The 72,089-nt window shown below is 38.5% G+C and overlaps 1 protein-coding gene across 1 annotated transcript; it reads left to right on the top strand.

The window, feature by feature from the left end:
* Nucleotides 1–18,086: 18,086 nt before the first annotated feature.
* Nucleotides 18,087–70,121, top strand: si:dkeyp-114g9.1 (uncharacterized protein LOC555399 homolog). The gene is made up of 8 exons (XM_051924674.1): nt 18,087–18,351; nt 19,786–20,053; nt 22,804–22,932; nt 39,171–39,428; nt 51,058–51,149; nt 56,407–56,588; nt 62,896–63,065; nt 69,467–70,121. The coding sequence occupies exons 1-8, from the start codon at nt 18,112–18,114 to the stop codon at nt 69,706–69,708; spliced, it is 1,581 nt and encodes a 526-aa protein (XP_051780634.1). The 5' UTR covers nt 18,087–18,111; the 3' UTR covers nt 69,709–70,121.
* Nucleotides 70,122–72,089: the final 1,968 nt, after the last annotated feature.

Genomic DNA, 72,089 nt, shown 5'->3' with positions numbered 1-72,089 from the left:
GACTTTATTGAAAAGAAACTAAACTTGCAGCGCCGCTCTTCACTGACGCGCTGCTATTCAATGACACTTGCCTAATGCCTGACTTTATTGAAAAGAAACTAAACTTGCAGCGCCACCGCTATTCTATGACACTTGCCTAACGCCTGACTTTATTGAAAAGAAACTAAATTTGCAGTGCCGCTATTCAATGACAATTGCCTAACGCCTGACTTTATTGAAAAGAAACTAAACTTGCAGCGCCGCTCTTCACTGACGCGCCGCTATTCAATGACACTTGCCTAACGCCTGACTTTATTGAAAAGAAACTAAACTTGCAGCACCGCTGCTATTCTATGACACTTGCCTAACACCTGACTTTATTGAAAAGAAACTAAATTTGCAGTGCCACTATTCAATGACACTTGCCTAACGCCTGACTTTATTGAAAAGAAACCAAACTTGCAGCGCCGCCACTATTCTATGACACTTGCCTAACGCCTGACTTTATTGAAAAGAAACCAAACTTGCAGCGCCGCCGCTATTCTATGACACTTGCCTAACGCCTGATTTTATTGAAAAGAAACTAAACTTGCAGCGCCGCTCTTCAATGACGCGCCGCTATTCAATGACACTTGCCTAACGCCTGACTTTATTGAAAAGAAACTAAACTTGCAGTGCCGCTATTCAGTGACGCGCCGCTATTCAATTACACTTGCCTTACGCCTGATGAACCAAGAATTAGGGCGAAACACGTGTCGCGTACTCTTTGCATTATTTGACAGTAAACTATTTTCAACCATTCTATGATCTGCTTCTCACAACTGAAGGCACCGTGGCTGATGTTAGTTGACTTGCTGGCCAACCATAAGCGTTACCTGGTAGGTAACCACCCATACAATCAGATTGTGATTCAGACTACGAATGCCGTGAATGTAATTACCCCGATCTACATACTAGAGAAAACCTCAATGAAGAAGAAACAGTGTGTAAGCATACATATTAACACATGTGCAATTAAACGTGTGCATTTACGGGGTGATTTCTCAGGCTTAAAAGCTCGCCTTTTATTAAAAAGGTAAATGCAAACTGTTTTCATTCTGAAGGGCACAAACCATGTTGGATTTCAGCCGTTAAACGCGCAAAAATGTCGGTACACCAGATAAATAAGCGCAACATATTATCAGTTGTATTGTATGCTTACAATACATATAGAAATGTGTTAATCGTTAACTAATAGTATGGGATGGTGTTTTTCGACTCGCGCCTTGATTTAAACGATTCCATGTCTTGGTGGGTTTGCGTGGCTTATTGTTAATATCTTTACACCTGTTTTTAAGACTTGTTGACTGAAACGGGCTTTCACGAAAAAAGTTAGGGCTTTGCTACAGGATACACCCTCTACAAGTTAAGGAAGTAAAAATAAAGGTATATATTTCTGTTTTATTTAAACCTTTTAAGTTCGTATGCATAGCCCCATTTGGCTGTTTTAGTTTTTTTTTTTTCTTTCTTCAGTAATATTTAATCTCCTTAAAGAAAAACAACATATGCATTTTACTTTTTTGGTATCTCTTTAGTAATATTTTAATGTAAAAGGATAACCAGAATTTAAACCTTTTATGTTACTTTATAAAGTTATTTTACACAATGTTCAAAAATTAATAAGAAAGCTACATATTTTGGCAGCTGCTGCTTTAATTTTCAATGAAATGAAAAAAGCTCTCCAAGAGAAAACCTCAATGAAGAAGAAACAGTTTGCACTATCTAAAAAGGAGAAACGCTCATTTATAAAGGTATGCTGCAGATGACTTAACTGAAAATAAATGAATAGTTCCTATGTGTATAATACATATTTATTTATTTGACTTATGCCTTTATTCCAGCAACTTGCAACATCTGAGGTACAATTTGTTACATTACTTTTGTTTTTTGCAGCACAGGCAGGTGAAGTGACTTCCTCAGGGTCACACAGTGGTGTCAGTACCAGGATTTGAACTGACAAGCTCCGGGTTTGCTGAAATATTACTGAAGAAAGAAAAAAAACGAAAACGGGCAAATGGGTCTATGCATACAACTGTCCGTCCATCCATTATCCAACCCGCTATATCCTAAATACAGGAGCCAATCCCTGCCAACACAGGGCACAAGGCAGGAAACAAACCCCGGGCAAGGTGCCAGCCCACCGCAGGACGCACACACCCACACACACTCACACACCAGGGACAATTTAGAATCGCCAATGCACCTAACCTGCATGTCTTTGGACTGTGGGAGGAAACCGGAGTACCCGGAGGAAACCCAGACAGACACGGGGAGAACATTCAAACTCCACACAGGGAAGCGAACCCGGGTCTCCTAACTGGCACCTTTCACTGCGCCACCATACCGCCCGCATACAAACTTAAAAGGTTTAAATAAAACAGAAATATATACCTTTATTTTTACTTCCTTAACTTGTGGAGGGTGTATCCTGTAGCAAAGTCCTAACTTTTTTCATGAAAGCCCCTTTCAGTCAATAAGCCTTAAAAACAGGTGTAAAGCTATACTTGCAGCACCACTATTCAATTACACTTGCCTAACGCCTCTCCTAAGGGGAGATACTGTGGGATCTGGGCATCAGTCAAAGCACCAATCACAGGCCCGATTAGAAAGCGGGAAGCTGTGATTTGTCATCTCCCTCCCATGTAACAATCACAGCCCGTGTTACAACGCACTATGTATGTATGTATATATGTATATGTAGATATGTGTATATGTAGATATGTATATATATGTATATGTATATATATGTTTACATAACCTCTTTAACGCACTACTTCTCCGCTGCGAAGCGCGGGTATTTTGCTAGTCCTGGTATAAACTGGACAAAAAATACAAAGGACAGGAGTTCATTGCTGTAATTATTGGTTATTTTTTAACCTAAGACCTGAAATGACCAGTGAGAAGAGAAGCCTATTTGAATTTATAGTGTAATAATCAAGACATTACACAAAGTATAAATGTCACTGAACAATAAGTAATTATCGTAACGTAAAAGATCAGACAATGCAGTGGAAGAGCATGTGCAAATACTAAAACCATTACTGTTAATTTTAGCAAGGCAAATTTCAAGCAGATTAGGCAAAGTCTAAAATGAACAAACCAGGCATGCAAAGAGACAGGGAGCAGTACCTATAAATCACAAAGACATGCATCACAAAATTTAGAAATAATAGCAAATTAAAAACAGTTATGTACAGTAATCCCTCACCTATCGCGGGGGTTACGTTCCAGAGCCCCAGGCGATAGGTGAAAATCCGCGAAGTAGCGACCTATATTTATTTTATTATTTATACATATTTTAAGGCTTTATAAACCCTTCCCACACTCTTATAAACCTTTCTCACTCTCTTGTTAACCTTTCCCACGCTCTTATAAACACTTCCTATGCTCTTAAACACTTTCTACACTCTTAAACACCTCAGACCAACACTGCACACTGCACGCAGCGATCAGACGTCAATGTGTCTGCACTCACTTTGTGAAGGGGGGCAGCTGAACTCACGCTGAGCAGAAATGGACTTTGTGCTGCTTCTGCCAAAATACCTGCCTGTCGCTCTGCGGGAGGAGTGTGTGCGTGTGTGTGTGGGTGTGTGAGAGCTGAACGCACCTTCGCTCAAACCCCCCCTCCCCGGAAGCGCAGTATGCTCCTGCCACTTCGCATTGTCAAGGGGGTGGGGAGCTGAATGAACGCTAAGGAGAAGTGGACTTTGTGCTGGTTGTCGCTCTGCGTGTCAATAATTTAAAAGCCTGTACTGTACATCACCAATTTTCCTGTCTCACTGTCTTGTCTTGCGTGAAGTTAAAATGTTTTATAATAGTGAGATGTTACTCATATCCTTAGCCCGACATCCACATATCATATGTGTTAACAAAGTGTGTTTTATAAGTTTACATGTGTTTAAAGCATGTGGGATGGGTATTTTAAGGCTTAAACTAAAAAAATGTTTATTTATATGGTCTTTCTATATCGCGGATTTTCTCCTGTTGCTGATGGGTCTGGAACATAACTTCCGCGATAGGCGGGCAATCACTTGTATTTAAAAACCCGCGAAGTCGTGAATCCGCGAAAAGTGAACCGCGAAGTAGCGACGGATTACTGTAATGGATAATTAAGAAATGAAAAAATACATTTTGATAAGAAAAATGGCTATATAACTCATATAAGACAACTCCAGCATTAACTGTACAGCTTATGAATACATGAGAGCAATCGTTAAAAAATAAATTACAAATGCCAAAGACAGTTATACAGTGGAACCTCTAGATACGAGTTTAATTCGTTCCAGCGCTGAGCTTGTATAGCGAATTTCTCGTATCTAGAACAAACTTCCCCATTGAAAATAATGGAAATCCAGTTAATCCATTCCGCACCCCAAATATATTAACATAAAAATCAATTTTCCTAACAAATAACACTGATAAATTATATATATTGTAGTCTACCTTTAATAAATAACACTGGTAAATAATATAACTGATTATTAAAAGAATCAAAACAGGTGTCCAAAGTGCAGTAGAGCATTCAATAAATCTTTAACTAAATAATCCTTAAAACAGTTGTGAAGTGGAGGTTTAAAATACACAAGAATAACAATCCTTTAACACGAGGTTAAAACGTCAAAAGGATGCAGTCTTTAAAAAACAGATGACAATCCCCGGTGCTTCTTCTCTGTTAGCGTCTCACCTGCGGGCTCTGCAACAGGCGAGACACTCTTAATGCAGCTGACCTTCTCTACACCGTCCTGCTTCAGCTGTTTGGCTCGCCTGTTCAGCTCACTGTTCAGCTACACGCGAGCCTGCGCTCGCTCGCTCTCCCGCACCAACTTCCTGATGCCTGCCTGCCTCTGCGCGCGCGCGCTCTCTCTCCTCTCTTTTCTTTTACTTCTTTTCCCCCTTAACCGCCTCGCGCTTCTCTATATATGCGGGGAGGACATGGCAGCTGCAGCCCATCAGCCACAGGAACAATCATAGATGTGGGCAGTTTCCCACCTGTGCACTTAAGTGAGAAACGCAGACACCGCAGATCGCGGCTCGCAACTGCTACCACGCCCCCTCACTAAGCTGCGAGCTATACCCACAGCCTGGCTCGTGGCTCGTTACGCGAGCCAATGCTCGCATTTAGATCTGAATTTTTCGCTCATACTTTCCTCGTATTTTGAATTTCTCGTATACAGAGGTGATCGTATCTCGAGGTTCCACTGTATTATCGTGGTATTTCCATTGACTTGCTCAAGTTCATTCTCGCACCTTAAGATTAACACACACATACAGAGATATACATAAACATACAGACCCTAACCGCAAAAGTACTGCATGAATGACGCATACACAACCCATTACTCTCTAGCACTTTAACCCACACAAGTGCCATAAGAATAATACATGCACAGCCCACCTTTCCTTAGTACTTCAAGAGACTTAAATTATCATTGGCACAAGCAATGTATGATGTCCTAGATACAGTCATGGCCGAAATTATCTACACCCCTGGAATTTTCCCAGAAAATGCACCATTTCTCCCAGAAAATTGTTGCAATTACAAATGTTTTTGTATATACATGTTTATTTCCTTTATGTGCACTAGACCAACACAAAAAAACAGAGAAAAAAGGCCAAATCTGACATCATGTCACACAGAACTCCAAAAATGGGCCGGACAAAATTATTGGCACCTTTTCAAAATTGTGGGTAAATCGTTTTATTTCAAGCATATAATGCTCGTTTGAACTCACCTGTGGCAAGAAACAGGTGCTGGCAATATAGCAATCACACCTGAAGCCAGTTAAAATGGAGAAACGTTGACTCAACCTTTCTGTTGTGTGTCTGAGTGTCCCATACTAAGCATGGAGTACAGAAAGAAGAGCAGAGAATTGTCTGAGGACTTGAGAACAAAAATTGTGGAAAAATATCAACAATCTCAAGTCTACAAGTCCATCTCCAGAGATCTTCATGTTCCTTTGTCCACTGTGCGCAACATAATCAAGAAGTTCACAACACATGGCACTGTAGCTAATCTCCCTGGACGTGGACAGAAGAGAAAAATTGATAAAAGACTGCAACGAAGGATAGTCCGAATGGTGGATAAACAACCCCAATCAACTTCAAAACATATTCAAGCTGTTCTGCAGACTCAGGGTGCAACAGTGTCATCTCGAACTATCCGTCGACATCTGAGCAAAATGAAACGCTATGGCAGGAGAGCCAGGAGGACCCCACTGCTAACACAGAAACATAAAAAAGCCAGACTGGAGTTTGCCAAAATGTACTTGAGGAAGCCAAAATCCTTCTGGGTGAACGTCTTGTGGAAAGATAAGACCAAGGCAGAGCTTTTTGGTAAAGCTCATCATTCTACTGCTTACAGAAAACGGAATGAGGCCTATGAAGAAAAGAACACAGTACCTACAGTCAAACATGGTGGAGGTTCTAAGATGTTTTGGGGATGTTTTGCTGCCTCTGGCACTGGATGCCTTGACTGTGTGCAAGGCATCATGAAATCTGAAGACTACCAAAAGATATTGGGGCGCAATGTAGGGCCCAGTGTCAGAAAGCTGGGTCTGCGTCAGAGGTCACGGGTGTTCCAGCAGGACAATGACCCCAAACATACCTCTAAAAGCACCCAGAAATGGTTGAAGACAAAGCACTGGAGAGTTCTGAAGTGGCCAGCAATGAGTCCGAATCTAAATCTGATTGAACACTTATGGAGAGATCTCAAAATTGCTGTTGGGAGAAGGCACCCTTCAAATCTGACAGACCTTGAGCAGTTTGCAAAACAAGAGTAGGTGGAAATTCCAGCTGAGAGGTGTAACAAGCTTGTTGATGGTTATAGGAAGCGCTTGATTTCAGTTATTTTTTCCAAAGGGCGTGCAACCAAATATTAAGTTGAGGGTGCCAATAATTTTGTCCAGCCCAGTTTTTGGTCTTGTGTGACATGATGTCAGATTTGGCTTTTTTTCTCTGTTTTTTTGTGTTGTTCCAATGCACATAAAGTAAATAAACATGTGTATACCAAAACATTTGTAATTGCAACAATTTTCTGGGAGAAATGGTGCATTTTATGAGAAAATTCCAGGGGTGCCGATAATTTCGGCCATGACTGTATATCTCAGACCTAGATATTAATTTGGTCTTCAAGAATATATTTAAACATAAAAAGGCTCAACATCCTTGGCTATAGGCCATTTATCAACCAGTGATGAGTCTGTGAGTGTGAAGGAGAAAAATAATGAGAGATGATCAAACACTTAAAAATTAGTACCTACAAGTCCTGCTCCTCCACTTAAATCAATTGGCCTGGATACATGGCATCCTACAAGTCTCAGGAAGGATCCTGAGTTGGATCTGCTGAAGGACTTGGGGGAAGTGATTGCAGGTTGTGTTGCATTTTATGCTTACTGCAAGCAAGCAATATGAGGTGGGGCCAGCAGGGATGCAGCAGGCAAAAATCACACTGTTATAGATGAGTTGAGAACAGACTCAATGACTGCTGTGTAGAACTGAATCAGCAGCTCCTGTGGAAGGTTGAACTTCCTCAAGTGTCACTGGAAGTACATTCACTTTTGTGCCTTTTTTATGATAGGCCCTACAATGGTCTCCCATTTCAAGTCCCAGGAGATTATAGATCCCGGAAACATGAAGGTTTTCACAGCTATCACAAAAGTATTAAGTATGGAGAGGGGAGATAATATTGTGGGACATCTTCTAAAGTCCACTGTCATCTCCACAGTTTTGGGAATGTTTAGCTCCAGATTGTTCTGACTAATCCAAAGGGTCAGTTACCACAACAACAACAACATTTATTTATATAGCACATTTTAATACAAACAATGTAGCTCAAAGTACTTTACAAGATGGCATAAAAAGGAAGTTAACATATAAACATAAACAAGATTTGCCATTAATATTATACATTATCTAAGAAGGAAAAGGGTAAGGTCGGATGGCCAGGAGGACAGAAAAAAAAAAAACTCCAGTTAGGCTGGTGAAAAAAAAAACCCAAAATGCAGGGGGTTCCAAGGCCAAAAGAGTGCTCAGCCCACACTGTGCATGCTACCTAACATAGATGGTCTAAATCAGTTGTCATGGCTCAGGCTTCACATGATAGAATTTGAAGATGATGGTCATTTGTACACTCACCATCCCATCTGTAAATGAAGGGGGTAGCATGGTACCTTGATCAGGTGGTGGTGGTGGCACAAATTGCCACCACAGAAGAACTGGAAAAGACAGCAGTGAATAGTACAGATTACTATGGAATTGTAGAATAGCTTCATAATATATTATATATATATATAAAAATGCACAGTTGACGCACTCACTGATCAACAAAAACACTATTTCCCATGTAATTAAAAAGTTGAAATTTAGCAGGGTGGTACATACAATAATACAATTTTTTCTGTATAGGGCTTCACTGACTGCAAGCAAAGAGCACTGTAACAAATTCTCATTTAAAATGCAAGTATACATTATACTAATTACTAAATACAGAATTTAGTAAATATAAAGATACAGATTTGCTAAAAGACACAGAAGCCTTAGTGGAAACTTATTAACACAAATGGAAACCAATATCTGTCTATTAATTGTTTAATTATGACCAACTAACAATGGAAGGGATCAGAATTGTAAGAAAGAAAGTCAAAACCAGTCAGACCTAGGCAGAGTCAGCAGAGGCCAGGCAAAGTCTTAGCAGCAACAGAGAGACATTTTGATAATCAATACTTAAGAGTAACCTCCTCACATAGAAACAATAAATACCACAAAATCTCAGAAATTATTTGATTTAAATTCGATGACGTAATACAGAAAAGGAAATTTGTCATTATTTGCTGATAATAATTCTGTAGCTAATGGTCTATTCTTAGTAAATAAGGCCAAAGTGGAAGTTCCACTGAAAGAAGACATGCTTAGCAAGTAGCATTCTCGTGTACAAGCAGTACTCCCTAATCCATCAACTTTTTCTTACTCTTCATGATTTGTTATGAAATACATATAAGCTTGAATGGGGGTATCATGGTTGTCCCCCTTGGACTGTTAATCTCGCTTATATACAGTACATACACTTTAAACAACAGGATAGGTAACGGGGGCACTTTGTGGCGAAATACAATATTGCGGAAAACTGGGGTGTTCCCATGGAGATCAGGTCGCAATGTGCCACTAAGCTCTGGTTAACAAAGCAGAAACACTTCAAGCCCTAGGTATAACCTAAGCCTGGAGTGACGGCATGTCTGGGTCAGTTTGATCTCTTGTGCAGCTTAGTAAAGGAGTCCCACATGGATAGAACATGGAAGGGGTGAACATTGTACATAATTCACCATATTATTTCTATTCAACTTTTCTTTTCTGTACAATGTTTAAAACATTCATTACAAGTGTAGCCTGTAAATAATGGTCAGTGCTGTATGTTACAAGTTAAAGGTTCAGTGTATACTGCCTTTTATCTAAACCCTCCAAAACTTTGTAACTGTACTAGATTACAGATAAAAAAGTTTACATTCAAATATGATTAAAGCCACCATGTATACACAATGTGCTACAGGGTAAAATTATATTTATAACCAAAATTCCCATTATTCCTATTGCCTACCTGTTTAAATTCAACCCAGCTACAAGGGATGCACAAACCAGTGTGTTTCTTTGTGCCGGTCCCAAGCCCGGATAAATGGGGAGGGTTACGTCAGGAAGGGCATCCGGTGTAAAATTTTGCCAAATCAATATGCGGACAACAATACAAATTTCCATACCGGATTGGTCGAGCCCCGGGTTAACAACGACCGCCACCAGTACTGTTAGCCCACAGGGTGCTGATGGAAATTGGGCTACTATTGGCCAAAGAAGAAGAAGGAGAAGGAAAAGAAGAGGGGGGGAGACGTGTCCGGAGAGGAGGAAGGTAAAGTGAGTGGAACTAAGTGTAGGAACTTTGAACGTTGGCAGTATGACTGGTAAGGGGAGAGAGTTAGCAGATATGATGGAGAGAAGAAAGGTTGATATATTGTTCGTGCAAGAGACTAAATGGAAGGGGAGTAAGGCCAGGTGGATCGGAGGTGGATTCAAATTGTACTATCATGGTGTGGATAGGAGGAGAAATGGAGTAGGAGTTATTCTGAAGGAACAGTATGTCAAGAGTGTTTTGGAGGTGAAAAGAGTGTTAGACAGAGTAATGATTATGAAGCTGGAAATTGGAGGTGTGATGATGAATGTTGTTAGTGCATATGCCCCTCAAGTTGGGTGTGCAATGGATGAGAAAGAAGATTTTTGGAGTGAGTTGGATGAAGTGATGAACAATGTACCCAAGGGACAGAAAGTGGTGACGAGGAAGTGATGGGTAGGTATGGTGTCAAGGAGAGGAATGAAGAAGGTCAGAGGATAGTGGATTTTGTCAAAAGGATGGACATGGCTGTGGTGAATACGTACAGTATTTTAAGAAGAGGGAGGAACATAGGGTTACGTACAAGAGTGGAGAAAGATGCAAACAGATAGATTACATCCTATGCAGAAGAGTCAATCTAAAGAAGATTGAAGACTGCAAAGTGGTGGCAGGGGAAAGTGCAGTTAAGTAGCATAGGATTGTGGTCTGTAGGATGACGTTGGAGATCAAGAAGAGGAAGAGAGTGAGGGCAGAGCCAAGGATCAAATGGTGGAATTTGAAAAAGGACGACTGCAAGGTTGAGTTTAGGGAGAAGGCGAGATAGGCACTGGGTGATAGTGAAGACTTACCAGACAGAAGGGAAACTACAGCAGATGTAGTAAGGGTGACAGCAAGAAGGGTGCTTGGTGTGACATCTGGTCAGAGGAAGGAGGAAAACGAAACCTGGTGTGGAATGGGGAAGTACAGGACAGTATACAGAGGAAGAGGATGGCAAAGGAGAAGTGGGATAGTCAGAGAGATGCAGAAAGTAGACAAGAGTACAAGGAGATAAGGCACAAGGTGAAGAGAGAGGTGGCGAAGGCTAAAGAAAAGGTGTATGATGAGTTGTATGAGAGGTTGGACACTAAGGAGGGAGAAAAGGACCTGTACCGATTGGCTAGACAGAGGGACCGAGCTGGGAAAGATGTGCAGCATGTTAGGGTGATAAAGGATAAAGATGGAAACGTACTCACAAGCGACGAGAGTGTGTTGAGCACATGGAAAGAGTACTTTGAGAGGCTGATAAATGAACAGAATGAGAGAGAGAAGAGGTTGGATGATGTGGAGATAGTGAATCAGGAAGTGCAACGGATTAGCAAGGAGGAAGTAAGGACAGCTATGAAGAGGATGAAGAATGGAAAAGCCGTTGGTCCAGATGACATACCTGTGGAAGCATAGAGGTGTTTAGGAGAGCTGGCTGTGGAGTTTTTAACCAGATTGTTTAATGGAATCTTGGAAAGTGAGAGGATGCCTGAGGAGTGGAGAAGTGTACTGGTTCCAATATTTAAGAATAAGGGGGATGTGCAGGATGTAGTAACTACAGGGGGATAAAATTGATGAGCCACAGCATAAAGGTATGGGAAAGAGTAGTGGAAGCTAGATTAAGAAGTGAGGTGATGATTAGTGAGCAGCAGTATGGTTTCATGCCAAGAAAGAGAACCACAGATGCGATATTTGCTCTGAGGGTGTTGATAGAGAAGTATACAGAAGGCCAGAAGGAGTTGCATTGTGTCTTTGTGGACCTGGAGAAAGCATATGACAGGGTGCCTGGAGAGGAGTTGTGGTATTGTATGAGGAAGTCGGGTGTGGCAGAGAAGTATGTAAGAGTTGTACAGGATATGTACAAGGGACGTGTGACCGTGGTGAGGTCTGCAGTAGGAGTGACGGATGCATTCAAGGTGGGGGTGGGATTACATCAGGGATCAGCTCTGAGCCCTTTCTTATTTGCAATGGTAATGGACAGGTTGACAGACGAGATTAGACAGGAGTCCCCGTGGAATATGATGTTTGCTGATGACATTGTGATATGTAGCGGTAGTAGGGAGCAGGTTGAGGAGACCCTGGAGAGGTTGAGATATGCTCTAGAGAGGAGAGGAATGAAGGTCATTAGGAACAAGACAGAACACGTGTGTAAATGAGAAAGAGGTCAGTGGAATGGTGAGGATGCAAGGAGTAGAGTTGGCGAAGGTGGATGAGTTTAAATACTTGGGATCAACAGTACAGAGCAATGGGGATTGTGAAAGAGAGGTGAAAAAGAGAATGCAGACAGGGTGGAATGGGTGGAGAAGAGTGTCAGGAGTGATTTGTGATAGACGGATATCAGCAAAAGTGAAAGGGATGGTCTACAGGACGGTAGTGAGGCCAGCTATGCTATATGGGTTGGAGACGGTGGCACTGACCAGAAAGCAGGAGACAGAGCTGGAGGTAGCAGAGTTAAAGATGCTAAGATTTGCACTGGGTGTGACGAGGATGGATAGATCAAAGATCCAAGAGGACAATGGGAAAAAGATCTCTTAATCAATATATCAGAAAGGGAGTGAAAAGTAGCAATGCAGATAATTCACTCGAGCTCCATATGCACAAAGCATGCAATTATTCAACTCAAAATTATATAGGCCTATAGAGCACATCTGTCTCACCTAAAACTGTCCAAAATGTTTCCAGGGCAGGATCCAACCTGCGAACGCTGCAATCAAGTCCCAGCCTCAGTGGGTCACATGTTTTGGGCCTGCGCCAAATTAACATCATTTTGGACCAAAATTTTTAAGTGCCTCTCAGACAACCTTGGTGTCACAATCCCTCCTAACCCATTAACAGCTGTGTTTGGTGTTCTTCCAGATGAGTTTAAATTGGAGAAGGACAAACAAACTGTGATTGCATTCACTACACTTTTGGCACACAGACTTATTTTGCTAAACTGGAAGAATCCTAACTCTCTTCTTTTAAGTCAGTGGGTAACCGATGTTTTATACTATTTGAAATTGGAAAAAATCAAATATTCAGTTAGAGGATCTGTACAGAATTTTTTTTAAACCTGGCAGGATATAATCAATAAAATTTTAGAATAAGCTCTTAAAGCACCGAGGAAGTAATTATCTCCGCATTTCTTTTTCCTCTCCATTCATCTCTACTGGCCTATTAAACTCATTAATTTAGGTATGTTTACAAGACTTAAGTTTTACCCCATTGGCCATGCTCTCTCTCTCAGGGGTGGGGGTCAACTTGTTTTTCAATCTTATTTTTTGTAAAAATTGATTGATTTGTATGAATGATTACAATAAAATTAAAGAAATTAGAAATGAGTACATTAGAGGGTCAGCTCATATTGGACGGTTGGAGACAAAGTCAGAGGCGAGATTGCGTTGGTTTAGACACGTGCAGAGGAGAGATGATGGGTATATTGGGAGAATGATGCTAAGGATAGAGCTGCCAGGCAAGAGAAAAAGAGGAAGGCCTAAGAGAAGATTTATGGATGTGGTGAGAGAGGACATGCAGGTGATGGGTGTAACAGAACAAGATGCAGAGAACAGAAAGATATGAAAGAAGATGATCTACCTGTTTAAATTCAAAAGAATATAGTTTTCCTGTAAAATTGTATTTTCCAATGACCATTAACACAAGCCATGGTCAATCATTAGGAAATTCAAGAACTGATCTTTGGCATGAATGCTCTACTCACTGCCAATTGTATCCAGCATAGGCAAGAGTAAACAGCTCTAGTGAACTAATAATTTTAGCCCCATGTAAAATAAAAAAAAAACTTAGCAGTGATGCCTACTGTCGTAGGAAATTTTCCAGGCAAAGCCAGGTAACTGAGTTAGTATAATATAAGCATAGTTAGTATAGTATAACATTCGCAAACCATATTAATCCAGTTCAGGGTTGGAGATAGAGGGTGGAGTCTATTCTGGCAACACTGCAAGCAAGGCGGGAGCCAACTCTACATCAGGTATCAGATCATCACAAGGCCTCAGTCACACTAAAACAGACCAGAATGGATAAAGAGGAAAGACAGAGAGGAAAATTGGACAGCTTAGAAGACAATCTATGCAGACGTAGAAACACGGACCGATCGAAAGATTTGGTGCCAGGACACAGTAACAGTGAAGTAGGAGCACTAACCACTGTGATACCATGTTGCCTCACATTTCTTAGTAATTGAAAAAGTGAGTTCTGAAAGTGAATAGATGAAATGAATAACTTTTTTGCACTACTGCAAAACAGACTTCATGTTTTTGAAATTTCACTACATCTTAAATCACCATACCAACAATTTTGAGGATGGCTTCTATCTGGAATTGTGTGTCCTCCATATGTTCAATTCAGCACCACTCCTATAGTCCTATTTGCTATTTTATAACTTTAAATTAAAAAAAAACTGTTTGTGAGTGGATTATTTATGTTATGAACAAGAACTGTATTTACAGCAGTTTTCTGATATGTGCCTATTGCTACTGTGTTAGGCTGTGCTTGCATAACCCTGACCAGAGTAAAGGTTCTTTAAACTGTTTTTACAAGCTAACGCTTATAAAACAAGCATTTACATCTTGAAATATGTTATTCTTTAGGGCCTGTGCTAAATCTTGTCATACAAATAAAAGGATTATTGATAAAACCGAATTAAAATAATAGTATTAATATATTGTCATCTAGTTTAGCATTTTAGGAGCTAATCCATTAAGCAAATTTAAAACAGATCTTTTCTCTAATGTGCTGCATCAAACATGCACTCACTACAGTATTACAGAAGAATACCAAAATTAACATATAAAGCAGGAGAGTGATGCTTTAATTTAGCCTAGTTTGATTGAGAATGTTTAAAGAACATCTTAAAATTAAGGCTTTCACATGCTGAAGCTAATAACTTTTCATGGTATTGTACTGTTAGAATCAGTCATATTGCAGTTCTGTATTTTTGAACCCAAGTTATTTTTCACATTTGTGATATATATTTATTTGACCAGGAACCTGTGTTGTTAAGTGAAGCTCTACTTACTAAAAAAATGAAAAGAAAAATAAGTAACGTTTGCAGAAGACAGAACATGTTCACTTTATACCTGAGGATGTTCTAGCATATTGATTCATTTCATGTCTTGAGATGCGTTGGAAGCAAGGGCAAGTATTCTTATTTTTTTTTGAGAATCAAATATTTTTAAAGAGGCCTGGTTGCCCTCTTTACTACCTGGTTTCTTCACATACATAGCAACCTAGTATACTTGGGAGAATGAATGCTGAATTTTCAATCTTACTTTAGTGAAAGGAGAAATTATATAGATTCCATTATTTCATTTCATTTGCACATCCATTGCATGCTTATTTCTGAAAGTCTGTAGATGAAAGATAAAGCCATACAAGCTAGAGACATGCTTTACTTCCTGGTTATTAAGGATATTTTACCCCATGGTGCTTCCAAATGTCTCTGTAGCACCCTGGTTGATGTTTACATGAGAACTCCACCCATGCCACGAAAAACTGAGAAAAAGTATTCTTCCCTGGGAAAAGACAGAAGTAAGACTCTGTAATAAAATGAATTATTAATTTAATTTTGTGATGATAGACATACCTACAAAACCAAAAAGCACTTTTTCCTGCAACTGGAACTTCTTCTGCTTTGAAATGTGTTACGTTTCTTCTGTAGCCCCACTGTCCACAATTTTTAACTCCTTCAGTTGATAGCTTTTTTTATATTTATTAATGTAGTTTCATTTAACAATGCATGTTTCTGTGGAAAATTAATGCATTCCAAAACTGTGAAAATACAGTATAAATATGACTTCAAAAATACCACTCCTATCCTTTAAACACAGCAGATGGATCACATCTATTCAATGAGTGTTATAGCAACACTGGACACACTCAATCACAGTTGGGTCTATTTAGAAATATTCAAATTAAATTCAGTTAACACTGAAGTATTTGGCACATGAGGAGAAAGTGGAACACAAATATAAATACAGTACAAGAAAAATATGTGAACTCCAAACATAAAGAATTTAACCCAAGTCACTGGATCTCTATCTATCTATCTATCTATCTACAAGGCAACGGAATATTGTCCTATTCTGTAGCCCTATGTATTTGTACCAAACTGACAAAAAAGAAAATTCAGCATCATTAAATGTTATGTTTGTGTATTTTACAAATGCTTTCTCCAAAGGTAACTCATCCATAGCTTCTGAATAATTTATCTTTTATTCCAGTAATTTAGTAAGATCTGAAAAATAATGTGGAAGGTGAGGTTGTCTTTAAGGATAATGGCCAGAAGTCTGACATTCTTAGATTTCTTCACAGTTAATCTCAGAATGAATGAAGGGCTGCAGAATGCCAAGCCTTGGCTGTCATGCCGAGCAGTTCGGTCTTGGAGAAGATGGACTGAAAGTGGTATTCATTTGTCACGTATTAGGCTGAGAATGTTAGACTGAGAACTAGAAAAATAACTGAATATCTCTGAGAGAAAAAGAGTATCTTTAAATTAACAGCAATACAAAATAGTTGTGCAACAATAATGTACATAACAACAGTTTACATAAGCAGAACTGGACAGTTCTCTCAAGAACAGTCAGAAAGTTTTGGTTGAAGGATGCAGAGAATTCAGGAAAGGTGCTATGGAGACAAGTGTAGCTAAATGGATAATGTAGTGAAACACAGGAGAGCAGTTTTGGACATGAAGGCAGACTGGTTAATGTCATCTAAGTTATCTGAAAGAGAAGATAGGTGTTTAGAATAGCATATTCCTAGAAGAAGTATATAAGACAACATAGAGATCAACATAAACACAACATCATAAACTAAGAAGTGGCCTTTAAAGTGGTAAACACTGAGAAGAACTGTATGTATGAGGTCAGTGGTGATCAAAACATTACTTTTCAAGACAGTTCTTAATAAAATTAATGGACTTGTTTAATGTTCACAAAGCTCTTATACTCTGCTCACATAAAAATGTTTTATTGTGCTTGTGAAACTGCACTTCTATAGTTGACTTGATGTCTTCATCACTGACATAGCACCTCTCAAGTAGGGGGGAAGAGGGGGAAGTCATATGGGACTTTTTTTTTTTTTTTTAGAAAAGGGTGATGTGACATCTCTTTGAATGTACATTTCTCAAAGAAGCGCTTTAAACGTATTCCATTATGTGCAAGGGCATTGTCATGACTAGAACTGGGTCAAAAGCTTTTTCCTGATTGATTGCTACAGATGCCAAACTAAATCAGACTACAGGCTAAACATCATATACAGTAAGATCATGCACATGATCATGCCAGCACTGGCTTGAATTTCATCGATGCTGATTGAACTCAGTGTCATGGTAATGAATCTAAATTTTATCTTCAGTTATATAGCCCTATCAATTTTTCCAGTTTGAATTAAATAATACAAGATGTTCCTTGAAACTTTGGATGTGGTGATGCTTCATGCTAGCAATCAAAATTGTGGTAATTCACCTAGCACATATCTTGACCGTGTTTAATTCTTTGTCAAGAATGGATTAAATTGACACACAACTAAACCCAACCAATAGTAACTACTATCTCACACACTGACACTCTTCGATTTTCTTTTACAATTCACTCCATGGGGGCAACTTGTTCTTCTTTCACCAATGTAAAATGCCAGCTAGACCTTGAGTCAGAGGTGGATCACTGAAGAAAAAATCTTGCACGACATGTGCAAAGTGTGCAAACTCCAAACAAACAACATTTGAGCACTGGATTCAAATACAAGACGCTGGGCAACAGCTGAAACCACATGCTCATTTTTGTTGTACAGTATATACAGTACAGTAAATGCATTTGTCAGCTTAATTGAAATAACTCATAAAAACAGAATTTATTTTTCAGTTGCAAGCGCTTGCAAGATCATTGGTACCGGATATTAAAGTCATGCAAAATAATACAAAATATTAAACCAGAATGTGAATACTTAATTTGCAGGTTACTTCTTTTAATTTGTACACAATGTCCACGTTTTTAACCAGTACTGTACCCCTACCTACCTTTACCCATCCGTTTCTCTCACTTCGAACACGCTGAATCCTGTTGTGGGTTATAGGTCAATGTCATTTTATGTATACCCCTTAGATTTCTGACAATGGTTTAGCCCAATGTTTTATGAACCTGCTTCGTGGGGCAGGCTGGTAAAATCCATTTGTGAGTATGGAACTTGGTGGGGGTGAGTGGGAAAAGATGCTGATTGAGCGGCTGCCTGTCTTGCCGGGTTTGCCCTCACGAAGCTGTAGGGACGAAGCAAACACAGTCGGGGAGCCCAGCCAGACCTCAAACACGGGACTTTTCCACCTGAGCGAAGAAGTTTTGGTGTTCATCCTGCGCTTTTTAGACCCTTTCTCTTTACTCAGAGCGGGAAGCACGTGCAAGAGGCTCTTCAGGATTTGTAGCTGTAGCTCCATATGGACCCGGCACTGCCAGGTTAGGAACAACGTTAAGCTCTACTTTGGTGGTAGTACATTAAAAAAGTTTTGTTGTAAAATTATTGATATTCCTTGAAACAGTTTCACATACAGTCCCTTTAGTCAATTTCTAACTATTTGAAAACCATCCCGCCTTTACGTTCGCGGTAAATGAATTAAAAGCGGGTATTGATTTGCTGTTACGCTGCGTCGTTTTTAATCTTCGAAGAATAGTCATGAAAAAAAGTTATTAAGGAGCTATAAAACTTACAAATTTGTCGATTGGTTAAAGTGTGTTTCCGGTTCCTTTCACAGTATTATAGTTACAAATTTCATTTTATGTTTTATTTGGTAAGAGTTAAGTTATGGATGAAAAATTCTTTCGATCTGTTTGCACATGTGTATTACACAAAGATGCGGTTATTTGCATGTTTTCTTTTGATTTTTCGCAACCCTCCAAATTCAAAACTTAAAGCCGCACACCGACAGTCGTCCCTTCCTTTGGTGCAAGTAGCGTTTGTTTAATGTTTTATGAAACACTCATATCCAAGTGATCACTTTGAAAAGCGTTCAAATAATTGAGCGACGTACAGTTATAATTAGTGAGATGCAAATCTTCTTTCTCCATCTTTTCCCTCTTCTATGCGGTGTCGATGTGTTTGATCGGCCTTTTCCATAGACCTCGGTCAGTCAGTCAGACCTTCTATTAAATCTTTTGCTCTATACATTCACCTCCGCTTTGACCTTGTAGTATTATTATTATTCTGGAAGCTTCCGTGAATGATTCAGTGCAAGGCAGATGGTTAACTCAGAAAGGCGTTTAATTTATTAGAGCACACTAAACGGAACTCTACAAAAGACACCCGTCTCCATTACTCTCCGTTACTAACTCTTGTATGGTTGCTGATTTTGTTTTGATATTCAAATATGGGTTTAAAATTCTTGGAGTGACATAACTATTTGTTTCAAATTTGAGATGCTTCTACCGGTTTTTTTTTAGGTTAGGCAAAAAAGCCATTATTTTGTTTCATATGAGGAATTCCTTGCATGAAGTTAATGGTGGTTTAACTACAGAAAGGCAATTCTTTTAAAGCTCACCATGAACAATTCAATATTGTAGCTGTAGGCAGTGTTTAAAATGTGACGTGCCATCATTCTTCTAGGAAGGAACAACATGTTTTGACCAAGATTTCTGAAATATCTCTAGTCTTTCAATTCCCTAATGCATTAGTAGGTTTGTGTTTATAGTAGTGTTTTTTTATATAAATGTGGTAATCAATAGGTAATATCTACAACCCACATTCTTTGCATTGGGTTAATGCCTTTCTATCAGCCTGTCAGAGTATGTTGCTAAATAAGTATACACTGAAATTTAAAGACATTACCTTTTATTATTGTCTGTTGTGAAATGCACATTGTAATAAATTTAAAAACCATTTTTCCCCTTTCACAGGCATTATTTGGTGTATCTTTCAGAACTTCTCCCGTCTCCCCAAAGGATGCTTTCCGTCTTCTTTTCATGTGGAGGAAACTCTACCAAATGTTACCCTGTAATAGACACTTTCAGAAAAAGCTGCTTGCAGAGTTTCCCCCTCCAAGGTACTGGATTCAGTGGTTGGTATTGGAAGAAAGAGTGCCTTTACCCCCAGTAAAACTCCCCGATTTTGAAATTGAATACATTTGGGGTGTTAAAAAAGAATGTTTTGATGAGACTCATAAAGGTAGGTTGGAGACAAGTTCGAATATGAGCTGATTGATATGCCGATCCATGTTCGAGGGAAATACAATGGCTAAAAACAAATTAACCCTTAAACTGCCACATACTTGGGGGTTAATGCACCCCTGGACGCCAAATACTTTTTTGCTGCACTTTTTAAGTAAACTTCACAATTCACAAAGAAAGTGTGAAATTTTAATGTAACTCTTTTTTTTCCATGCAAAGAGCATCACAATTACTGCAACACTGATCATTTTACACACTGCCAATGAACTGTAAAAACTATTTATAAAAAAATAAAATAAATAAATAAAAACTACTGGAACAATCTATGATATGTACAAGGTGAAATTGACGCCATTGATGAAATTCAGTAAATCACCGAGCCAACTGCGCTTGAACTGGCTGCACGCAAGCACACAGAGGTAAGTGCTGATGCTTGTACTTTGCTCAATATACTCGCTCCGATGTGCTGGCAAATTGCATTGGGAACCGACTACAGCCGGTTCCGGCGGTTTAAGGGTTAATAAAATGTTCTGCTTTTAAATGTGTAATGCTTCTGAACAAAAGAATCTCAATTCTTTTGTTTATATATACACTTTGTCAATTTTACTAATTGAAACATTCTCAGAGTCCATTTATCATTCAATAAGTCAGACTTATCACCTAATGTTTTGATGCCTGTGTAGAATGTGAAAAGATTGCAGTTTAATCATAAATGCACTAAAAGACCAATTAACATTCAATGCCAGTGTTTGTGATTTTCTTGGTTATGTATAGTTTCTCCATTTGTAAAGCTGCTGCAGCCCTTCCATTAGCTTTTTTGTTATATTAAATGTCATGCTTGAAGTATATTTGGAGATTGGGGGTATACTTCAAAGCAAAGTTCAAAGTAATTTTGAACCTACAGTTGCTGAAAAACCTATTACTGGGTGAACTGAGCATCTTCTTCCTTCACACCCCGAGGGCATTGTATTAGATCAACATTAATACAAGGATATGTGTCCTTGTCTGTCCAGTTTGTGTCTGTGTCACAAGAAGTAATTCTTTGCATTTGTCATTCCAATCAGATGGTGCATCACAAACCGTAACACTGCTTTTGTGAATCACATACTAAATGGCATAAAGCAGAGACATATGCATTGCATGGTTAACACTAGAATTACCAGAGTCTACGAAGGAACTCGTAGATCCAGCCCATCTTAAAACCGTTCTCACCTCTCTCTTGTCTTCTAAATGTGCCGATTAACACAAGCAGCAAGCAGCCGGCTATTCCATCTCCCACCGCCGCAGAACGTTCACTAAGTTTTCCCAGCTCATGCCTTGTTTGATTATCTGGGAGTGACTGAAGTGCTGGAGTTTTAGAGTGGAAATAATCGCTATTTGGAACACACGCAGTTCATGTGTGTTCCGTTTCTACAGTAATCTGTGTAAACACATTTTTAAAACAGAAACGTTTTTCATATTTTAGTAGTAAATGACAAAATGTAGGCATAAACTATATAATGTATGAAGATAATACAACAGCTTCCGTGGTGTAGCGATAAGATTTGCTGACTTGTAATGAAGAGTCCCCGGTTCGATCCCCACTCACTCCTATATTTGCCGTTTTCAGTAGTGAGCTCCTCTTTTTGTTATTATACAGTAGACACATTTGGTTTGCGTCTGTTACACACGGTTTGCATTTATAGGACTTGTAAAAGTTATTTTTTTACTTTTATTCTCTCTAAATCACGATACATACTACCACCCCCACGCGCTACGAGTTTTTTCGTAGACTCTGGTAATTCTAGTGTTAATGCTGCAGTCTATGTTGATTACTTAGATTTCAACCTGTCTTACACAAGTACAAAAGTTGGGATTATAAAATGAGGAGCAGGCATCTACACCATGTTTTGCCTCACTTTTAACAGAAATGATCCATCTGTATTTAACAGAACAAGTTTAAGAAGTGTGTATCATCTTATACAGTGTTTTTTGACAAAGCAGGGTTAATCAATGACTCCTGCACAGTGAGCGTGTAACAGTTAGATGCACCATTGCAGAATTTGGCATTGTAGGCCCTTACTTTTTTGAGGAGGGGGAAGCAACAGTCCCCGTCACTTCAGAATGTTACATTGAAATGCTAGAGAACTTTTGCAGTCCCAAGTGGAAGAAATGGATGTGGTGGATGCCTGGTTTCAACAGGATGGAGCAACAGGCTTATATGGCATGGAGATCTGCACAAGTTTTGTGGGAGATGTTTCCAGGAAAGCTGATCTCCCTGTGTGCCGACGTCAGGTGGCCTTCACATTCACCTGATCTCATTCAGTGCGATTTCTTCTTGTGGGGCTATCTCAAGTCGAAGCTTTACACACACCGTCCTCAAAACCTTGAAGCTCTCAAGCATGCTATTCACCACAAAATCGCTGCTGTTCCCCTTGAAATGACAGGACAAGTCATGTGAGCGTTCAGAAATAGTCTCGAAGAGTGTATCGCTAATGATGGCCACTACCTTGAAGATGGATTTTTCCACTGTTTTAAAAATATTTTGTATACTCATGTTCTGTAATTAAATATTTTTATCTTGTAGCGTTTTTGTAGAATGTTTGAAATGTGGTGGTACTTTTTGGCTCACCCTGAATATAAAGATTTCTTGTAGATTTTAGTACCTGGAGCTCTTAAACCTCTTCTATCAAATATACTATTGCTTCTTCTGAAATCTGTTGTGGAGCCTTCATGTGTAGCTTGTCCATTAATAATTTTATATTTCAGAGGATTCAGAAACTTGTACAGGCTACATTTTTAAATATGATTGGAAGGAGCTCTATCACCTTACCCTTCTGCACCATGGAAGTTTTGGGAACCTCCTCCTACATGTACTGAACAGACAAAATGGCAATGGTAGGTATGCATTTCTAAACAGATGAAGAAAAGGTGTTTTTTGTTTTTTTGTGGCTAATAAACAATAATTGTGTTCCTACACTAGATAACACAATTGGGTTGACTTTCCTAGGAATGTGTTACTGGCTTGTTTTTTTTTGTTTTTTTTTCTTTCTTTCTTAGTAACAAATTACAATAGATTTAGAAAGGTCACAAAATCATTTGGTTCAGGTGAAATATCAATTTTTTTGTAGTGACCATGGAGACTGAATCTGGTGTAGTAATTAAAATGTTATTACATTTAATGTAGTATTGCTTTATAGTACGTATACCAGTACAATACTAACACATTATTTTATACGTAAGATACTTGTCCTACATATCTCTCTCTGCAGACTGATGTAGGTGACTTTTATATAGAACAAAATTTCTTGAATGTAAAGTTATTTAAGCAAGTTGGCTATTAAACTTGCAGTATGTTGCCACAAATGAGATAATCACATTGTGTGTTTCAGTAAAAATTAGGTAATTTTAATGATCACCACAATTGATTTGTAAAACCCATTTACTGAAAAAGCATGTTTTATTAGTAGCAACAGGGTAGGAGCGTCCTCATAGCAAATAAAAGGAATACTTTAAATTTACCAACAAACAACAAAGGTGGGTAGCCTGCTGGCACCGTGGTTAGCAGTGGTTCCTCACAGCTCCAGAAGAATCCTAGAAATTGATGTTAAACTCCTAGTCCAATTACTGTGTGCAGAGATTGTTCAATTTTTCCAAAGTTCATTTTCTAAGGGACCCCTAAGATTAATTGGCCCAATGTATACAACATTCATTAAGTTTGTCCTGTCCCTGAGATCATTCCTCCACATCCCACTGACATGTTTATAGGGTGACTGACTTAAATTCCTTCAGCTTCCTGTGAGCCTGAATTGGATAAGTGGAACCCAAAAATGTAGGGATGAATCAGGATGAAATTTGCTGAAGTGAATCGTAATAAACCGTAAAATGTAACGCCTTGCCAAATGTGTTATGCTGTGAGATATTCATTAATCTTAAAATATCAAACTTTCTAGCTGAAATTATAAGCTCATGACACATCAGACTGCTTTGACATTTTTGATTTGGTTAGAGAACCCACCTGATTTACTTCTACCTTCTAATGCAGTAACTGATGGATTTGATGCAGCTTTCCCCACAATTCCAGATTGCTAACATTTATTTGAAAATTGTCATTTCTCAATTTCTTTCTAAAATAAAACTACTACTCACATGAATGTTGAAGGGTTAGCTTTTGGCTTTATTTTTTTTGTAAGTGCCTGCTAGGTCAGGAAAATACTATACTTTTGAACCCAGTCTTGGGTGTGCTAATATGAATTGGGTGAAAAAATAATAGTCCCACAAACTGGACACACAGATTAAAACTGTAAGAGTACTTGACAGTTCTGGAATTTTCTCTACCAAGACAAATATCCAAAAAGGTGTCTAGCTGGTGGTAGTTTCAGTGGAAGTGTGATACACATTACATTTATTGTTACCTGTGCTTGTTTACAAGTGTTTCATCCTTTTAAGTGTGTGGCAGTTTTTATTTTTTCTGATTAGTGGATCAAGCAAAATGATAGCCCAGGACCCCAGCTGCAATCTCGGAAGTCTAAGGCCCAGGTAGTAAGAGCAGTGCACCAACTACGAAAAAAAACAAAAATACTAGAAGTCATCACACAGCATCATTCTCTGATTAGAGGTGGAAACTTTTCCAGTCATGGAAGGTCTGTCAGACATTTCAAGATATTAAACACAAATTGACAAAAATTGTTTCTGCTAGTCACAGGACTCCAGTCATACACACCAGGAAGTTGTGTGAGCAAGTGCATGACTAGCTGGTTGTCAAAGTTGGCTTCATCAATTAAATCCCCAAGAAATTTAGTATTGTTTTTGCCAGAGAAGAAGAGGGGGGAGATGTGCCTGGAGGCAGGAGGAAAGTAAAGAGTGGAACTGAGGGTAGGAACTTTGAATGTTGGCAGTATGACTGGTAAGGGGAGAGAGTTAGCAGATATGATGGGGAGTAGGAAGGTTGAAATATTGTGCGTGCAAGAGACTAAATGGAAGGGAAGTAAGGCCAGGTGGATTCGAATTGTTCTGTCATGGTGTGGATGGGAGGAGAAATGGGGTAGGAGGTATTCTGAAGGAACAGTATGTCAAGAGTTTTGGAGGTGAAAAGAGTGTCAGGCAGAGTAATGATTATGAAGCTGGAAATTTGGAGGTGTGATGACGAATGTGGTTAGTGCATATGCACCACAAGTTGGGTGTGCAGTGGGTGAGAGATTTTTGTAGTGAGTTGGATGAAGTGATGAACAGTGTACCCAAGGGACAAAGTGGTGATTGGAGCAGATTTCAATGGGCATGTTGGTGAAGGGAACAGTGGATACGCGGTGGTGATGGGTAAGGTATGGTGTCAAGGAGAGTAGTGAAGGTCAGAGGATAGTGGATTTTGCCAAAAGGATGGACATGGCTGTGGTGAATACATATTTTAAGAAGAGGGAGGAACATAGGGTTACATACAAGAGTGGAGGAAGATGCAAACAGGTAGATTACATCCTATGCAGAAGAGTCAATCTGAAGGAGATTGAAGACTGCAAAGTGGTGGCAGGGGAAAGTGCAGTTAAGCAACATAGGATGGTGGTCTGTAGGATGACATTGGAGATCAAGAAGAAGAGCATGAGGGCAGAGCCAAGGATCAAATGATGGCAGTTGAAAAAGGAAGATTGCAAGGTTGAGTTTAGGGAGGAGGCGAGACGGGCACTGGGTGGCAGTGAAGACTTACCAGATACTTGGGAAACTACAGCAGATGTAGTAAGGGTGCTTGGCATGACATCTGGAAATCAGGAGGAGGAAAAGGAAACCTGGTGCTGGAATAAGGAAATACAGGAGAGTATACAGAGGAAGAGGATGGCAAAGAAGAAGTGGGATAGTTGGCGAGATGCAGAAAGTAGACAAGAGTACAAGGAGATAAGGCGTAAGGTGAAGAGAGAGGTGGTGAAGGCTAAAGAAAAGGCGTATTATGAGTTGTATGAGAGGTTGGACACGAAGGAGAAAAGGACCTGTTCCGATTGGCTAGACAGAGGGACTGAGCTGGGAAAGTTGTGCAGCAGGTTAGGGTGATAAAGGATAAAGATGGAAATGTACTCACAAGCGAGGGGAGTGTGTTGAGCAGATGGAAAGAGTACTTTGAGAGGCGGATGAATGAAGAGAACAAGGGAGAGAGGTTGGATGTGGAGGTAGTGAATCAGGAAGTACAACGGTTTAGCAAGGAGGAAGTAAGGACAGCTATGAAGAGGATGAAAATTGGAAAAGCCGTTGGTGTTTAGGAATGATGGCAGTGGAGTTTTTAATCAGATTGTTTGTTTAATGGAATCTTGGAAAGTGAGAGGATGCCTGAGGAGAGTGGAGAAGTAGTGTACTGGTGCCGATATTTAAGAATAAGGGGGATGTGCAGGACTGCAGTAACTACAGGGGACTGAAATTGATGAGCCACAGCATGAAGTTATGGGAAAGAATAGTAGAAGCTAAGTTAAGTGAGGAGATTAGTGAGCAGCAGTATGGTTTCATACAAGAAAGAGCACCAAAGATGCAATGTTTGCGCTGAGGATGTTGATGGAGAAGTTTAGAGAAGGCCAGAAGGAGTTGCATTGCGTCTTTGTGGACCTGGAGAAAACATATGACAGGGTGCCTCAAGAGGAGCTGTGGTATTGTATGAGGAAGTCGGGAGTGGCAGAAAAGTACGTAAGAGTTGTACAGGATATGTATGAGGGAAGTGTGACAAGTGGTGAGGTCTGCGGTAGGAATGACGGATGCATTCAAGTTGGAGGTGGGATTACATCACGGATCGGCTCTGAGCCCATCCTTATTTGCAAAGGTGATGGACAGGTTGACAAACGAGATTAGACAGGAGTCCCCGTGGACTATGTTTGCTGATGACATTGTGACCTGTAGTGATAGTAGGGAGCAGGTTGAGGAGACCCTGGAGAGGTGGAGATATACTCTAGTGAGGAGAGGAATGAAGGTCATTAGGAACAAGACAGAATACATGTGTGTAAATGAAGGAGGACAGTGGAATGGTGAGGATGCAAGGAGTAGAGTTGGTGAAGGTGGATGAGTTTAAATACTTGGGATCAACAGTATATAGTAATGGGGATTGTGGAAGAGAGGTGAAAAAGTGCAGGCAGGGTGGAATGGGTGGAGAAGAGTGTCGGGAGTAATTTGTGACAGACTGGTATCAGCAAGAGTGAAGGTCTACAGGACGGTATTGAGACCAGCTATGTTATATGGGTTGAAGATGGTTGCACTGACCAGAAAGCAGGAGACGGAGCTGGAGGTAGCAGAGTTAAAAATGCTAAGATTTGCACTGGGTGTGACGAGGATGGATAGGATTAGAAATGAGTACATTAGAGGATCAGCTCAAGTTGGACAGTTGGGAGACAGTCAGAGAGGCGAGATTGCGTTGGTTTGGACCTGTTCAGAGGAGAGATTCTGGGTATATTTGGAGGAGGATGCTGAGGATAGAGCTGCCAGGGAAGAGGAAAAGAGGAAGGCCTAAGTGAAGGTTTATGGATGTGGTGAGAGAGGACATGTAGATGATAGGTGTAACAGAGCAGAATGCAGAAGACAAAGATATGGAAGAAGATGATCCGCAGTGGCAACCCCTAATGGGAGTAGCCGAAAGAAGTTTTTGCACATTTTTGTCAAGTGTTTGCAGATAACATTTAAGGCAAAGAATGCTCTAATCAGAAAACTTTCCAGTAGATGTTTAAAATTGTAATAAACTTTAAGGTAATCAAAAGGAAAATTACTGGATGGATACTTGAATAATAGGAGATTTTGAGGTTGGTGCTTGGTGAACACAAGGATAGTTTATACTTGTTTATTCAGGTGTGTAACCCTGAATCCTCTGCATACTACAAAATTCTTCAAATCTAGATATTTAAGTTTCAATCATTAACAGTTTACTCTGCATTTAAAAGATGAACACTAATTTCAGTGAGAACCATAGAGCCACTCTTCAACTCTCAGATTACTTGCGTCTTAACATTAAGGCCTATTTTATTGGTGCAAGTGCTTTAATGGCTACTGTGCTTCACTTGTCTGCTGTATACCTAATGTTGAATTACAAATGAAGGGAGATGGGGAGAGCATGTGGAAAGAATTCATAATGTTACTCAATGATTCTTGAGGATTACTGAGAGAATATTACCAAGATTAGATGGTTGAATGGGGCTGAAGTGTATATTTTAAGGAAAGCACTACATCTTATACAAGCAGCAAGTTGCTAAAGCTGTTTTTTCTGTCTTTATGAACAGAAATGTATTAGTCTAAAGCTTAATCTGCTTAAACAGTATACATACAACCTTCAAGGCAGGTGCCCTAGATTAAATGCATATACCATGTGGTTTTTTGTTAATGGTATTGAAGGACTTTTTTATAAGTTACGTTTCGTAGGTTGTGATAATGTTGTGCAGCATTTAATCCATGATCTTTGAAAAGGCCTCTCAACCTCGGTATTTCAGGTTTAGGAATTATTTAACATTATTCAGTGGAACAGTTGTATCAAAGGGTAGATTTATAAAAAAAAAAAAAAAAAAAGTACCCAGGCTGTTTCTGCACAGATGAGGTAATGCTAACCTCAACTGAGTTCATTGTTAAAAGGCCAAAGGAGCACTTTCAGGAACTACTAAAGCTGGTGGAAATGCAAGTCAGGAAGAATAGAGAACACATACTAGATTGGGTTTTGGGGGTCTGTTTTGGTATACAGGTGTATTAGAACAGTACTGTAGGAAAGGCAGACTGTTGGGGGTAGTAGTGGTCCCCAGGGTTTCTGAATGTACTGTATGTATGTTTGAATAAGACAGGAAGTTGTTTTACAGTAGTTATCAAATCAAAACATTCCTTGGTCTCCCTGTGAAAGACTATACTGGGGTACTGTAATGGAGACTCGTTCTGTAGTTTACCTTCAGCTTTAGAAGTGTATTATTGATTCTGTCCTGGTTATGAAACCTTAGACCAATACTTTGTCCTTAACTAAATACTGAAGGAGTCAAGGGAGTTTGCTAGGGAAGCCTGTGTTTTGTGGACTTGGAAAATTATTATGTGCGCCTGTATGGTGTCTTGTGAAAAGCACTGTATCACTATGGGTTTCTTGATCCTTTGCTGGTGTGCCTTGTTTATTTTTTGAGACTCCGACTGTTCAAAACAAGATATCAAAGCCTAGAGAAGGCAATACCATATTCAGGGTGAGATCGTAATGTAGTGTGCATGTGTAGATGGGGGTCAGGTGTCAAGTATAATTATGGAACAAATTAGGTTGACGACTGCTGGCAAACATTCAATGCAAACCTTCAAGAAGTCCAAGTAGTATTGTGAAAGAACAAAAAATGAACTTTCTTGGGATGGGGTGGGGGAGAACATCAGTTCAAGTTTAAGTTATTGGAATTGCATTAAACAAATATTTGGTGACTGGCAGGACAAATGTCTGTTTTAGTCAACAAGTATACCACTGAAATCATGGTGGAGTTTTATAGATGTTGACGTTCCTGGCAAAGCACTGCACATTTATATTAATTTTGTCAGATTTCCTACATAGAATAAAAACTTGTATCAGTTTCAAATTGAATTGGATCAAATTGTGCCTTGACTAGGCTTGATTTTTTTTTTTTTTTTTTTTTCAATATTTTTATTTTATTAATTTTCATTGTAATCATTCCATACAAACAGATCAATTTATAACCCAACAAATTTGAAAACAAATCAAACCCCACCCCTGAGAAGGAGAGCTTAGCTAAAGGAAAATTTCTTTAAGCTTTTTAATAAGGCAACATTAGACAAAAGGGGAGAAGTAAATATCTATATAAATAAGAGATGGAGAAGGGAGTTAAATGCAATAATAGTTAATTCTCTTATTCTAAAATAATACTGATTAAATCCTGCCAAGTTTTGAAAAAATTTTGTACAGATCCTCTAACTGAAAATTTGATTTTTTCCAATTTCAAATAATATAAAACATCGGTTTCCCACTGACTTATAAGAGGAGAATTAGGATTCTTCCAATTTAACAAAATAAGTCTGCGTGCCAAGAGTGTAGTGAATGCAATCACCGTTTGCTTGTCCTTCTCCAATTCAAGTCCATCTGGAAGGACACCAAACACAGCTGTTAGTGGGTTAGGAGGGATTGTGATACTAAGGCTGTCTGAGAGGCACTTAAAAATTTTTGTCCAAAATGATGTTAGTTTGGTGCAGGCCCAGAACATGTGACCCAGTGAGGCAGGAGCTTGGTTGCAGCGCTCGCAGGTCAGATCCTGGCCTGGAAACATTTTGGACAGTTTTAAGCGAGACAGATGAGCTCGATATATAATTTTTAGTTGAATAATTCTATGCTTTGCGCATATAGAACTCGAGTGAATTCTCTGCTTTGCTACCTTCCACTCCTTTTCTGATATATTGATTAAGAGATCTTCTTCCCAATGTCCTCTTGGATCTTTGAAAGGTAGGGACTCTAATAAGATTTTATATATTGCGGAAATAGTGTTTGTTTCCTCGGAATTGAGCAGTATTTTTTCCAGCATTGTGGAGGGTGCAAGGTGGGGGAAATCGGGCAATTTCTGTTTAACAAAATTTCTAATTTGAAGATAGTAAAAGAAATGTGTAGCTGGGAGGTTAAATTTTGAACGTAATTGTTCAAAAGATATAAATATGTTGTCTATATAAAGATCTCTGAGCATTTTAATCCCAAAACTTTTCCAGGTATTAAAAACTGGATATACTTGCGAAGGTTGAAAGAGGTGGTTCCCTTGCAGAGGTGCCACTGATAAAAGATTTTCCATCTTAAAATGCTTCCTAATTTGGTTCCATATTCTGAGTGAGTAAAGCACAATTGGGTTATTAGTATATTTGCGATAACTTTCATTTATTGGAGAGCAGAGCAGGGAATATAAAGAAGTACTACAGGATTTGACTTCTATTGCAGACCAAGCCTGTGTATGTGCATTTATTTGTGTCCAGGTTTTTATGGCTTGTATGTTTGCTGCCCAGTAATAAAACTGAAAATTAGGTAAAGCCATGCCACCTTCTGCCTGAGGTCTTTGTAGGGTCGCTCTTCGGATACGTGGGTGTTTTGAGTTCCAAATGAATGAGGTTATTATTGAATCTAACTGTTTAAAAAACGATTTATTGATATATATTGAAATGTTTTGAAATAAAAAGAGAAGTTTAGGAAGGATATTCATCTTAACAATGTTAATTCTTCCGGCTAGAGTGAGATGAAGGGTTGACCATCTATGCAAGTCTTGCTTAATTTTTTCCATACAGATGCCAAAATTTTGTTGATAAAGAGCTTTATGTTTACTTGTGATATTTACCCCTAGGTATTTAAACTGATCCGCTATGGTAAAAGGTAGGGTGTCTAATTTAATATTATATGCTTGTGAGTTCACTGGAAAGAGTATACTTTTATTCAGATTAATTCTAAGACCAGATATCTTTTGAAATTCTGTTAGTGCTGTTAAAACAGCAGGGACAGTGTTTTCTGGGTCCGATATATATAAGACCATATCATCTGCATATAGAGAAATTTTCTGTTCCAGTCCTTCTCTGACAATCCCCTTTATCTGATAAGAATTTCGGCAGTGAACCGCCAGTGGTTCAATAGCGATTGCAAACAACAGTGGCGACAAGGGACATCCTTGTCTGGTACCACGTTCTAGTTTAAAGTAGTCTGAGCAAATTTTATTAATACAAACTGAAGCTTCTGGACTGGTATACAGTAGTTTGATCCAAGCACAAATATTCGGGCCAAACCCAAATTTCTCCAATGCAGTGAAAAGGTAATTCCATTCAATCATGTCAAATGCCTTTTCTGCGTCTAATGATAGTAATATCTCTGGGGTGTTTGATTTTGCTGGTGAATATATAACATTAAACAAGCGTCGGAGATTTGAAGATAGATGTCGGCCTTTAATAAATCCAGTTTGATCTTGTGATATTACCGAGGGCAGCACTTTCTCCATCCTTCTAGCTAGGATTTTTGAGAGTATCTTAACATCATTATTCAGGAGTGAAATTGGTCTATATGATGCACATTGTAACAAGTCCTTATTTTGTTTAGGAAAGACGGTGATTAATGCTTGTCGAAATGTTTGAGGTAGTATTTGGTGGTCTTTAGCTTCTGTAAATGTTACCAATAAGAGTGGAGCTAGCTGAGTGGAGAATTTCCTATAAAACTCTACGGGGTAACCATCAGGGCCTGATGATTTCCCGCTTTGTAGTGACTTTATAGCGTCTAGTAATTCTGTTAGCGTTAGAGGTTTATCCAGTTCCTCAGCACTTAAAGCATCTATTTGTGTTATTTGTGAATTATCCAGAAATGCATTAGATTGCGTGTTGTCTTCTTTGGGCTCAGTGGAATATAAAGACTTATAGTAATCTCTAAATGTGTGCATTATTTTATTATGGTCGATGATTTCTTCTCCATTCTTGTTGGTGATTACTGGTATTGCATTGTGAACTTCTTGTTTATGAATTTGTTGAGCTAAAAGGTTATTAGCTTTTTCTCCGTGTTCATAGTAATGCTGTCTAGACTTATAAATAAGTTGTTCAGTTTCTTTAGTTGTTAAGATGTTAAGTTCTGTATGCAGGGCCTGCCTTTTCCTGTGAAGAGCTTCACTTGGACGCCTGGCTTGTTCTTCATCTATTCTAGTAATTTCATTTCTTAGCTCTGACACTTTCTTGGTTTCTAATTTATTTCTATGGGAAAGATATGAAATAATCTGGCCTCTTAAGAAGGCCTTTAGAGTTTCCCAGAGTGTTCCTGCAGAAACCTCTGTGGACGTGTTTGTCTCTAGGAAGAAGCTGATTTGTTTGGATATAAATTCTGTGCAGTTCTCGTCTGCCGATAAAAGAGGGTTAAGACGCCATCTGCGAGGTGAGTACGAGGGGCTTATTGATTTTAGCTCCAAGACTAGAGGGGCATGGTCAGAGATAACAATTGTGTCATATTTGCATGATTTAATTGTAGGCAGGAAATTATTATCTATAAAAAAATAATCAATTCTTGAGTAGCTATAATGCACTGGTGAGTAGAACGAATATGTTCTTGAGTTTGGGTTAAGAAACCTCCAGGGGTCTGATAAGTTGTGATCATTTAAAAACTGTGTAATTATCTTTGCAGTATTAGATGTCGTCCCCCCTGTCACAGGAGTCCTATCTAAGAGTGGATTTAAAACACAATTAAAGTCCCCAGCCATTATAATTTTATGAGTGTTCACATTGGGAATGGATGCAAATAGATTTTGCATGAATTCCTTATCATCAACATTGGGTGCATAAACATTTATCAAAATCATTTTACTGTTATATAAGTTGCCCATGACCATCACATATCTCCCTTCAGGGTCCGACACTACCTCTGATGCTACAAATGGAATTGTTCTATGTATGAGAATTCCCACCCCTCTAGTTTTCTTTATAAAGCTAGAATGGAACATTTGGCCAGTCCAGTCTTTTTGTAGTCTGAACTGATCCTTGGTTAGTAAGTGGGTCTCCTGTAAGAATACTATTTTAGCGTTTAAGCCTGTTAGGTGAGAGCATACTTTCTTTCTCTTTAATTCGTGATTCAGGCCTTTAACATTCCAGCTCACAAAGTTAACTGTCCCATCATGGAGACATTGATTCTGAGTTTTTAATGTCATTTATAGTTTTAATTGGTAATATGGCTGTTTTAATCTTAGTTTCAAGATTCCCCATGAGTTGTTGCATGTTAGCCTGTTGCTGCATTGATATTTATAATTATAAGGATTATAAGAATAGATTAGATATAACCTGCTCTCCTTCTCTCCCCCCTTTATCCCCCCACCCCCCCATTTTGCCTCCCCACATGAGGCTAGACCCCACTTCGCGATGTTCCAGTCCTCTGACATACGAAGAGACAGAGCACGTCTGAAACAAAACAAACCCCACCCTGCAGCGGCGTTACAGAGTTAAAACAGAGATATCTTTAACAGTTAAATCCTTAACACTAGAATTACCAGAGCCTACGAAAAAACTCGTAAATCCGTCCCACCTTAAATCGCGTCTTAAATCCATTTGCACCTCTCCGCCAGAGTCCTTTGTCATCTAAATGTGCTGATAAAGCTCCTAGCAGCCAGCTATTCCATCCCCCCACCGACTTAGAATGAACTTCTCTCCTAGCTCAAGCTTTGCCTTGATTTGATTACCTGGGATTGAAGTGGAGTTTTACAGTGGAAATAATTCTAGCGTTATTTGGAATACACGCATTTCATGTGTGTTCCATTTCTATAGTTGGCTGTGCAAACACATTTTTAAAACAGAAACGTTTTTCATATTCTAATAGTAAATGACAAAATGTAGGCATAAACTATATAACGTATGAAGCCTGAAGTCCATATATCAAAGAAACACTTTCACAAAAGGTACAAATAAAAGAACACGTGCGCCTTCATTCAAAAAAAAAAAAAAAAAAAGCCGCGTTAGCATGCCACATTGACACTCTTACTATAACCGCCGCAGTAGCGTAATGGTATCAGCGCCTGACTGGGAATCAGAGGGTGGCGAGTTCGATTCCGCACGGCTCCACTTCGAGAAATTAACTGCTCTTATTCTTACAATTTTAGAATAACAATATAAATTTGATTTCAGTCTGTAACAGGCGGTGTAACTTATGATACTGGTAAAGGTTAGCTTTTTTTTTTTTTTTTTTTTTAATTCACTTTTCATTCTCGCAGTCACATTCAGAATCAATCCATACAACCCCATCTGACACAGCTGGTTTCACATAAATAAAAGTGCACTTTTATTCAAGACTATAACCGAAGAATAAAGAAAGCAAGTTACAGTTGGTGGTTGATACGACAGCTTGCGTGGTGCAATGTTAAGAACTGCTGATTTCCGATCCGTGCTATATAAAATCATCACATTCAAATATTAACAGTTCCCACACACCCAAGGTCCGCCATTCCTACATTTACAACGTGTACTTGTTGCAGTGTACACACCTCTCTGTGCTATGGTTCCTATTACAGTGAATGAGCACCTGACACTGTACTTTCTTCCCTGGGGGAAGCTGAGGTCTTAGAACGGAAGTTTGTTGACACTGTATCATCTTTTCTTTTTCCATCGCCTTTTCCTGTAAGAAGCGACGACGAAGTTCCTCTGCAAGGTGAGCCATGAACACTCTTCTTTCCTCAGCGGACCCCGTGCATGCCTTATACAGTATGTGTGCGTTCATCGCTGCTAGGTCAAGGATGTTGTACAACACAGCAACCGGCCACCTGCGTGTTCCTGTGCGCACTGAACAAGCACGCGCCTTCTGGTCCATGATGTCAACGCCACGCTGGGGAAAAAAGAAAGACAAATATATGTGACATTTTGAAGAAATCATTTTATCACCAGAAGAGCACCAGAATACTTCGTCACACTAATATTTTGTTCATTAGCATACCTTCATGTTCTGCCTTTGTCCAGAAATGGCTCCATAAGCTTTATGACCACAGACTCGGAAAGTCTTTCTCCCGTGGGACGACTGGGATCTTTTCCTAAATAAGGAGTGGCATTGCACATGTACTTTGTCTCCAAATCTGCCGCAATCCAAAAAGGCAGAACCGTAACAACAGACAACTTCTTCACGTCACTTTCGCTGGCTAATAGACTGCTGCACCGCAATACAACTCTGCTTGGCACCATGAATAAAGTGCGACGGGAACTTCCACCTGCAGCTAAAGTCAGTTCAGTACACGAACAATTCTCCACGCTGGTGTTTAGATCTCCCAGTGCCATGCTGACAGTGTATGTGCCCAAAAAGATGAAGTCTGTCTGCATTCTCAGCACAATGCACCATGATGTGGAGATTGGGCAAGATAAAAAAAAAAAAAACAAGCACGGTCACAGACTACAACCACATGAAGGTATGCTAATGAACAAAATATTAGTGTGACGAAGTATTCTGGTGCTCTTCTGGTGATAAAATGATTTCTTCAAAATGTCACATATATTTGTCTTTCTTTTTTCCCCAGCGTGGCGTTGACATCATGGACCAGAAGGCGCGTGCTTGTTCAGTGCGCACAGGAACACGCAGGTGGCCGGTTGCTGTGTTGTACAACATCCTTGACCTAGCAGCGATGAACGCACACGTACTGTATAAGGCATGCACGGGGTCCGCTGAGGAAAGAAGAGTGTTCATGGCTCACCTTGCAGAGGAACTTCGTCGTCGCTTCTTACAGGAAAAGGCGATGGAAAAAGAAAAGATGATACAGTGTCAACAAACTTCCGTTCTAAGACCTCAGCTTCCCCCAGGGAAGAAAGTACAGTGTCAGGTGCTCATTCACTGTAATAGGAACCATAGCACAGAGAGGTGTGTACACTGCAACAAGTACACATGTTGTAAATGTAGGAATGGCGGACCTTGGGTGTGTGGGAACTGTTAATATTTGAATGTGATGATTTTATATAGCACGGATCGGAAATCAGCAGTTCTTAACATTGCACCACGCAAGCTGTCGTATCAACCACCAACTGTAACTTGCTTTCTTTATTCTTCGGTTATAGTCTTGAATAAAAGTGCACTTTTATTTATGTGAAACCAGCTGTGTCAGATGGGGTTGTATGGATTGATTCTGAATGTGACTGCGAGAATGAAAAGTGAATTAAAAAAAAAAAAAAAAAAAAAGCTAACCTTTACCAGTATCATAAGTTACACCGCCTGTTACAGACTGAAATCAAATTTATATTGTTATTCTAAAATTGTAAGAATAAGAGCAGTTAATTTCTCGAAGTGGAGCCGTGCGGAATCGAACTCGCCACCCTCTGATTCCCAGTCAGGCGCTGATACCATTACGCTACTGCGGCGGTTATAGTAAGAGTGTCAATGTGGCATGCTAACGCGGCTTTTTTTTTTTTTTTTGAATGAAGGCGCACGTGTTCTTTTATTTGTACCTTTTGTGAAAGTGTTTCTTTGATATATGGACTTCAGGCTTCATACGTTATATAGTTTATGCCTACATTTTGTCATTTACTATTAGAATATGAAAAACGTTTCTGTTTTAAAAATGTGTTTGCACAGCCAACTATAGAAATGGAACACACATGAAATGCGTGTATTCCAAATAACGCTAGAATTATTTCCACTGTAAAACTCCACTTCAATCCCAGGTAATCAAATCAAGGCAAGGCTTGAGCTAGGAGAGAAGTTCATTCTAAGTCGGTGGGGGGATGGAATAGCTGGCTGCTAGTAGCTTTATCAGCACATTTAGATGACAAAGGACTCTGGCGGAGAGGTGCAAACGGATTTAAGACGCGATTTAAGGTGGGACGGATTTACGAGTTTTTTCGTAGGCTCTGGTAATTCTAGTGTTAATACTATCTGCCGAAAATGTTCTCATTAACAATATTTAAGCTTGAAATAATCTTCAGCGCTTTTAAGTTAAGATATTAAGATTAAAAAAAAAAAAAAAACAACCCTGGGAATGATTTTAAAAACTAGTCTAGGATAAACCTGGTAATTCCTACTGTAATAGTATAATGGTAATTGTATAAATAGTAGAACAAGCAATAAACCAAGGGTATGAAGTTAAACAGTCTACTTTAAGGTATAGTAAAATAAAATAAATAAATAAAACGAATCCTACTTTAATCACTTCCACATTTTCACACTCACGTCTAACTCTATAACTCTGATTAAAACATAAACATATAACATATAAAGTCCAGATAAAAAAAAAAAAGGGATGTATAATTATAATACCAGTCTCTTTAAACATGGATCCAGCGATCAGATCATAGGTCCTTCCCGTGCCTTGATAGAATACGGCTCTTTAATTTTAATTAACTTTCAAAAAAGTGTCGGAAACAGCTTCTTTAATTCTTTTTCAGCTTCTTCTTTGCTGAAGAGAATATAATGTCGATCTTGAACTTCCACTTTCAGTTTGGCAGGATACAAGAGGCTGTATTTGATATCGGCTTCCCGTAGCATCCTTTTAATGTCGATGTAGGATCTGCGTTTTGCAGCTGTTGATGGTGAGAAGTCGGGGAAAAATACGAATAAGATTATTTTCGAATATAATGTCTTGCTTGTGTCTGAGAAGTGCCATCACATCAAGCTTACATCTTAGTCGTTCGAAGCGGACAATAAAAGACCTAGGTTTAAAGGCGCTTGGTATCTTTGTGCGATAAGCCGTGGCTATCTCATTGTCGAGTTTAAAGTCATCTCCAATTATTTTAGACAGTAATTCCACTGCAAATTTCACTGGGCTTGAGCTTTCTCGTTTCTCAGGTATACCCTCAATTCTTATATTATTTCTTCTGCACCCATCCTCCAGGGCTGCAAGTCTGTCTCCAAGTTTTTTGTATTCCGAGTTCGCAGCTGTGGCTTTTTCATCGGCGTTAGATGCCAGTTGTTCCGCTGTTTCCACTCAAGCCGTGAGTCCCTGCTTAATGTCTTCCAGCTGATCTGAAACGTCATTAATATGATCATCAAGCCTTTTCAGTTTGGAATTAGTTTCTTCAATGTGTTCCACTAATTTCTCCAACATGCCTTTAAAGTTCACGTCGAAACGTTTAAATAGACGCGTTTCCTTATCTTTGTTATCCTTCTTGAGCTCAATGGCCACCTTCTTAAGATCATTTGTGTTATCTTTCTTAAGCTCATTCATGGCCGTAACCATGGCAGTGGCCAGTGTAGCGATCATCTCTTTCAGTTCGGACAGTTCGCTTCTGCTTTCGTGCTCCGCAAGTGAAAATGCAGCTCCTGTTACAGGCTCGCGATGAGTAGATGAGAGCACGTCCTGCAGAGCCCTTTCTAGTCTCGAATGATCCTCAGAAATCGGCGATCCCTCGCGACCTGTATCACTTGCGCCTTCGCTCCCATTTTCACTCTCGACTGGAGACGATACAATGGAGCGGGGTCCTAGGAATTCTGCACACTCTTCTGACTAGGCTTGATTTTTGCCCTTAATTATGTTGTAACCTCCACTGCTATTGCATAGTCCTTCTATTTGACCACTTTAGTCATTTGTGCCATTGCTGTAAGTTATTTATATAAATATTTTTTCACCTGAATATGCTGATTCAGTTATTTGGTCATTGGTAAGTAACTGTCAAGACTTTGCAAAGTTTATGCAGATTTTTCAGGTAGAAGTTTATATGAGATTTCCTAGTGGTCTCTGATAGTGGGTGTTTTTTTTTTTTTTTTTTTATGTTTTAAGATCACAGGGAGTTGGAAGAAATGTTTGAACTATACCAGCAGTTTAGATTCCAGTGGCTATTTTCATACTGGCTCTTCAGACAGCCCAAGCCATTTGACAAGCAGCTGCGAACAATCTATCTGCAGTGGAAAAAGTACAGCAAGCGCAAGGTGTCTTGGTGGGGGACAGCATTGTGTGACGTTGAATACCTGGTTTCCTTGCATCAGATTACTAGTGATTACTGGAAGGGAAAACTGGCAAAAGGTGATGAGAACCTGGGTAAGTATGAAATGTAGCATTTATAACATATGCCAGCTTGGAATTTTTAGTTTGTTGTCCTGAACAAGTTTGTGATTTTTGAGCAACATATACTGTAAAAGTGCCCTGCTTTTACTTTTCAATCATTTCCAATGATGTGTTATCTTCTGAAACTGATACTTGTGTGAATATTAAATTCCTTCATTTTAGGCTCTGTTTGAAATCTGAGATGCCCTAGTGTAGATTAAATATTATAGGTTAATGATGCATTGTAGGTACATAAAGGTCAATATTAAAAAAAAAATCTATATCTCTGTCTATCTGCAGAGGGCTTTTTAATGTGCTTAATTTATTTTTTCGAATTTATTAAAAGCATATAACATTCCATACAATCAATTCAAACTTAACAAAACTAAAATCAAATCAACCCCCACCCATGGGAGCGAGGAAAGCCAACAACCAGAGCAAAATTAAGAGTAAAGAGATAGGAGTATTTCCCCCAATATAAATGCTTATTCTAAAATGTTATTGATTAGGTCCTGCCACGTTTTAAGTTTTGATCAGATCCTCTAAGCAAGAATTTGATTTGATTTTTTTTTTTTTTTTTTTTTTTTCCCTTTCCAGTTTCAAATAGTATATAACATCAGTTACCCACTGACTTAAAAGAGGTGGGTTACGATTCTTCACTACTAGCATGTAGACGTTTCTTGCTCAAATGGAAGTAAAGGCAATTAGTTTGTTTGTCCTTCTCCACTTCAAGCCCATCTGGGAGTACACCAAACACAGCTGTTAATTGATTGGGAGGGATTGTGACACCAAGGCTGTGTGATAGGCATTTAAAAATGTTCATCCAGGATGATGTTTGTTTGGTGCATACCCAAAACATGTGGCCCAGTGAAGCTGGGGCTCGATTGCAACATTCACATGTCGGATCTTGCCCTGGAAACGTCTTGGAGAATTTCAAACAAGATAGATGTGCTCAATAAAAGATTTTAAGTTGAATAATTGAATGTTTTGCACTTATGGAGCTACAGTGAATTCTGTGCATGGCTGCCTTCCACTCAGTTTCTGAAATGCTGAGTAAGAGATCCTCTTCCCACTACCCTCTAGGACAGAGGTTCCCAAACTTTTTTGCTCTGTAGACCACTTACCGATTTCCATAGACCCCCTGCCTGCTTAATATTGAATTTTCCTAAACTTATTAACTTCAAATGTGTTTTTGACAACTGACACAGTGCTGCTTTTTTGTAGAGTGGACAATTATAAAAAAAAAAAAAAAAAGAAAAACATGTATAATTTTTATTCATACCTTTATTGAAAAGACACAAAATATAAATATATAGTCAATATAAAATATAAATTTATAAAAAAAGCTATTTAAACATAAGACCGAGCAATTCAAAATTTATTCCTGCCCAGACAGCACACAAATATTTTAAAAATATTTTTAAAATGTTGAAATGTCCGCGAAAATAGCTTACAGAAATATTTCTAGAAAATGTTTTTTTTAGGAATTTAGGAAAACTCAACTTTATCTAAAGTCGTGATCAGCATCTACGGCTCTATGCAATCGGAGCGAATACAAAAATATGTATAAAATTTTGTACTTACTTTTCTTGGGCACTCCTAAAGAAGATGATTTTGATTCACTTTGACTTGTACCTATTTATATTTTTGAACGTATTTTCAAGGCACTTTTCTTCTCAAAACTCAGAAAGCTAATGAACAGTGTTTGTCTCTAACACTTATTTATAATAGATGAATCAAAGTCCGAGCAAGTCCATGCAAAGCTTTGGTACAGGTCTGGACAAGTGTTATTCACTGCGCGTACGCATGCGATGCGTTGCTGCTGATATGAAAACTTGTGTCCGCTCATGTGGACCACCATTTACATCTCGTGCACCCCCAATTTTTTTTTCTTGCTGACATAGACCCCCTGCAAGTCGAAATCGACCCCTGGGGGTCCATATAGACCACTTTGGGAATCAGTGCTCTAGGATCTTTTAAAGGAAGGGACTTTAAAATGTTTTTATATATTCTAGAAATGCTGTCTGAGTCCCCAAAACTAATCAATATCTCTTCTGGAATAGAAATACGTGTGAGGTGAGGAAAACTGGGCAGATTTCGTTTAACAAAGTTTCTAATTTGGAGATAGAAGGGGAAAAATTGTGTTGATGGAAGATTTACATTTGGAGTATAATTGTTCATAGGATGCAAAGACATTATTTATATTCAAATCTGTAAGTGATTTAATCCCATGTTTTCCAAACATTAAAAACTAAGTTCAAGAGGGTGCAAAAAGGTGGTTACATTGAGGTCCTTCAGATGAAATATTCTCTAACTTGAACCAATGTAGGAAGCACTTCCATATTATGGATGAAGGATTGGGTTGTTAGTATATTGGCAATAAATACCTTGTATTTACTGGTGTACAATGCAAGGAATATAAAGAAGTGCTGCAGGATTTCATTTCTATTGCAGACCAAGCTAGTGTGTGTTCATCTATTTGTGTCAATGTCCAGGTTTTTATAGCTTGTATGTTTGCTGCCCAGTAATAAAACTGGAAAGTTCGGTAGCGCCATGCTGACTTCTGATTTAGGTAGTTGTAGGATCATGTTTTGAATACCAGGATTTTTTGAATTCCAAATAATAAATGATAGAATCTTAATTTCTTAAAAAAAAAAAAAAAATGTTAATATATATGGGGATGTTTTGAAATAGGAACAGAAGCTTATTGAGGATTTTCATCTTCGCAATGTTAATTCTTCCTGCTAAAGTAAGATGGAGGGTAGACCATCTATGCCTGTCTTGCTTAGTTTTATACATGCAAACTGAATTTTTTTTGTATAATATCCTGAAACAGTTCATTTGTCATGTTTATGTCCTTTATCTTCCTTATATCCTTTGTATTCTTCTTTATATTGCTCTTTGTCATTTATGTCCTCCTTGAGTGCAGTAGTTATTGCGGTAGTTATTGTGGTGATTAGTGCTGGGCGGTATACTGGTTCATACCAAAAACCGTTTATTTTTGTTATGATATGGATTTTTCTTATACCACAACACCGGTTTAAATTGCCTAAACAACGTTCGGAACGTGGCGCTGTGGGAAACTGTTTAAGGGGGACCTTTTTCACTGCTACATCGCTAAACAGGCGTGCAATGGACTACATGCGGTAGTGGAGGTATTGCATGGTTAAAATGGACAGAGAACATTCCGAAACTGAAGCTGTAGCAGACGATAAAGTTGAAAATGATGAAACAGAAGAACTTTTGCTGGAAAAAGGAGTCACGTCTGTTGTCTGGAGATACTTTGGATTTAAAAGGTCGGATGTGGACCATTATGTTCAAATGTATGAATACTGTTTCTATACTACTGGATAATACTGCAAGCCAAGTTGTACTTGTTTTATTTTTTTCAATACTGTGTAATGTACCTGGGTACTGTGTAATAGTGTGATGGCATGTTGACTTTATTCTCGTAATTTGTTATTAAAGTAGAGCATCGTAAACTAAACTTCATCTTAAAATGAATATTTAATTTACTAGATTTTCTCAAACCCCGTCACAAGTTATGTAGCACATTAAATGCTTTGTGTTAAGTGTTCCCGGAGCCATGTTAATTGCTACGTGATTCTTAAACGGACTTCCTCTTGCACTAAGAGGAGCACACAGAATATATTAATTTCATGATATTCCTGCTCCCTGAACATTTTACAATGCTAAGATATACTTGATATAATTTTCATGATGAAATGCATTAAAGCATGTATTAGTCATGTGGGGGCACGGCAGCGTGGAGGTTGCACTGCTACCTCGCAGCAATCTGGTCCCGGTTGTTCCTTGCTTTGAATTTGCATGTTTTTCTGGTGGGTTTACTCGGCGTGCTTCAGCTTCCTTTCAAAGTCATGTAGGATGTGGGGTTTTGTTGTGCTGTATTTACCCTGCTAGTGTATGTATTGCTCGTATTCAACCTGCGATGTGCTGGCACCACGTTCAGGATTTGCTCCTGCCTCGCACACAATGCTTACTGGGATGGGTGCAACCCTGAATGGATGGCATAATTAAACATGTATAACAAAGATTTTTTTTAAAGTTCTGAACACTCTGTGGTCCAAGTTTATAACTACGTTTAATTTCACAAAGACGTTTATCGTGTGGTGATTGGTTATGTGGCGAAAGAAAAAGGAAAGCTAGGAACTGCGGGTTTGTACATCAGACAGAGACGGCACGTATGCAATAAAGAAAGCCCGTTCAGAAGAACGTGCATTGAATTCTGTGTTCATGTCTCCGACCAACAGAGCACAAACCCAGCATTTACACAATATTTAAGTTAAACCTGTGCGATACCCATTCATACATCCAGTTTTTTGGAGCCTCGTCACACCTGCCATAAAGTTCTCTACACTGAATGTACTCCTGGGGACCCTTTACTGCGAGGGAGCAGCACTACCGTGCATGTGTAATACCTGGCTTAATGCATTTCATCATGAAAATTTATCTTAGCAGTCTACATTTTCAGAGAGCAGGAATATCATGAAGTGAATGTATTCTGTACGGTGATCGCTGCCGGCGCCTCTTCTTAGTGTAGAGGAAGTCAGTTTCAGAAGCGCGTACAGCGATTAAAAACTGTGTGTTTAATGTGCTACATTAACTTATGACAGGAGAAAATCTAGTAAATTAAACATTGATTTTGGATGAAGTTTAGTTTACGACATTCTACTTTAATGACAAAATAAACAGAATAAAGTGGAAATGTTGACCTTAATCTCCAGTTTTTTTTTTTGTTTTTTTTCTTCTTCACTGTGGCCCTAATACGCTTCCGTAGGGCTATTCCACAAATAGCATTATAAGTGCAAGTTGCAGTTTTATTATTTATGTATATAGCTTAGCTTGAAGCAAGGTCCATATTAATGCAGTTTGCCTTAATGATGGTTCAGTTGGTAAAGATGTCATGACCAAGTTGCACTTGTTTTTTTATTTTAATTTGGTGAATACTGTGTAATGCACCTGGGCTTTGAAGTCTTGGAAGTAACATTATTATTACTGGAAGTTGCACTATTATTTATTGTATTGTTATTTATTAGTTTAAATATTATGTAGTTTAATGATGGTAAAGTTGTTTAAAAAGTCACTTTAACGTGTCCGTGGACAGAGATTGTTAGCATTAACAAAGTGTAGTTGGTTTACAAAAAATATTTACTATTTATTCCTTTTCTAAGACCTGTTCAGTGCAATACAACTTTTGACAAGCACCTCTGGATATTTTACTAAGTCTAAATGCCTCTTTGGATGGTTGAAAATATGTTGTCAAAATTTTAGTTTGTTTGCAAAATTTGTTCAACAAAAAGGCTCTATATTTTGACTGCATCTGTCATGCAATGTGATTCCTTCTCTTCATTAGTGCCACCCCCTTGAAAACTATTACTTTATGGGGCCATGCAAACCTGTATTAATACTTGTGTGCACATTAAAATGTTTTTTTGTACAATTCTCATGACAATGGAATAGGTTATTCTTAACCACATTTTCGACTGCAATTACTGGCTAACATCCACTCATGCATTTGAAAAAACTACCGTCCAATACCATGAAACCAGTATAATTTTGAAAAATACCGTGATATAGAACTTTAGTTATACTGCCCAGCACTAGTGGTGATCATTGAGGTGATCATTACCTTCTCCTCAGACTGCTTGTTTCGTCGCTCTCTGAGCTCTGCAGGTGGTGTAGCAAGTCTAGTCAGACTGTAGTGCTGGCTTGCGGTGGGTAGTTGACAGCATGGGAAATAAAGGCCTTATTTTTGGTTTCAGTTAACCTTCTGGAATCGCCATGGTCTCCTGACCCGATTCACTTGAATTTTTGCTCCCAATTTCACTCTCTGCTGGAGGTGATGCTGCTGCGAAAGGTCCTAGGAGATCCATTGTTTCATCTGTCTGATCCAGGTCGGTCTTTTCCAGGCTGCATCTTCAACTTGAACTTGAGGCCCGTTTAGACTTGGGTGAAACTTTAGCTGTCTCTTCCATTTTTCTGAGCCTTTCTCCTGCCAGTCATGCTTGTATATCCTTGCATATGCTGTAATGAAGCCCCTCTGGAAGGAAGAAGGAAAAATAACACCGCTGCTAGGGGAGTTCCATCTAAGATGTCCATCTCTCCAAACGGATGAGATGTAGTCAATTCATGCTGATTAAACATGGTGGTGACTAGCCAGTTTTAATGTCCTAGTCAAGTTGTTTTTTGGGAAATTGAGCAAATTGTACACCACTAACTTTTTTTTTTCTACTTCTCTCCAGCTAATCTGGTTTTGCTACCACATCTGGAAGATGTTTATGAGAATGATTTTGTTTCTAAATTGTCCTGTGTGCTCTATACAGGCACAAGTCCAGTATAGTGTGAAAGATCAACTGACTAAGCTAACTTGTTCGAAGTAGTGTTTACTCTTTTGGTAAGCGTGAAAAGGGACGTTCACACACAACTTAGTGTTTCTGTAAATATACTATTAATACACTACATAAGTATACTACTACATTTGTTAACTCCTTGGCTACATACATGTATGTAATATTCTTGTACTGTATTGTGTTTAATACTTACTTGCTGATGTTAGAGGTTTATTGAATAGTCCCTTGCCATCTACTAGTTGTTTTTTTTTTTTTGTTTTTGCTGCTAAGAGGAAATCTATAATGGGATGGTTACCCTTAGAACAGCTATACAAGATACTGTGAGTAACTGGGTGACCCTTGATACAACTAATGCATCTTCTGTCAGTGTCAAAAAACCAAGGTCTGTTTTTGCATGCTATATTAACATCTTTATTATATATATATATTTATATATATTTATATATATTTTTATATATATATATATATATTTTTATATATATATTATATATATATATATTATATATACAGTGGAACCGCGAGATACGAGCACCTCTGTATATGAGAAATTCAAAATACGAGGAAAGTATGAGCGAAAAATTCAGCTCTAAATACGAGCATTGGTTCGCGTAACGAGCCACGAGCCAGGCTGTGGGTATAGCTCGCGGCTTAGCAAGGGGGCGTGGTAGCAGTTGCGAGCCGCGATCTGCGGTGTCTGCGTTTCTCACTTAAGTGCACAGGTGGGAAACTGCCCACATCCATGATTGTTCCTGTGGCTGATGGGCTGCAGCTGCCATGTCCTCCCCGCATATATAGAGAAGCGCGAGCCGGTTAAGAGGGAGGGAGGGAGGGAGGGAGAGAGAGAGAGAGAGAGAGAGAGAGAGAGGGGGGGGGGCAGGCAGGCAGCCAAGTGCAGGCGAGCCAAACAGCTGAAGCAGGACGGTGTACAGAAGGTCAGCTGCATTAACAGTGTCTCGCCTGTTTCAGAGCCCGCATGGGAGAAGCAGGTGAGACGCTAACAGAGAAGAACCACCGGGGATTGTCATCTGTTTTTAAACACTGCTTCTTGTTGACGTTTTTACCTCGTGTTAAAGGATTGTTATTCTTGTGTATTTTAAACCTCCACTTCACAACTGTTTTAAGGATTATTTATTTAAAGATTTATTGAATGCTCTACTGCACTTTGGACACCTGTTTTGATTCTTTTAATAATCAGTTATATTATTTACCAGTGTTATTTATTAAAGGTAGACTACAGTATATATAATTTATCAGTGTTATTTGTTAGGAAAATTGATTTTTATGTTAATATATTTGGGGTGCACAACGGATTAACTGGATTTCCATTATTTTCAATGGGGAAGTTTGTTCTAGATACGAGAAATTCGCTATACAAGCTCAGTTCTGGAACGAATTAAACTCGTATCTAGAGGTTCCACTGTATTTTATATATATATATATATATATATATATATATATAATATATATAACCAGCAAAATACCCGCGCTTCGCAGCGGAGAAGTAGTGTGTTAAAGAGGTTATGAAAAAGTAAAGGAAACATTTTAAAAATAACGTAACATGATTGTCAATGTAATTGTGTTGTCATTGTTATGAGTGTTGCTGTCATATATATATATACATATACACATATACACACACATATACAGATATATTATATATACATATACACATATATTTTTTATATATATATTTTTTTTATATATATATATATATATACACATACATACATACATATACACACATAGATGCACTTACAATAACATAGAAATCAATATAAACATTAACATCATTATCATATGAGAATATGAAGTAATATATAAGAAGCACATTTCATATAAATATAAATTATTAAACAGTAAAATCTTCTTCTATAATTTGCTACCGTGGCTTTTCGTTGGTCTGTCCAGGATTTTAAATCACCTGTAGCTTGCAAACCGTTTCACCTATTGACTTGAAATCTGGTACACATATAATACGTCACGTCTGCTATCCGCTTTATGGGTGATGATTGTATTACTCTTTTTATGTTTATTTTATTTTAGAATCAACTCCTATCTGCGCACACCAGGGTGGCCGTGGGCAGATGCGTATGGTGTATTCAGTCCATGTTATCGTGTTGAACAATATATAAGAAGCGTATAAATTATTAAACAGTAAAACATTAACATTTAAGAAGTAAAGTTACATTGAGTACTACTGCAGTGCCTTCGGGTATACCTCATTTTTTGTTTGCCCATTACATGCTTAAATGTATAAATTTTTTGGTGTACCTACCCGAGAACACGCGACATATAACCGAGCGTGGGAGAAGCATGGATTTTAAACACGTGTTGAGTTCATCTGCTGGTCTCCCTCGTGGAATAACTGGTAATGTTTGACTAAAATCTACAGCGAGTAAAACGACATTACCTCCTTTTTTTTTTTTTTACGATCTCTGAGATCTTGCTTTTTTCGGTTCAAGGCTTCATAAGCTCTTTTATGTTCCATGGTGTACTTAATAAGTACTAATTATCCCAAACCATCATCTTTGAATCTTGCAAGACTTTCGCCTTGTATGTAGATCGGGGTAATTACATTCATTGCATTCCTAGTCTGAATCACAATCTGATTGTATGGGTGGTTACCTGGCACTGTAGGGTTGCCACCCGTCGTTTAAAATACGGAATCGTGCCGTGTTTGAGAATTAAATTGCGCGTCCCGTTTTGAATCAATACTGGACGGGATTTATCCCGTATTTTTTTTATCATTTTTTTTTTTAAAGCAGCGTGTCATGCAAATCATCCCACACGCATTTTATGAAGATGCCTCCTTTCCTACTTTTGATTGGGTAATACTTGATGTCATCGTTAGTTTGATTGGTCTTTTTAACTGTCCAGTGAGGAGGGCGTGTCTTAAGTACAGTCTGCAAAGTGTTGGCACTGAGATGTGGCGTCAGCGCCATAGTTGAAGCCCCTAACGTTGCGGTCAGCAAGTCGGCTAACATCCGCCATGTGCCGTCTTTCAGTTGCGAGAAGCAGATTATAGAATGGTTGAAACTGTTGCCCCTAACGTTGCGCCACGGCGTGTGGTTCGTTTATACCTCGTGTCTTCTCATTAAACTTTTATCTTGCGAATATGTTATTGCAATCCGCAGCAGGAGCGTTTCTATAAACTTAATTTAAACTTACGTTTTACACCGTGCTTTGTTTCCCTTATGAACATGCTTGTATGCTTCACTCGCTCCGTTCTCAATTGTTTAATTAATTTTTTGCTGTTTGCTGTTTGCGGCTCTTCCTCCATTTCCCCCTACTTCGTTCTTTTATCTCGCGAATATGTTATTGCAATCGTTAACGGGAGTGTTTCAATAAACTGATTGAAAATAGTTTTGCATTTACCTTTTTAGTAAAAGGCGAGCTTTTAAGCCTGAGAAATCACCCCGTAAATGCACACGTTTAATTGCACATGTGTTAATATGTATGCTTACACAGTATTAAAAGACAGTCAAAAATTAACGTCATTTACCTTCGTTCCCGCGTGTGACTCGTGCTGTAAATCTCTTCCTTGTTTTTAGTTCACGTGATTACGTAGGAGGCGTGATGACGCGATACGTGACTCCGCCTCCTCCATTACAGTGTATGGACAAAAAATATGTTCCAGTTATGACCATTACGCTTTGAATTTCGAAATGAAACCTGCCTAACTTTTGTAAGTAAGCTGTAAGGAATGAGCCTGCCAAATTTCAGCCTTCCACCTACACGGGAAGTTGGAGAATTAGTGATGAGTGAGTCAGTCAGTCAGTGAGTGAGTCAGTGAGGGCTTTGCCTTTTATTATTATAGATATATATATATATAATATATATATTATATATAATATAATGCTACCGTGGCTGTTCGTTTGTCTATCCAGGATTTTAAATCACCTGTAGCTCGCAAACAGTTTAAACTATTGACCTGAAATTTGGTATACATATACTACATGACTCCTACTATCTGCTTTTGGGGTGAGGATTGACCTCCAAGGTTATTCCTTTTATTTTTTTCTTATTGTAGAATCCACTCTCGGCAGCAACCAGCAGGGCAGCCATGCGGCACATGCGTACGGGCGCCGTTCTCATCCCTACCACCTTCGTCGTCACTTTCCCTACCTCTTCATATCTTAAGTACTCAATCTGCATTTAGAACAATTTAAGTGCCAGCTTAAGTGAAAAATTAAGTAATTGCAAAACAACGCGAAAAGATGCAGAGAAAAGAGAAGAAGCGGGTCGCTAGGGTGGAGAAAAGAGCTGCTCAGGAATCAACAAGAGTATCAACCTCTGAGCAAATGAATGCTAAATGTACAGTGAGGATCAAAACTATGAATTCTCAAGTCAAGTGTATTCATTGCACGTTATCATGCAGTGCGCCATTACTGGTTTTTAAAATTATTTTTCATTTATTCTGCTTTGTCCATTCTTTCTCAAAACACGAACCTTATTTTTCCTATGCAAATTTTGTTTATTTTACAACAACATTTATTTATATAGCACATTTTCATACAAAAAGTAGCTCAAAGTGCTTTTACATAATGAAGAAAAGAAAAATAAAAGACAAAATAAGAAATTAAAATAAGACATTAGTTAACATAGAAAAGTTTCCATCTTACATATTCTAAATGCACCATGTGTCAATAATGCTAATCATTGAGTTTTCAGTCAGTAAGTTATCAAATGTTAAATGTCACTTTTTCATATCAAATGACAATGTAATATCTGAACATGTTGCTGAACAGAGAATGTGATTCTTCATGGCCAAGAGTACCTGGTATTTAATATTTATAAGGAATACTTCACATGCCCCCATAGTTGTTCTTTTTTCTGTGTCCTCGCTTAAAACTGTGCTATTTATCCTACATTTATATACAGACTCTTACACCTCTGAATAGTGTAATGTACAGTAAAGTTCTTTGAAGTTTCACAAGTCTTTATCTTTCATTTGAGAGATAAGCATCCTCCATTCTTTGACTTTTCTGAAGCTTGCTAAAGGTCATGCAAAGAGTTCTTAAATGACAAAATGGTGGCAAGGTACCCAATTATGTCTGTCCTGGGATCCATAGGTTATATCAGTCTAATTTTTCTTCCAACTAGTTGCTTAGTAAATGTTTCTTGTGGGAAAACGTTAAGTGGTGTAGCTGACTGTAATGGGTTTGTTTTGACTTAAAAATGTAGTTATGCTAATTATTGGCAACTTGATGCCTCATTAAATGTAGTAGTCATTTATTGGCTGTACATTTCAGGCATTCAGACACTGGAGAATTATTTCTCAATGTGCAAGTCCTTGGTGGCCTGGATTCTTGGACGTGACTGGGGGAGATTAAAGCGCAGAAAGGTATGTAACTTTATAACAGAAGACTAATGAAAACATTTCATCTCCACAGTATTTATAACTGACCTTTGAGACATTTCACATTGAATTAAAAATTAAAGTAACTATTTTAAAGGATGAGATTCTGTGTTCCCAACTGCTGGACATCTGCGTTTCATTGATCCTTTATCTGCCCTAAGCAGCTCACCTGCTTTTTGAAAATAAATTTGTTTCTAGGCTGATTTTATTGCATATGTATATACAATTTTCTTAACGTTTGTTGTTTGCGTAATTTATGGTTTTTAATACACGATATTTAGGGTTTTAAAATATATTTTAGTGGTTAAGTTGAAACTTTCAGTGTGCAAATTAACACATCTCCCTAGAATTTCAAATTAAGTTAACTGAAAAAAATTTAAAGAATTCATTACAGCCGCTGGCAAGTCTATGAATGCTGCTTGTACAAATTTATAAATATTTTGTTTAAAGTGCAAACTGAGGTAGGTTAATTGTACAATGGTCTTGTCTCATCTTCTAAAACTGATTTTCCAGGCGGGGTCACAGTGTTGCACAATGGTCCGTTTTTCAAATGTAATGTTTTTATGATGTGGTACTATATTGTGAACCATACAACATGATCAGTTTATTCACATTGTTTAGGGTAAATATATTGTCATTTTGAATACATGTGTTCAGTGTCTGATGATCTGTGCAAATTGTAGGATGACGTGCAAGGCAGGAAAACTATTGAACATAGTAATTGACAAAAATGTACACAGGAAGTGTATAGATGTGTGAAGACTGAAGTTCAAATATCAAACACTTTCACGGAAGGTACAAGTGTAGAAAAACAAGTGTGCTTCTTTTCAAGACTATAACTGTAGTAAAGGAAATCCGTTTAATGGTACAACACTGACACGTTAGCTTTTTTGGCGCAGCAGTAAGAATTGCTGACTGGTAATCAAAATGTCGTTGGTTTGATTCAGAGCATGCTTGTTTTGAGTAGTGAACTGCTCTTATTCTTACTGTTTATACAGTGATCCCTCGCTATATCGCGCTTCACCTTTCGCGGCTTCACCCTATCGCGGATTTTATATGTAAGCATATTTAAATATATATCGCGGATTTTTTGCTGGTTCGCGGATTTCTGAGGACAATGGGTCTTTTAATTTCTGGTACTTGCTTCCTCAGTTGGTTTGCCCAGTTGATTTCATACAAGGGACGCTATTGGCAGATGGCTGAGAAGCTACCCAACTTACTTTTCTCTGTGTCTCTTGCGCTGACTTTCTCTGATCCTGACGTACGGGGTGTGAGCAGGGGGGCTGTTCGCACACCTAGACGATACGGACGCTCGTCTAAAAATGCTGAAAGATTATCTTCACGTTGCTACCTTCTGTGTGCAGCTGCTTAGTGAAGCGACATGCTGCACGGTGCTTCACATACTTAAAAGCTCAAAGGACACGTATTGATTTTTCACTTTGTTTCTCTCTCTCTCTCCCTGCTCCTGACGGAGGGGGTGTGAGCTGCCGCCTTCAACAGCTTTGTGCCGCGGTGCTTCGCATACTTAAGCCAAACAGCCCTATTGATTTGTTTGCTTTGCTCTCTGTTTCTGACAGCCTGTGCTCCTGACACGCACTCCTTTGAAGAGGAAGATATGTTTGCATTCTTTTAATTGTGAGACGGAACTGTCATCTCTGTCTTGTCATGGAGCACAGTTTAAACTTTTGAAAAAGAGACAAATGTTTGTTTGCAGTGTTTGAATAACGTTCCTGTCTCTCTACAACCTCCTGTGTTTCTGCGCAAATCTGTGACCCAAGCATGACAATATAAAAAAAACCATATAAACATATGGTTTCTACTTCGCGGATTTTCTTATTTCGCAGGTGGCTCTGGAACGCAACCCCCGCGATGGAGGAGGGATTACTGTATAATAAAAACATACATTATATTCTTGAATAAAAGCACAATTGTTTTGCTATACTTGTACCTTTTGTGAAAGTGTGTATTTGATATTTAAACTTCAGTCTTCACACATTTATACACTTCATGTGTACATTTTACCAATTACTAAAATATGAAAAACGTTTCTTTTTTAGTTGTGTGTTCAACGATTCCTGCCTTACACTTCATCCTACGGCTTACAGATTGTCTCACACGGAACACACATGTATGTATTTCAAATGATGATATTTAGCCTATACAACTCCAGGCACATCACACGCAGATAAGGAGCCTTGGCTTGAGCTGGGAGAGCTTTTTGCCTGAGATGAACTCCGGTGTATGGGATAGGATAGCAGGCTGCTTGTGCTGATCGACACATTTACAAAACAAGATGCTGATGGAGAGGTGTGAAGGGATTTAAGGTTGGCTGGGATTACGAGTTTTTTCGTAGGCTTCAGGGATTCTAGTGTTAAAAGCAAAGGCTATAGCTTAAAGTACAAGCAGTAATGGTTAGCATGCTGCAAGCTTTCCATGTATCTCCATTTTGATTTTTTTATTTATTTATTTTTTTGTTTTCACCCAAAGACCAATGAAATGGTAGTTTTCAGGTGTTTCCCTTCTCCATCTCTGTTAATAGTAGTACATGGGCAATCTGTAGAGTTTTTGGAGCACAAATATTAGGGACAGGCTAACCTGTTAAGAGACAAATGCCTATTATTAATGAAACTCAACTTTTTTAAAAGACACAACTGATACTTTTTCTGCAAGTTTTATTAATGATGTCACATTTTATATTTGTACTTTATGATTTCCTAACCAATATATAAACTGAACATCATTACTAAAATTAGTAAAATTAATGATTTGTAGCAGCCCTCTCACTAAGCTGTATCAAAACAAGTTGGAAAGAAGGCCAGGTCAATTCCAGACAATAACCTTCCTTGGTTTCCGAAGTTTAATTTATTGCCATCAGGGTCCAGATTTAGGTACCCAAGAGTGAAGATAAACCAATTTAACAACTCCTCTCCAAAGCTACAAGCATTTTGAATTCTAGTAGTTGTGGGGATCTTGCTAAGTTCAGTCATCTCTTGGCCTATTGTTTTGTATGTGTGCTGTACATTCCTCCTGCAAACAAATTTTCCTCTTAGATTACCTACCTACAAAATTGTTTAATTACAGTATTCCATGAATTGTAGTGTTGAGACTTTATATATCTATACCAATCCAGACTTGTAAGCCAAAAATTTACACCGGGAGTTAGACTCCAAATCAAATTTGTGTGTTTTATTATATTATAGTAATAATAATGGCAGCTCACTACTCAAAACGTGGAGTGTCCGGACTCAGAACCTGGAACCTTTTGGTAATAAGATAGCAGTTCTTACTTCTGCACCATTCAAGAATGCATATCAACTTTCTGTTGATTGACATTTGAGCTTGGGTTTGTAACTCATTGACAGCAGCATGTAAATTGGATGATTTTTTTTTTTCCTTTGGTTGTTATATTCTTGAATTAAAGCACACGTGTTTATTTGATACTTGGACTAAAGTCTTCACACATTATACACTTCGTCATTATTAGTATAAAATGGAAAACTTTGGTTTTAGGTATGTGTTGAGCATTTTGTGTCATCCTACACAGATGTTTTGTAGAAACAGAACACGTGTGAAATGTATGTATTCCAAATAACATATTTACCCTATACAACTCCAGGCACCTCACATCACGATAGAGACGAGCTGGGAGAAGTTTGTGACTGACTTCAGCTCCGTAATGGGGGGGGGGGGGGGGATTGGTGATGGGATAGCGAGCTGCTTGTGCTGATGCACATTTGCAAAACAAAAGATGCCAATGAGAAGTATGAAGGAATTTTAAGGTGGCTATGTTTAATTTAGTGTTAAATGGCTAAGTAAACACTACATGCATTCAATGTTTTACATTTGGTTTGTGGATATTTGTTTGTTCAACATAATTATGAATCTGCTTGAAATGAATTGCTGGCTTTTTAGTTTTAAATAATGTCAATATACTGTATTTGTCAAAGAACAGATACATTTTTTTCTATAAGTAGAGCATGTGCTCCTTGTTTATAATTTATTTCACATCAATGTCTAAAGTATGAAGGTACCAAACTACTTAGAGAACTGTCTTTTTATATTACTGTGTCCAGGTACCTGCATAGTGATCTCTATTAGAGAATTAAACTGTATGCTTTATTAATGAATGTAACTGTAGTAATTCTGACAAAGTAGTCTTCAATCGGATAAAAATGAGGAAACCTCTCCTGGTCCATGGGCTCAGTCTGACTTGGTGAGGAACTATACGCTTCAGGTGGAGTCAAGTGGCTACTCTTTGGTGGAGCATGCTTAGATTTTATTTATTTTGCATCTGATAAGGTTGCCTGTATTGTATTTTTTCCCCCAATTTTTCTTTTGGTTATGTTTGTACTGTATGATTAGGGTTAAGGCAATAGTGTATGAGTTGATACAATTTTGTTTTTCTGCTCCATTATAATTTACCTCTTTATCTGATGTGATAGCCCTTAGCTTTATTGGTTCTAGACTTGTTATCTAGATTTTTTGACAGCTCATTTCTTTGTTCTGTGGTGACCAAGATAAAGGAAAATGTGAAAGTAAGGTTATTCTTTTTAGCTCTTTAAATGCTATTCAGTCTGACAGGTTTTACCCTTTTTTCATAAAATTTATTTTGAAAGTAAGAATTAATTTTATAAGTTATTTTCATTTTCCATTTATTTGCAAGACCGTTCTAAGTACTACTTCTGCTTGTTTGGGTTTCAGATTAACATGTAAATTCTGTTTTCAAAACAATTTTGTTACGGTACAGATTGATCAAAAATGTCTACTTAATAAGCTGGCAGAATGTCTGCAGCATGCTTGTTAATGCTTTTCAAGTATTACAATGTGGAGTTTTAATGTGCTAATTAAAAATAGAATGTATTATAGTATAGAATTGTTCTACTGTATTTAGTTGCATAGCTTTTCTTTTACCATTTATTTCCATATAAACAAAAAAAAAAGTGTATTCCTTTCAGAAATTTTGCATGCGTCTTTAATGTCAACTACAACTGGAAAAAAAGTCAAGCTGTAGTAAAGTGTTTTGGAAGTCTTGCATCTTTTCTGCAGATTTTAGACATGTAAAATTGTGATCATAAAAATGCCCAACATTTGTGTGCCAAGCCTGGTCTCTCTGAGCCTTGTTGATCAATGTGTATATATTGACCAGTCTGATGGTGACGGATGCTTGGCTTACTGGCCTCTGTCAAGAGCAAATAAGCAGAGTAATGTTGGCTTTCATTCATTTCATTCCCCCCAACCCCAGGTTTACCATGACACTCTAGAAGGGGTATACAGGGTTCTGAAGACGGAAATGCGGACTTCTCTTATTGACCATGACCATTTCTGGCAAGTCGCAAAAGTACAAATGGCAAGAGTGTGCAAACTTGAAGAAACGGCAGTAAATTATGTTAACTGGAAAATGATAGACTCTGGGCCTTATTACAGGTTTGTGAATTGAACATTTTCTCATTTACATCCAGATTACCTGTAGGGAATAAGTTTAAGATATTTCATGGAAGAAAGTATAAATTCTTAATGCAGTCTTGTTTTCCTTCCCTACTCACCTAACTACAATTATTCATTTGATTGGATGATGGCTGTGAGTTTGAGGTTGGCAGTTTAACATTTTAGGGTTTGCAAATTACATTTCTGTCAGTTTTTACAATTCTTTAAGTATGAATCATTCCAGAAGTACTATATTAATGTATTCTCTGACTTTCATATACGTTGTATTTTTCAGTAACACTATCCCATGCAACTTTCCATGCATAGTATATAATGGATGCAGAATCATAGATCTGAACTCAGGTATGCTGACTAGCTCAGGATCACACAAGGTGGCAATTACTGAACTGATTCAAAACATGGTTTCAAGCCTCTAAAATCTTGTAAGAGAAAATGTCCTCAACTAGGACATCCTGACATTTGTACTGTTACATTTAAATTAGGAAATGAAATTGTATGTAAACAATTAACTTTATATTTTGTTCTCTGATAACAGTTCATGTTATTTGTATGAACAAGGTATTTGCCTGTGACTTTAAACATTATGTAAAGTCCCAAAATATTAATGTCAGAGTGGTGTTAACTACTAGTATATTCAGTTTCTGTATGCTGATTGGAGTAATGGAAATGCTTTGTAGTTATTCTATGCAAATGAACCCAGCTGGTTAAAGGAAGCTATTGTTGGCTGGATAACCTCCCAGCGGTGAATTGGACTACAAAGGAGGTTCTAAATGATTTAGAAATTGTAGAGGGAGAAGTATTGCTCAGATTAAATAGGCTGAAATCAAACAAATCACCAGGGCCAGATAATATTTACCCTCAAGTTTTTAAGGAGGCTAGCGAGTACATATATAAAACTCTTGACACGTTTTTTGGAAGTCACTGCACACTGGGGAGATTCTGAAGGACTGGAAAATGGCAAATATTATCCTGTTGTATAAAAAGGGTGACCGGGCAAATCCAAGAAGCTATAGGCCAGTAAGCTTTACATGCATCACAGGAAAATTAATGGAAGTAATTAAGGATAAGATTGAGCAGTACATGACAGGTACAGAAGTTGTTGTTGGGGGTTTTTTTTTTTTTTTTTTTTTTCTTTCCTCTGAACAGTCAGGCATGGGTTCAGAAGTGGGAGGTTGTTTTACTCGCATGCTGGAATTCTTATGATGAAGCAACAAAAGGATATCAAATTGGAGCATATGATATTTATCTTGACTTTCAGAAATCACATGCCACATTTGATGCCACATGAGAGTTTGGGCATCAAAGCAAATGAAGTTGGAGTTCAATGGTGAATTTTTTTAGATGGGTGTAACCTTATCAGAATTGGCTGATAAGTGGTGTTCTGCAGGGGTCCGTGCTAGGGCAGCTATTTTTAATGTATATAAATGATTTAGATAGGAATATAAGTAGCAAGTTGGATAAGTTTGCAGATAATACCTAGATAGGTGGATTGGCAGAAAATTTGGAATCCGTTAAATCATTACAGAAGGACTTGGACAGAATGCAGGTTTGAGCAGATTTGTGGCAGAAATTTTAATGTGAGTAAATGTAAAGCATTACACATAGGAAGTAAAAATGATAGGATTGAATACATAATGGGAAGTCTGAAAATCAAGAGTACGCCTTTGAGTAGGATTTAGGGGTCGCAGTGGACTCAACACTATCAACTTCCTGACTGTATCCAGAGGTCATTAAGAAGGCAAATAGAATGTTAGATTATGTAGTACGATATGTGGAGTACAAGTCCAAGGAGGTTCTGCTCAAGCTTTAAAATGCACTGCTGAGGCTTCATCTGGAGTACTGTGTGGAGTTATGGTCTCCAGGCTACAAAAAGGACATTGCAGCACTAGAAAAGCTCCAGAGAAGAGCAGCTAGGCTCATTGCAGGGCTACAGGTGATGAGTTATGTGGAAAGATTAAAAGAGCGGAGTCTTTTCAGTTTAAGCAAAAGATTAAGAGGTGACATGATTGAAGTGTTTAAAATCAAGACGGGAATTATTACAGTTGATAGAGACTTATTTTAAAACTAGTTCATTAGGAACACAGGGACACATTTGGAAACTTAAGGGTAAATTTTGCACAAACATTGTAAAGTTTTTCTTTACATAGAGAACCATAGACACTTGGGGTAAGCTACCAAGTAGCATGGTAGACAGTAAGACTTTAGGGACTTTCAAAACTCAATTCTTCTGGGGGAAAAAAAACAAATTAAGTTCATAGAACTGGCAAGCTTTTTTGGTCTGAATGGTCTGTTCTCGTCTAGATTGCTCTAATGTTAGATTTTTTTCAGTCTACCTGTGGCATTGACAGGAGCACATGGGAGTCCACTCATTAGCATAAATTAAGGGTGTCCCATGTTGGAGTTTTTATAATATAACTAGCCAGCCGCATAATTATTTATTGATGGGTGAACACTTCCTGAACAACAGTTGTCCAAATGGGGTGGGTTTGAGGATACGACTGTGAGTGAATGAAAAGACTGAACTCTGGAGAGAGCAACATACAATTGTCCGTGACTGAAAACTGGTTTTGGCAGATACAGGCATATCGTTTTGAAAGTTTGTCCCTGTGCCTTATTGTCATTGCAAAGGCCAATCTAACAGGAAATTGTCTGCGTGTAAAAGTATAACAGGCAAATTTGAATCTGATGGGGTCAGGGATATCTGGGAAATAAGGACAGTTTGTGAGGTAGGAGCTGCGATAGTTTTACACTCCAGTACATTGCGGTGAATGCTGGTAACAGTCTAGTGTCATCACATAGACTTCTTGCTGGCATGAGGTTTCAGAGAAGCATGACTGAACCTATTTTAATTTTGAGTTTATGCGGAGGAATGCCAGTAGGAGAAAGACTGTTAAATTCTTCGGGGAATGAAACATGATCTGCGGGATTGTCTGTGACGATGGAGGCAACGGTGGTGAAAGTTACTTCATCAGTAGGGATAGGTTTCAGTACTTGTTCATTAAGGTGTAGCGAGTCTTTGTTGGTGACACTTAATATAGCTCGTGTACGGAGTTGTTCCGGAGTCACAGTTGAGAAGTCAATGTCGCCATATAGTTGTTGAACGGGATCAGAAATAAAAGGAAAATAATGTGAAGGTAATGGATGTGAGAGGAGTGTTAGAGTTGGTGGGCGGGGCTCTGTCGTGTGTGCCATGGTCGGCTGCTTAGTGAATTGTTGGTGGGCGTGGCTCTGTCTTGTGTGTGTCTTGCTTGCCATGGACTTAGTGAATTATATATATATAGTGAGCTTTATTGTATAACTTTATACCTGTCGGGTAATTTTATTCTTTTGTCTGAGTTGTGACTTATTTGCATATTGTAATAAATATGATACATTGGTCTTTGCAGCAAGGTTTACTTCTGTAGGTGAGAGGGTTCTTGAGCTTTGAGAGTTTACATACTCTCATACTGTAGTTAAGAATTTCTTTTTCCAGATGGGTAGAGGTGCTTGTTGATGTGCAGCATACTATAGGTTTTGTTTAATGCCTTCTTAGGGGGAGAGGTTACTATGTGTGTTTTATCTGACAAGTTTAAAAATATAACTATCCTCTTACAAGCACACTGGTAAGTGAACCGTCATTTGCATGTAACATTTTCAAGAAGCAATAATTCAGTTATAAAGAAACTAGACAAAAAGCCTGTTTCGACAACGTAAGATGAAACGGGCACGAGTTTGTGTCAGCAGTGTATGAAGAACAAACGATAAGTAAGAAATAAATAAAGTGATGTAAGTAATGATAATTAAGAGGTTTGGGATATGTATGACTTTATCACCGCGAAAAATACTGTACACTTAACAAATACATGCTATCTATGACAACGTTTTTTTGTTTGTATACTGGAGGCCTGTCAGTATGCAACTAAAGTTGTAAAATCTCTCTGTAGAGTATTTTTTGTGAAGACACACTCATTGTTTGGTAGTAATTTCCTTTGATGTGGCCCATCTTTAACTTGCACCTTCACATCACTTGCCCTTCTGACTCTTGAAAAAACCACATACAATTGACCATGGCTGAAAACGGGTTCGGCAAGGAGTATTCCTACCATGTCAAATGTTTGTCCTTGTGACTTGTTTATAGTCATGGCGAATGCTAGTTTGACAGGGAATGCCCATTGAATTTGGAAACACATGTAGTCTTTAAGGTTAATTTATTTTGTGTTATGTGCATAAAAATTGCCATATTTTATAATTATGTAGGCCTATGGCAGTAAAAGGGAAAAAATGTGAAATACAAATCAACGAAAAGTAGAAGAAACAAAGTTTTTTTGTAATAATTTTAGTCCACTCATTACTGTACAGGCTTGTACTGTTAGTTGATGAATTTTCCAGGCCTATAGTATAATATTGAATGATGAATGTTCCAGTAAAATATGGAATAGTAAGAAGTATAAGCACCACAAACCTGATATAGGTGTATTGAATCGAATCGAAGTCGCCTTTCTTTGAATTTTTGCGACCGTTGGCACCAAGTTGCGAGAATAAGCAGTTTTGAAAGGGTGAGGATGCAAGGGGCATTAAAATCACTCCAGATGGTGTGGTGAACATTCAGTACTTGGTGTGAATAGGCCAACAGCGTTTTATTTTACTCAGATCTCAGCAGCAGCGCACGACAATGCGTACCACGCCACCTGTGGAGATTTGTATGCGGCTTAGAATGCGTAACTTGCTTCGCACACATCAACATCTGCGGACGACGGTAGTGTAATGATCGTGATGGCTATGGAGTCGTTCCTGCCGCTGAAAGTACTTAATAATATGTTCTTATGTATTTTGAGTGTGAGGGTTGGCTGTGATCGGGGCTAATATCTTGCGCCTAGGCGGAAGGATTTGGGATTTCAGAATAATAATCCCGAAATGCGTAGGATAAATCCGCCGCCTACCGCAATGTTGGGGTTGGATTTCGGTCTCGTAAGGTTTTTTGGGCAGCTGCGCAGAAGGCGACTGCGCATTCGGCTTCGGACGTGCGCAGAAGGTGACTGCGCATTTGGCTTCGGACGGACGTGAGTGAGGAGGCTGGCGAATTATGTATTAAGATATATCAATGTAGCAATGAATTATTTACAGTATCAGGTGGTGAAGGTTGTATAGATTTCTTGTTTTATGATAAAAACTCAAATCAATGCAGTTCATGTACCCAGCTCATTTACTAATTTTGCTGGAAGAGCCACATTAATCTTTAAATTTTTATATAGTGCTTTTCTGACTACCCAAAGCACTTTCCATGCAGGGAAGACCCAGGACATGAACCCATGATCCTCTTAATGTGAGGCAGAAGTGCCACCACTGTACCACCTGTGTGGAATAAGCTACAAGAACTTTAATTCATTTTTGTTTTAAACAAGCTTATCCTAAACCAGATTGTTGGGAAATGGAACCATTCCAAGGCAGCAGCCAGACCTGGATGGAGTGGCAGTCCATTGCAGAGCCAAATTCCGAGTTGCGCCTCTGTTGGTGATTATGGGTGGATAGTAATGCCACCCTAAAACATTTATGCTGTGCAGTTGTTGAAATTGAATTGAAATTATGTGATGTATGAATTCCCCAAATGTTTATCATTTGCTCAATTTCCAGACAATCATGTGCTTCAGATAGAATTCTTGAATTTTAACCCTGTTTTAGTCATAGACTTGTGCTTGAGTTTCCACCTGCTAACTGATTGTTCACTGGCCTGAATTAGTTATGATGGTTTTACTCTGTGCCATTGAATAATCAAGTTAACTTGTCATTGCTGTTGGTTAAATGTTAATTTTTGAGTGGTATACCTTGGCTGCTAAGTGTGTGTAATTGTGCTCTGACATGTTTAACAAATATCAGGCACAGTAGCTCTAAAAATGGATTGCTTTTTATTTTTGTGTATAGGTAGATATTAACAAATATCTAATGTAAATTCTCTAGCACTAAACTGTAAATGAACTTAACCTCTGTTTACAATATAAATGAAATTAGCTTTTCCTTTTGGAATATGAAAACATTTTTTTTATTTTTATTTTTAATGCAAGTATGCTAAGGAAGTGATTGGATAGAATGCTTGTTCCGTCATCTGTGACGGATCATATGTGACCACAACTGACTAATAGAGATACAGTAGCTTTTCTTTCACTAGTATTTATACCACAATCCTACAATCTAGAGCAAAAGCTATATGTTGCATTTGATTCAAGTATTATATTTGCAATGTAAATTTATCTACGTTTTGCTGGTAGAACCTGTGCATATTAGTATTTAACTTCTGTTTTGTTCTTTGAAGGCTTTATTTGGTGTCTGGAAACTCCATTTATTTGGAGCACATTAAAGGTTTCCTGCGGAGAAAAAGGTTAATCAGTGACTGGTTTCTTCAGGATGAAAACCTCTGGGTCAGACATCTTCTGTCGGAGGAGCTTTGCCAACTTCTTGAATTTGACACAAAGATTCTTGAAGGTAATTGTTTAGTTGCTCAATGAATCTATACTTGCAGTTGAGGTTTATAGGATAGTAAAAATCTTTTTGCCCATTTAGAACTAAACTGTCCTCTGCATTATCTGGGAGTTCTGGGAAGGCACTCTTAATCATTATTGTACTAGTTCGTTGACAAATTTCACCAAAGTGTTTCATGCAGTGAATTTTGGTTGACTCACCAGCAAGCTTGTTTGCAGAATAATAATCTGGAAATCTGCCATGCAGCCAGGTTAAGGAAACTACTCCCTGATGATGCTTTGTAAGGCCAGTGTGACATCAGAGTAGCAGCCAAGTTGGATGGAAATGTCACAACCCGATCACCCATGCACTCCGATTTAACAAAATCCTTTTTGTTTTGATCAATTCCCTATAGAACCAATGTACAAAAAAAAAATACTAGCCATATTTTTTATTTAGAGAAAAAGGGGAAAAAAAAGCAAAACCATATGTATTTCTTTTGTACTAGGCCCTAAAATAGCAATTCCACTGAACAGCCAATTAGATCGCACGTTTGTTACTTGGTTTACTAAACAAGTCGCTGTCTTGCAGTGAAGTGGAGGTCCAAGTGTTACTGCAGACCCGAGACATTGCAGACTAATCTAAGGGCAGGGTAACAGTCCATCAAATTTGACTTCAGCTGTATTTGAGGAGCTCTGGGGATTCACAGCAGCTAGATTCTGCTGCTTATTTCCAAGCTTCTCAAGGTATGGTTGGACTTTGCTGAACACATTGATAACATTGAGAATTCATTTTTGGCTTGTGTGACGATGCGGGTTCTGCTCCATGCTCCCGTCTTGCTTCTGGGAGCTCTGAACCCAACACTGTAATGTCACAGATGAGCTGGACAGTGAGGCACAAAAATAAAGCAAGGGGATGGTGCAAAATGTGCAGAGTGCTTTTCTTTAAAACAGCAACAACAAAACAAAAACAAAGTCTTCAAATAGTGCAGTGCTGCAAAGTTATTAAATAAATGATTCATTAAAACGAGTGAATTGTGGAGGTTAAAAACACAATGAATAAATCCTTTTTAAAAATGAGGTTAAAATAACGGCTGGAAGCAGTCTTTTAAAACACAAATCTTGGTGTATCCTTTTATCCTGGCAACTCCCCTGCTTCTCCTTTCCGGGCCCCGCAACATGAGTCACCCTACCAGCATATGCAGCTCCTTCACTACTGGTCCGGTAGCCCTCCGATCCCCGGCTACATCGGGCTCCAGCTAGACCAAGACTTGGGTTTCACCCCCCGGCGGCCAGGGCGCTCACGGTGGGGCACAATATGCCCAAAGCCTCCACGACTCCCACTATTGTCAACGGCCAGTTGACTCCACTGCTGGTCACTCCAGCCACTCCCAATTACTCAGCTGGAGCAACTGCTTCAATCTGACCCCTCCAAGAGTTGGCCACACTCCTCTGGGGCTCTCCTACCAGCTGCCTGCCTTTGCTCATGCGAGCCTGCTGTCACTCGCATTGCCTCCACACTTCTCCAGCCTTCTTCTCCCTTAACCTCCCGTTCTCTCCTCTTTTCTCCTTCCTTTTTTCTCCCTTCCTAGCCGCCTCGCGCTTCTATTTATTACGGGGACGTAGATCAGATGTGGTAATTAGCAGCTCCCGGGACCAATTATGGATGCGGACAACTCACCTGTGCACTTAAGTGAGGACCGTCCACCTCATGCATCACCCGGGAACCGCTCCAGCCACACACACCACGCCCCCTCTCTAAAAAAAATAAAATAAAATGGCCTTTTTGTCTTGAGCTGTGGACCCGCTACACCACAGCTTGCCCTTCAGCAAAAGTGCTAACTGCCATCCATGTAATTAAAGCAATTTACTTTACAGACAAAATTGGAACTTCTCACTGCCATTAAGGCTAGCAAGAATAAAAGACATTGCCATAGTTTTTGCAGTCCGCTTTGTCATCTGTATGTGCTTAATGACCACACTATGTTCGATTTCGTTAAACCAAATTCTTTTTTCAGAACTAAGTCCTAACACTTTGTTGTAACGGAATTTGACCTGCATTATGAAAATACTTTGTTCTGCTTAGATTTGTGGTATGTGGTTGGTGTCTTTACTGTTGAATGAAGCATGTTCTAGTTCTTGATATCTTATGCTGCTTTGTAGACTCTGTACCCTGAAGGTTGTAACTCCATCAGTGCAAGGATTTGGTTTTTTCAAACCTGTTGTTAATTTGTGACCATTTGTTGTATTGTTTGTGGTTATTGTTCCATCTGTACCTTGTTGTTTGAGGCTCAGTGGTGAAGTGGTTATCATGTTTGCCCCACAGCTTTATGCTTCCTTAATAAATAGTTTTTTGTTTTTTTTTGCATTAGCTACATTTTCTCTTCCTTGCAACTTGACTAGTGGATTCCTCTGTGTTCAAGAAGCGTTCCTTTCATCATGTTAATGTATGAGGTTTCAAGCCCTTGCTAATTTAACACTGCTTAATTTAATGTCACATTTGTTGAATGCCACAGTTTCATTCTTATTTGCTTTGCAAAGGAGCAAAAAGCTTTTAATGTTCTAAATCTATTGGCTTATCTAGTGCCTTCAAAACAGCTTTTTGCCAAATGTTTTACAAGACCACATGGGTTGTAAAAATGCATGCTGTTATTTGTAACAGTATTATTTCGGGAATAAGTGGAGAACACCTGTTAACACTAGAATTACCAGAGCCAACGAAAAAACTCGTAAATCTGGTCCACCTTAAATCCCTTCGCACCTCTCCGTCAGCCTCTTTTGTCTTGTAAATGTGTCAATAATACATGAACTGTATAATGTGTAGAAGGCTGATGGCCAAATATCAAACACTTTCACAAAAGGTGAAAGAACAATATGACCGCTTCTGTGGTGCAGCGGTTAGATCTGCCAATTTATAATCCAGAGGTTGTGAGTTCGAAACCATCTCCTCCGCAAATTTACTGTTTTGAGTAGTGAGCTACTCTTATTGTTATATTATACAATAAAAACATGCATTTGATTTGTCTGTAACTGCTGCTGCAAGTTTATAGCACTTGTAAAAGCTAGTGTTTTTTTACTTCTCTGTCAAGATACAACAACCACCCCTTGCCCCAGATCTGACGCGTTTACTTTTTATCTGAAACTGGGAATAACTGTATATGCAAGTGTTGGTTTGAGAGAATGGAACTGGAAATTCTCTGATCTGGAGGGATAAAAGCTGACACACAAACGCTGGTGAATCTGCCTGCTTCGTACCTCGCCATCGCTTGAATTTTTTTTATTCACTTTTGAGTGTTCTTGCTCACGCTGAATTAGTATGCACTTTATGGTCCCATAAGCAACTTAATAGTCACAATTGGTTAATAAAATGTTCCTTTAATGCATATTAAATAAATATTATGAGCAGTTCTATTGGCAATTTTCCAATGATGAAAGCCTCTTGGTGTTATAAGGATTAAACTAAATTACAAAAAGCATAATTTGTTTTACTAATCTTTGATTAACTCTGCAGATAACTATTGTCTTGGGACTTGCACATTTAGAATTCTTTTAATCTGGAAATAATACATTTTGTTGAAATTTGTTTCCCAAATCAAAAATTTAATCCATATCTTTAGATATTCTTGTTTACTCCGGTTTCTCATATTAGCTAGAGATCTGCTTACAGAACCTTATGTATATAAACTGCTCAAAAAAAATTAAAGGAACACTTTGAAAACACATCAGATCTCAATGGGGGGAAAAAATCATGCTGGATATCTATACTGATATGGAATGGGTAATGTGTTAGGAACAAAAGGTTTCCACATCGTTTGATGGAAAAAAAAAATGATGCGGCAGGCTAGTTCATTTTGATGAAATTTCATTGCAGCAACTTAAAATCGTACTCCGTAGTTTGTATGGCGCCATCCCACTCCCCCCCTGTACTTGTATGCATGCCTGGCAACATCAGGGCATGCTCCTAATGAGATGACAGATGGTGTCCTGAGGGATCTCCTCCCAGATCTGGACCAGGGAATCACTGAGCTCCTGGACAGTCTGAGGTGCAACCTGGTGGCGTTGGATAGACCGAAACATTACGTCCCAGAGGTGTTCTATTGACTAAGTCAGGCAAGCATGGGGGCCAGTCAGTGGTATCAATTCCTTCATCCTCCAGGAACTGCCTGTATACTCTCACCACATGAGGCCGGGTATTGTCGGGCACCAGGAGGAACGCATGACCCACCATACCAGCATAGGATCTGACAAGAATTTCATCCCAAAACCTAATGGCAGTCAAGGTGCCGATGTCTAGCTTGTAGAGTTCTGTGCGTCCCTCCATGGATATACCTCCCCAGACCATCACTGACCCATCAACAACCTAGTCATGCTGAACGATGCTAAAGGCAGCATAACGTTCTCAACAGCTTCTCCAGACCCTTTCATGTCTGTCACATTTGCTCAGGGTGAACCTGCTGTCATCTGTGAAAAGCACAGGGCGACAGTGGTGGACCTGCCAATTCTGGTATTCTGTGGCAAATGCCAATCGAGCTCCACAGTGCCGGGCAGTAAGCACAGGGCCCACTAGCGGACGTCAGGGTCTCAGGCCACCCTCATGAAGTCTGATTGTTTGGTCAAAGACATTCACACCAGTGGCCTGCTGGAGGTCATTTTGTAGGGCTCTGGCACTGCTCATCCTATTCCTCCTTGCCTAAAGGAGCAGATACCAGTACTGCTGATGGGTTAAGGACCTTCTATGGCCCTGTCTTGCTCTTCTACAGTAACTGCCTGTCTCCTGGAATCTCCTCCATGCCCTTGATGAGACTGCTGGGAGACTCGGCAAATCTTCTGGCAATGGCACATATTGATGTGCCATTCTGGAGAAGCTGGACTTCCTGTACAACTTCTGTAGGGTCTGGGTATCACATCATGCTACATGTAGTGACACTGACTGCAGCCAAATCCAAAATTAGTGAAAAAACAGAAAAGATGTTGTGGTAATATTACTTCAGGATATGCCCACCTAATTAACAAGCTAATTAAAATAGCAAGCTGTTGTTGGGTGCACTGTTGGCCTGCTGGAGGTAGTAGTGAAAGAGAATGAAGACAAAACTGAGAGCCATTATGAACAATGCTGCATATACTCTCTCTCATATACACCTGAATGGAGAACTTTGTGTCAAATGTTTCAGGGCTATCTTTTATACCAGCAGAAATATGTCTTCTTAGTATCTTATTGTGACTGCTCTTTATCCTTAGCTTAGTTTTTCTTTCTAGTAATATTGGTGTGCATTTTAGGTGCAGGGGTGGTGATTGTTTTAGATTTTTATGGAATCTCAATAAAATTGTATTTGTCTCAAGGAGGAAATTTAATCTATTTATGTTGCAAGTCATGCAGTTTTTTGGGTGATGACAAGCACTTCTTTTTAAAGACAATATAAAAGTAAGTTCCAACCGAAATGGGGTGGTTAAAGCAGCCTTAAACTTCATTCTGTGCCAGAAATGTGTAATCATTTCTTGATAAAAATCCAAATGAGAATTAAGAATATCTACTTCACAGAAACATTGTTCCCCTTAATGTCTTGTTCTCTTAAAGTTGTGTGAAGGATAATCAGTATTAAATCATGCTAAAACATTTCTAAATTATTTGACACATTGTCCAGGAAGTGAACCTGGTCTACTTGAGTGACTGTGGAAATGATGGTGGGACATATCTCTGCCAAAGTCTTAGGTTCTCTCCTGTCTAGGCTATGTACTTCACCTGTACTGAAGATGTACTGTAGCCATCAGTGCATTTGTGCTGTACCCTGTTCAGAAGTAACCTTAAGGAATATTAGTGTTGTATCTAAATGTGTGGTCTTCATGGACACAAATGTGGAGGTTTGTCAAGTAATATGAAGATCTCCAGTGTTCTTGTGTTCATTTTGTGCTAATAAAATGTATTGTGTGTTTGTATATATAAATGTATAGATGAATAAAATTGACTTTCCCGCAGAACACTGTACAAGAACTGAATATTTTTTCTAGTCTTAATGGGTGCCAACAGTTTTACATGAAATACAATTTTATGAATGTTTGTTTCCTCAGCAATGAGTAGAAAATTCCTTCATATTTGTAGTGTAAACCATTTGCTTTGAAATTTGTAACTCTGAAGTTGGCTGTGGTGAACATAAAGTGAATGATATTTTAAATGTTAACTGTCTATACATATGTTTCCATCACACTCCTGTCTTTCAGCTTTTGAGGATCTGACCTGTTGATCCTTTTTGTAGAAAATCTAAACACGGCCCTTTCTAATGAGACAATGGAGTTTGCTGTAAATTTGACTCCTGAAGATGTTAAATGCATTACACTGATTTAATGGAGAATATAAATATTTTTTCTTGCCTATTTGAATAAAGCTTTGCTGTTTTGACTTTTTTTTTTTTTTTTAACCCCAAACTTCAGGAAGTCTTCATGGAGACACACTCTCAGCCCATTTGAGTCGAATCATCTGGCTGTATTTACATTCTGGTCAGGAGCTGTATATGGATGCTGTAAAAGGATTTGTCCTTGAATGTGCAGGAGCAAGACTGAAATTTTATAGTTCTGTCAATACTGGATTTTATAGCTCATCTTCTTCTGATAGAGAATGTTTGAATACGCATGTGGAACTTTGTGCTAATGAACATTTCTTAACCTATGGCTGAATAGTCAACAGCTTTTAAATCTTTTTTTAAAAGATTTTATTGAAATTTTATATGAAAAGTTGCTAACCGTTTTTCACATTTTAGTGGTGTTTTACTTTTTGTAAAGAGGGCATAATTTTTATGGTTTAGCTTTTTAGCTGGTCTCGTTCTGTCATTTCACATCTTAGAATATTTAACAATAGCTCATTTTAGAATAAATTTCCTTTCATAAACTTTTTCTGTGTTTTTCCTTCCTGACATGTACCTACACTTTTGCTAATATATCCTAATGATATTGGGAAGAACTTTGTATTTATTATGTACACTCTCTTGATTGAGATGGAAGAAGATGGTAAGAATTGGTAGCCTTGTCTTCTACATGTTGCAGGATAAGTGAAAGAATGGTAAAAGAAGCATTAAACTTGTGTTTTCTAGGTCTTAATGTTCGTTCTACTCATTTTAACCTCCTTGGTGTCAATCCCGAGCATGACAATTTTATGTATGGTTAAGCCCGAGTCAGACTTGGGGTGACAGTGTTAAGCCCATATAACTTTCTTGGTATAGTAATCTATCTATTGGATATAATAACATCATGCTGGAAGAAATCATGAATATTTCTGTGCGCTTTGCTACTCTGAAGTAGCTTGTCAGTATTCATAAGTGGGATGAAGCCTTCAATCAAAAACATGTAAGCATGTAAACAAGCTATAAATGAAGCTTCACTCTGGTGCAGAATCTACATGACTCAAAAGGCAAAATGATCAAGTAGGACAAGAAAACTTTTAATTGTCTAAGCACTGTTCGTAATACAGCAACTGTCGTTTGTGTCTGGGTAAATATGGATGTTACTTGCACAATTGGTGGCCCACAGTAGCATAATAAGGGGTGTGACTGTGCAGATTAGGCACTAACATTCTACACTTAAATGCAAGCAACAGAAATATATAAGAAATGCCCAAAGAAACTCATTTCTACTATCCAGATTGCTACGTTCTGCTGTGTGTGAGTGGCTGGTTCAAAACCAGTCGCATAAAGGATGTGTAACTAAATCAGTGCAGCAGTGGGCACTATACATACTTTTCCTATTGCATTTGTTTTATTTTTTTTCTTGTTGAAAAAATTTAATCTTTGACTAAGTGGGGGAGGTACAGTTAAACAGCTGACTTGTTCATAGTTTTAATCATTACTTTCTTGGATGCCATTTGATATCATAATGAAAACATGTTCAGAAAGTCTATTTGGGTACTCTAGGAACTGGAAAGGTTAATAAGGCTTTTATGAAGTAACCAGGGTTTATGAGAGGTACATTTTAAAATTCATTGTGCTACTTTTTCATTTACGTATTGGTTCCCCATGACTTTAAAGTGGGTGGAGGCAAGTTTCCAATTCTGTGAACTGAAATTGGGTTAGGCTGGGTTTATTGGAGCTGAAGATGAATGTTATTTTGCAGGAAATTTAGAAAGCTGAATTAGAGTGCAGCATCCCACTTAAGTTGGAGAACCAAGTAGGTTGTGTTGTGGTTGTGAGGTTTCTATGCAGCTTTTTTTTTTTTTTTTATCCCCCCCATTTTGTAGGCTCTTAATTTTCTTGGTCCTCACCAGTGTTGCACAATACCTTTTGACCTCCAAGGATGCAACTACTGATGGTTTGCATTCTGAATGGAAACAATATGAATACATTTGTCATTTTTTAAATCTAGTACAGTATATTTGTTTTTTAATCATTTACACCAACTGTTCAATCCAAAAGCAGTGTTCAGCAATAAAATATGATCAAATTTGTGTGAGGGATGTGTTAAGATTAATTTTTGAATCTGTAGAGAGAAGGAATTTAGGGAGGGAGGATCAAGAGACAAACTCCTTAACACTCTTGAAAACCTGACAGTAACTAGATGCTGCAGTGTCTTGCAGTGTTTGAGAGCTGCTGAAGCCAATGGACTTAAGTTGGCCAGTGGAATGAATGGAAGTTAAATGCATGGACTGGTGAAATTGAATGACAAAAGAGCTCATTTGAACTAGTTAATTTTGCCACCTGATAGGGTGTTTTAGTTTTTGGTTAATACGGCCAAACCCTCAGGGAGCATTTGTGGAGACGGAGAGAGTGGTATGGCCCTGAGTGAAGTGCTTGGTAATGTCAAACATTTTATTATTTATGCAGAATCTGCCCTTGCCAAACTTTCAGTTGCCAGTGTCCTTGTTTAAATATATTTTAAACCAAATGCTGGGATTGTCATGGAAAAAATCTTTACTCAATTTTCAAAGAAGGCAGCCACAGAGCCCAGATGACAATGCAGAACATTTCTTTATTTGCACAAAGTTATGCACAAATGTCTCATTCAATGAAATGTTAAATATATTAAACAATTCATCTAAACTTTTCTATTACCATTATGTGCTCTAATA

Source organism: Erpetoichthys calabaricus, chromosome 3, assembly GCF_900747795.2.
Source record: "Erpetoichthys calabaricus chromosome 3, fErpCal1.3, whole genome shotgun sequence".
Taxonomy (NCBI): domain Eukaryota; kingdom Metazoa; phylum Chordata; class Cladistia; order Polypteriformes; family Polypteridae; genus Erpetoichthys; species Erpetoichthys calabaricus.
This window is presented reverse-complemented; position numbering and strand designations above follow the sequence as displayed.

What these genes read in the sequence shown, in the direction of transcription:
- si:dkeyp-114g9.1 (XM_051924674.1), top strand. Translation starts at nt 18,112, where the DNA reads ATGCTGATTGAGCGGCTGCCTGTCTTGCCGGGTTTGCCCTCACGAAGC. An exon ending in TATGGACCCGGCACTGCCAG is followed by an intron (nt 18,352 to 19,785) that starts GTTAGGAACAAC and finishes CCCCTTTCACAG; the next exon opens with GCATTATTTGGTGTATCTTT. An exon ending in TGACACAAAGATTCTTGAAG is followed by an intron (nt 63,066 to 69,466) that starts GTAATTGTTTAG and finishes CCCAAACTTCAG; the next exon opens with GAAGTCTTCATGGAGACACA.